Raw genomic sequence first — 72,089 nt, 5'->3', positions numbered from 1 at the left:
AGTCTCTCCATCCAATAGACCTCAATATCTTCTGCACGTTCTCTCACCTGGTTAAGTCCTGTTTATTTCTTAGGCCACAAGCTCTGGGTCTCTCAGGGAGAGTAATCGAGGTCTAGAGCAATGCCTGAATCACATTCTTTGGAAGTTTTCATGTGAGATACCCATAGCTGGGAGTTGCTAGAAGTAGGGGTAGTTTGTGTTCTCCTTGATCTCTTCTGGATCCAGGATATTTTCTGCCATAAAGTAGGGGGTTAAAAATATTTGTCAATTAAATGGCGGGGACTTCCTAACCCAGGGATGGAACCTGCATCTCCTGTGTCTCCTGCATTGGCTGGCGGATTCTTTCCTGAGCCACCTAGGAAGCCTCCATGCCACTGACAGGAGGAAAACCCAACCTCCTCTACAGTGAATCCAATTCGTCAACTGAATATCAGAGCCACAGATCCCTGTACTGTGCTCCCTTCAACTGACCACGGCTGGCTGCCTGGGAGGCAAGGCTGGGGGTCTGGGTGGGGGGTGGTAGGGCGAAGAGAGAACCAGAGTGGGGGAGGGGAGGAGGCAGGGGCGCGCTCTCCATGTGAACTCCTCCCCCACCCCCCTTCCCAATCGTAAATTAACAACAGTGGACCTTGTTAAGTGCAGCTTCACAAATTAATATGAAATATAGTGCTTTTTCATAAGCTGGAGAACCAGATTTAAAAGCATATTGGTGTTTGTACACAGCAGGCCGTAATGATCCATTATCCTGCAGACAGAGGAGCTCGCAGCAACACATAAAGAAGATGCAATTGGGCCATCTGCTTTGATTTCTGCTGCGTCCCCAGAGACCCAGGGGAGGAGCTGACAGTCCTCTCCATCTGCCCTTACATTATCAATTACAGTTGAATTATGCCGTGTGCTGCAGGGCTGGCAGATACGGATGGGAGATGGTGGCACCTGAAAAATATAGAAGAAAATCCATATGTTGGGAGCCAGCTGTTTATTTACAAGTCCTTGACATATTTCCTCACTTTCTCGGCTGTTGCCTTTTTTAAGGTTCCTAGAGACATGGCAGTTTAGTGTGAACTTGAGAAGAAATTAGGTGTAACAGCATAGCACCACATGAATAATATTTCAGTTTCCTTTTATACAGTTGAAATGCACACGGAGCAAAAAAAAAAAATCAGGTCAAACAGATTTTAAATTATGAAAAAAAAATAAGTTGTGAAAACATCTGGGGTGGCTGCTGCAGCTTGTTATGTTTATAAAACATGTTGGAACAGGCGGGGACGTGCACACTGTACATTTTTGGCAGCTTAGAAATCATGTGCAAAACTGTAACTTTTATGAAATGGCAAGTGTTTATGAAAGCTTAGGGAGTGGGGAGGTAGAAACTGTGGCTGGAGCAACTTCTAGGAAGGTGGTTTTAAGAATGCGGTGTTTTGTTTTGAATTGATTTGTGCTTTTTTTTGTTTGTTTGTTTTTTCAGCAAGAGGCTTAACTTGTTCCTGGTTCGATTGGTTCTAGACTGGTGAGGTGGAAGCTGCCACATCAGATGCGCTGGGGTTTTACAGTACAGGGTGCCATCCAACCGTGTGGGAGTTTGTGTTTCGTTCTCATTTCACGCCATGTCCTTTCCCCATATCCACTCAAGCAGAGAGTCTGTGTGTGTATGTTTGCTCAGCTGAGGGTTCCAGCTCAGTGCTTCTACAGCTTTGGGAAAGAGTTGCTGTGACTTAATACTTACAGATTTTGGGGAATAGGAGAACTCACTTTGCTTACAAGGAGAGGCTATTTTTTGAAATGCTTCCAGAAGCAGAGATGCTGTCAGGGTAAATTAAGGGACTGAGATTAGAAGTCAAGCCCCAATGATCCACCATTCACTTGCCATCCAGGGCCAATTCTGAGGCCCTCATGGTCTCTAGGCTAACTCTATTTAACTCTTTATTTTTTAAATATAGTTTTATTTAGTTGTTGTTGTTGTTTGGGCTGTGCTTTGTTGCTGCACCAGCTGTTCTCTAGCTGCGATGACTGGGTCTACTCTCTAGTTGCGGCGCACAGGGCTTCTCATTGCAGTGGCTTCTCTTGGTTGCAGCACAGGCTCTAGAGTGCAGGCTCAGTCATTGTGACTCACGGGCTTAGCTGCTCCAAGGTATGTGGGATCTTCCCAGATCAGGAGTCAAACCCATATCTCCTGCATTAGCAGGCGGATTCTTCACCACTGAGCCACCAGGGAAGCCCCACTTTACTCTCCCTGCATTATACTTTGGGCGTATGTCATACTTGTGAGGGCATTAACCAAGAGCCTCCTAAAGAAGAGATAAACTTATTTGTTTTTGCTCCTGTCTTAGGACCAGCAGAGCAAATGGCATTCCCCAAGAGTTCATAAAAATATTGGATGCATAAAAATGTTGAATGAATGTCTTCAGGATTTTCTCTATGTGAAATTACAGGCTTAGCAGCAGTAAATGCAGAATCCAGGAACTACAAAATCCTGTCATTCTGGGATATGGCCACTGGAAAATCAGCTTTCTGCTACTGTCTCCTCTAGGCCTTCCCTGCTGGCTCAGGGGTAAAGAATCTGCTTGCAATGCAGGAGGTGTAGGAGACGTGGGTTCAATCCCTGGGTTGGGAAGATCCACTGGAGGAGGGCATGGCAACCCAATGCCAGTATTCTTTCTGGAGAATCCCATGGACAGAGGAGCCTGGCAGACTACAGTCCATGGGGTGGCAAGAGTCAGACACGACTGATGTGGCTGAGCACACATGCCCGCACGCACACACATGCCTCCTCTAACCTGACCAGTGTAGGCATCAGGGGAGCATACCCTCCTCTTTGTGACCATGGGCAGCTCCCTGGAGAGGAGGGAACCACCGCGGGGTTGTGTTCACAGGCTCTGCTGGCTATTCCTCTTCTTTGTTCCACAGCTTCTTAGCCCCTGGAGTCTACTGATTTTCTTCTCATCCCCTCCTGGGTCCTTACTGTCTGTGTTCATTCATCATCTAATGGAAATGGGGTCATGTGTGTGCAGTGAAGTTTATGTTGTTTCATAGTGAAAGCTCCGTGCATGAGAACTTTCATACTGCAACATTAGGACTATACGTAGTGATGTAGGGGCCCAGTGTAGAATGATCCAAAATTAAGAATTTCAAGATGATGACAGCACAGCATTAACAAAGCACTGAGCACTTCTAAGCGTGAGGCCTGTACAGGCCTGTACATATACAGGTCACATTCCCATGAAGCTGGCCCTTCTGGGTGCTGGGTCCACCAGGACCACTTTCATTTCTCTTTCTCCTCACTCTCTTTTCCCCTTTCTCTTCCTCGTCTTCCCTCTTCTTCCTCCGCAAGGCATTATGCAAAAATCTCTCATCTGCTTCCTGTCTTCATCTTTCCCTTTGCCCTCATTCTTGTAGCAACCCCCACCCCCCGCCCCCGCCCCCAGGCTCCTCTGTCCACAGCGATTCTCCAGGCAAGAATACTGGAGTGGAGTGCCAGGCGCTCCTCCAGGGGACCTTCCCAACCCCCAGGGATGGAACCAGGTCACCAGCATTGCAGGCAGATTCTTTACCAGCTGAGCAACCAGGGAAGCCCTGATACAGAATGGAATCTCCTTTAAAAGTGGTATCATTTTCCTTTGTTGCCTCAGTCTTCTCTTCTGATTGATGTGAAAGGTCTCAGTCAGGTTTTTGGTTCCTTTCTTAAGAGACATAATCTAATTGTGCTTACTTTAGAGGTTGCTGTGTGGCTTCAACAATAATACAAATATGGAGAGATATAGGTGCTGTTTTGCATGTTCTTTAGAACATGATAAGTGCTCAGAATATCAGCCATCCTCATCATCCCCTTCAATCTTCTCCTCGTCATTGTTATACTGATTCCATCATCTACCCAGAAAGAACCCTTGGGTCTAGACAATGCTTTATTAAAGTCTATATTGAATTTGTTACAATGTTGTTTCCATTTTACATTTGGGTGTTTTGGCTGCAAGGCATGTGGGATCAGATCAAACCCACACCTCCTACATTAGAAGGTAAAGTCTTAACCACTGGACCACAAGGGAAGTTCCCCAAATTTATTTTGTTCTTTCATGCGTAATGTTGATTTTCTCCCCCATTCATTAATTTCATCTTTTTATTTGTCCATTCTGTCGTTTGTTTAGTCAACATCATGTATTGATTTTCAGAATGCAAAAAGATGGAAAAAAGGCCAGGATATCATCTATTTTTACTTTTAAAATATTTTTTTTTATTATTTTCCACTCTCTTTTTCATGTCTATCAGTTGAGTTCAGTTGCTTAGTCATGTCCAACTCTTTGCGACCCTATGGACTGCAGCTCACCAGGCCTCCCTGTCCATCATCAACTCCCGGAGTTCACCCAAACTCATGTCCATTGAGTCGGTGATGCCATCCAGCCATCTCATCCTCTGTCATCCCCTTCTCCTCCTGCCCCCAATCCCTCCCAGCATCAGAGTCTTTTCCAATGAGGTAACTCATCACATAAGGTGGCCAAAGAACTGGAGTTTCAGCCTCAGCATCAGTCCTTCCAAAGGACACCCAGGACTGATCTCCTTTAGGATGGACTGGTTTGATCTCCTTGCGGTCCAAGCCACTCTCAAGAGTCTTCTCCAATACCACAGTTCAAAAGCATCAATTCTTTGGTGCTCAGCTTTCTTTATAGTTCAGCTCTCACATCCATATATGACTACTGGGAAAAAACATAACTTTGACTAGATGGACGTTTGTTGGCAAAGTAATGTTTCTGCTTTTTAATATGCTGTCTAGGTTGGTCATAACTTTTCTTCCAAGGAGCAAGCATCTTTTAATTACATGGTTGCAGTCACCATCTGCAGTGATTTTGGAGCCAAAATAATAATAATAATAAAGTCTCTCACTGTTTCCATTGTTTCCCCATCTATTGCCATGGCCATGAAGTGATGGGACCAGATGCCATGATCTTAGTTTTCTGAATGCTGAGTTTTAAGCCAACTTTTTCACTCTCCTCTTTCACTTTCATCAAGAAGCTCTTTAGTTCTTCGCTTTCTGCCATAAGGGTGGTGTCATCTGCATATCTGAGGTTATTGACATTTCTCCTGGCAATCTTGATTCCAGCTTGTGCTTCCTCCAGCCCATCACGATGTACTCTGCATATAAGTTAAATAAGCAGGGTGACAATATACAGCCTTGACATATTCCTTTTCCTATTTGGAACCAGTCAGTTGTTCCACATCCAGTTCAGACTGTTGCTTCTTGACCTGCATACAGATTTATCAGGAGGCAGGTCAGGTGGTCTGGTATTCCCATCTCTTTCAGAATTGTCCACAGTTTGTTGTCATCCACACAGTCAAAGGCGTTGGCATAGTCAATAAAGCAGAAATAGATGTTTTTCTGGAACTGTCTTACTTTTTTGATGATCCCACCAATGTTGGCAATTTGATGTCTGGTTCCTCTGCCTTTTCTAAATCCAGCTTGAACATCTGGAAGTTCACGGTTCATGTACTGTTGAAGCCTGGCTTGGAGAATTTTGAGCATTACTTTACTAGCGTGTGAGATGAGTGCAATTGTGTGGTAGTTTGCACATTCTTTGGCATTGCCTTTCTTTGGGATTGGAATGAAAACTGACCTTTTCCAGTCCTGTGGCCACTGCTGAGTTTTCCAAATTTGCTGGCATATTGAGTGCAGCACTTTCACAGCATCATCTTTCAGGATTTGGAATAGCTCAACTGGAATTCCATCACCTCCACTAGCTTTGTTCATAGTGATGCTTCCTAAGGCCCACTTGACTTCACATTCTAGGATGTTTGGCTCTAGATCAGTGATCACACCATTGTGATTATCTGGGTTGTGAAGATCTTTTTTGTATAGTTCTTCTGTGTATTGTTGCCACCTCTTCTTATTATCTTTTGCTTCTGTTAGGTCCATACCATTTCTGTCCTTTATTGTGCCCATCTTTGCATGAAATGTTTCCTTGGTATCTCTAATTTTCTTAAAGAGATTTTAATCTTTCCCATTCTATTGTTTTCCTCTATTTCTTTGCACTGATCACTGAGGAAGGCTTTCTTATCTCTCCTTGCTATTCTTTGCAACTCTGCATTCAAATGAGTATATTGTTTCTTTTCTCCTTTGCCTTTTGCATCTTTCCTTTTCTCAGCTATTTGTAAGGCCTCCTCAGACAACCATTTTGCCTTTTTGCATTTTTTTCCCTTGGGGATGGTCTTGATCACTGCCTCCTGTACAATGTCATGAATTTCCATCCATAGTTCTTCAGGCACTCTGTCTATCAGATCTAATCCCCTGAATCTTCCACTGTATAATCACATGGGATTTGATTTAGGTCATACCTGAATGGTCTAGTGGTTTCCCTAGTTTCTTATGCAATATTGTTCTTTATAGCATTGGACTTTATTTCTATCACCAGTCACATCCACAACTGGGTTTTGTTTTTGCTTTGGCTTCATCTCTTCATTCTTTCTGGAGTTATTTCTCCACTGACCTCCAGGAGCATATTGTGCACCTAATGACCTGGGGAGTTCATCTTTCAGTGTCCTGTCTTTTATGTTTTCATACTGTTCATGGGCTCTCAAGGCAAGAATACTGAAGTGGTTTGCCATTCCCTTCTCCAGTGGACCACATTTTGTCAGAACTCTTCATCATGACCCATCCATCTTGGGTGGCCCTACATAACATGGCTCATAACACATAACTCATCGAGTTAGACAAGGCTGTGGTCCATGTGATCAGATTGGTTAGTTTCCTGTGATTGTGGTTTTCATTCTGTTGGCCCTCTGATGGAGAAGGATAAGAGGCTTATGGAAACTTCATGTCTATAATCTCCTTTTATCCTTATCTCATAGTTATGAGAAATGGTATAGCAATAAGACTGCTCAGGGAGGTGACCTGAATTGCCTAAGATTGCATGGAAGGTTGGTGGCTGTGATAGATTGAACTATATCTCCACTGCCCCCATCAGATTCATACATTGGAGCCCTAATCCCTATGTGACTATACTTGGAAATAAGACCTTTAGGGAAGCAATTGCTGTGAAATGAAATCACAATAGTGAGGCCCTAATTGGATGGGACTGATGTCTTTATAAAGAGAGGAAGAGACATTAGACATCTGTCTTTCCTTCTCACCATGCATGCACAGAGGGAAGGCCCTGTGAGGAGATAGCAAGAAGTATGAAAAGTGAAAGTGGCTCAGTCATGTCCCACTCTTTGGGATCCCATGGACTGTAAGCCCACCAGGTTCCTCTGTCCATGGAATTCTCTAGGCAAGAATACCAGAATGGGTAGCCATTCTCTTCTCCAGGGGATCTTCCTGACCCAGGGATTAAACACAGGTCTCCTGCACTGCAGGCAGATTCTTTACCATCTGAGCCATCAGGGACACTAATGATCCTTCACCACAAGGCAGTGACTTCTGAGCTAGCCCTGATGTTCTCTGAATATGGTGAACCCGACTTTCACTTATTTTGCATCATCCAGTGACTCCAACTTAGCAGGCAGAAGAGGCAAAATGAAAATGGATGGAGGGAATCCACGGTGGTCCAGTGGTTAGGACTCTGCGCTTTCACTGCCGTGGACCAGGTTCAGTTCCTGGTCAGAAAACTAAGATCCCCCAAGCCAAGTGGGGCCAAGAAAAAAAGAAAGAAAGAAAATGAATGGATGCGTGTGGGAGGGAAGAAAACTACTAATGCCGGTATCTTTGCTAACTTCTGTTCAGGCTGTTAACAAACCATCACATAATTCATTGGCTTCAAACAGCAACAACTATGCCCTTGCTCAAGATTCTGCAAGTTAGGCAGTACGCAGAAAGGAGAGCTCACCTCAGCTCCATGCTGCCTCAGCAGAGGTGGTTCCCAGGTGGCTGGAGGATCCACTTCTGAGATGGCAAGTGGGAACACTGGCTGCCAGCCGGAAACTCAGCTGGGGCTGTTAGCTGCATCTTGTTTCTCCTTCATGGGCGCGCTTCCTGGTTTGGTTAGGCTTCTCATGATGGACGGAGAAGGCACCCCACTCCAGTACTCTTGCCTGGAAAATCCCATGGACGGAGGAGCCTGGAAGGCGGCAGTCCATGGGGTCGCTGAGGGTTGGACACGACTGAGCGACTTCACTTTCACTTTTCACTTTCCTGCATTGGAGAAGGAAATGGCAACCTACTCCAGTGTTCTTGCCTGGAAAATCCCAGGGACGGGGAAGCATGGTGGGCTGCCATCTATGGGGTTGCACAGAGTTGGACACGACTGAAGCGACTTAGCAGCAGCAGCAGCAGCTCATGATGGAATCCCAGAGAGAACCCAAGAGCAAGTGCTTTGAGAGGACAGGTCCCTATATCTGAGACTTTACTACCCAGAACAGTGGCCACTGGTCTCATGTGGCTATAGAGCTCTTGAAAATGTGCTTTAAGTATAAAATATACACCAGAATTAGAAAACTTCATCTGAAAAATAAAAAATATCAGTTCAGTCGCTCAGTAGTGTCTGACTTTTTGCAACCCCATGAACTGCAGCACGCCAGGCCTCCCTGTCCATCACCAACTCCTGGAGTTCACCCAAACCCATGTCCCTCGAGTCGGTGATGCCATCCAACCATCTCATCCTCTATCATCCCCGTCTCCTCCTGCCCTCAATCTTTCCAGCATCAGGGTCTTTTCCAATGAGCCAGCTCTTTGTATCAGGTGGCCAAAGTATTGGAGTTTCAGCTTCAGCATCAGTCCTTACAATGAATATTCAGGACTGATTTCCTTTAGGATTGACTGGTTTGATCTCCTTGCAGTCCAAGGGACTCTCAAGAGTCTTCTCCAACACCACAGTTCAAAAGCATCAATTCTTCAGCACTCAGCTTTCTTTATAGTCCAACTCTCACATCCATACATGACCACTGAAAAAAACCATAGCCTTGACTAGACTGACATTTGTTGGCAAAGTAATGTTTCTGCTTTTTAATATGCTGTCTAGGTTGGTCATAACTTTCCTTCCAAGGAGTAAGTGTCTTTTAATTTCATGTCTACAATCACCATCTGCAGTGATTTTGGAGCCCAGAAAAATAAAGTCAGCCACTGTTTCCACTGTTTCCCCATCTATTTGCCATGAAGTGATGGGACTGGATGCCATGATCTTAGTTTTTTGAATGTTGAGCTTTAAGCCAACTTTTTCACTCTCCTCTTTCACTTTCATTAAGAGGCTCTTCAGTTCTTATTTACTTTCTGCAATAAGGATGGTGTCATCTGCATATCTGAGGTTATTGATATTTCTCCCAGCAATCTTGATTTCAGCTTGTGCTTCTTCCAGCCCAGCGTTTCTCATGATGTTCTCTGCATAGAAGTTAAATAAGCAGGGTGACAATATACAGCCTTGATGTACTCCTTTTCCTATTTGGAACCAGTCTGTTGTTCCATGTCCAGTTCTAACTGTTGCTTCCTGACCTGCATACAGGTTTCTCAAGAGGCAGGTCAGGTGGTCTGGTATTCCCATCTCTTGAAGAATTTTCCACAGTTTATTGTGATCCACACTGTCAAAGGCTTTGGCATAGTTAATAAAGCAGAAATAGATGTTTTTCTGGAACTCTCTTGCTTTTTCCATGATCCAGCAGATTTTGGCAATTTGATGTCTGGTTCCTCTGCCTTTTCTAAAACCAGCTTGAACATCTGGAAGTTCACGGTTCATGTATTGCTGAAGCCTGGCTTGGAGAATTTTGAGCATTACTTTACTAGTGTGTGAGATGAGTACAATTGTGCGGTAGTTTGAGCATTCTTTGGCATTGCCTTTCATTGGGATTGGAATGAAAACTGTCCTTTTACAGTCCTGTGGCCACTGCTGAGTTTTCCAAATTTGCTGGCATATTGAGTGCAGCACTTTCACAGCATCATCTTTCAGGATTTGAAATAACTCAACTGGTATTCCATCACCTCCACTAGCTTTGTTTGTAGTGATGCTTCCTAAGACCCACTTGACTCCACATTCCAGGCTGTCTGGCTCTAGGTGAGTGATCATACCATCATGGTTATCTGGGTCATGAAGATCTTTTTTGTACAGTTCTTCACGAGTACCTTATTAAAATTGTGATCCTGTTTTGGAATTATAATATTTTACATGTATTGGGCAAAATAAGATATACTATTAAAATTTACTTCACATGAAAAGATGCTCGACATGGCTCATTTTTAGAGAAATGCAAATCAAAACTACTTTGAGGTATCACCTCACACCGGTCAGAATGGCTATCATCAAAGAATATACACATAATAATTGCTGGAGAGGGTATGGAGCAAAGAGAATCTTCTTGCACTGTTGGTGGGAATGTAAATTGATACAGCCACTATGGAGAACAGTATGGAGATTCCTTAAAAAAACAGGAATAAAACTACCATACGACCCAGCAATCCCACCAGTGGGCATACACCCTGAGAAAACAATAATTCAAAAAGACACATATACCCCAATGTTCACTGAAGCACTGTTTATAATAGCCAGGACATGGAAGCAACCTAGCTGTCCATCGATAGATGAACGGATAAAGTTGTGGTACATATATACAATGAAATACTACTCAGCCATAAAAAAGAATGAAATTGAATCAGTTGTAGTAAAGTGGATAAACCTAGAGTCTGTGAAACCTAGAGTGAAGGAAGTCAGAAAGAGAAAAAATATCCTATATTAATGCATATATATGAAATCTGGAAAAAGGTACTGATGAACCATTTGCAGGGCAGGAATAGAGATGCAGACACGGAGAAGAGACTTGTGGGCACAGAGCAAAGGAGAGGGTGGATCGAATGGAAGGAACAGTGTTGACACAGGTACACTACCCTGTGTAAAACAGATAGCGGGAAGCTACTCCATCGCACAAGGAGCTCAGGTTGGCGCTCTGTGATGACCTGAAGGGTGGGCGGGAGGGAGGCTCAACAGGGAGTGGATGCATTTATACTTATGGCTGATTCATGTCGTTGTACAGCAGAAACTAATGCAACATTGTAAAGAAATTATCCTCCAAATAAAAATAAATTTTAAAATCCTTATTTTTTTTAATCAGGTTTTAAATATAAATATTATTTTTTTAACTTTTATTAGTTTATACATTCAATACATTTTAAATGTGGCTGCTAGAAATTTGAACATTACATCTGTGGCTCCCATTCTATTTCTGTTGTGTTACTCCCAGATTTATCAGGCCTCTGCGTGGAACACACTTGTCACTTACCAGGAGCCAAAGCTGATCACATGATCAAGCTGGAGTCATACCAGAAAGAGATTACATAAAGGTGTGACCACCCAACTAAAGATCTACCACAACTTCCAAAGTTTTCATTTTATTAATGAAAAAAAAAAGCTTTTTATGAGGCAATTTTGTAAAATTAAAAAAGTTGTATAAAAAGCTTTTTCAGAGAAAATGCTTCTAGCTTCAGTACATAATGAGATACAGTACTTTAGGTGTTTCAAGAGGGGTTATACAGCTACGTAAAGGTCCAGGCACTGATGCAGAGGATTTAACAGCTCTCATGTGGCTTAAGACTTGAAAATAAAAAATGAATTTCTGGAATGGAAGTGTGAACAATGTAAAACGGCCATACTGAGACCTAATTGCACGTTACCAAATAAGTACAACAGTGGCTACTTGCTTATCCTTGGAATCTCCAATTATACCACGTCTTTTTAGTTTTATTTATTTTGTATGTGGCTTTTCCTCACTTGGAGTCCTGAGATTCTAATTCATGAGATCAGGGGTAGAACCAGATAGGAATGTTTGGCAAGTATAATTTAATTAGATAATTCTTATGTGCATCTCTGGTTGAGAACCGGAGCAGGGCATGCTTCATGGGCCTTGAAGGGACATGGAGATGGAAGAGGAAGGAAGTCTAAGTTGTTTCTGAAAGAAGGAGTCCTTAGAGGTGGGATGGGTTTCGGTCCCTGATGAGAGTTTGCTAAGACTTCCACGATGTTACATAAAATCAGCAGACAAAAAACTTCTGAGACTGCTTCATGCTCAAGCATCTTGGGCATGGTGGTGGCAATGAGGTGAATTTCAAATTTTTGTTCTCATTAAAAGGGACTTGGCCTACAATGTCCACACAGGGATGGGATATGGCTGCAGTGGTTTGCCAGGGCTGCCATGACCAAGTTCTGCAGACTGGTAGCTTACCTGACAGAAGCTGGAAGTCCAAGATCAAGGTGCAGGCAGGGCTGTTTCTCTTGAGGCCTCTCTCCTGAGCTTTAGATGCTGTTTTCTTCCCATGTCTTCATGTGGTCTTCCCTCCATTGTGTCTGTGGCCGTATCTCCTCTTCCTATAAGGACACTGGTCTGATCGGATCAGGGCCTACCCTGACTCCCTCATTTCAACTTCATCACCCCTTTAAAGACCTTGTCTCTAAATCTGGTCACTTTCTGCAGTTCCAAAGGTTAGGGCTTCCACGTACAGTTTTGAGGAATAGAATTCAGCCAATAACTAATGATTTCTAAGATGGGTCTCCCTTAAAGTTGTTTATTTCTTACTTTCTGAGGCCACCTTTCCTCAGTGAACTGAGACCGAAAGACATAATTTTAAAATCAAAAACACCTAAAACTAAGAATTTCAGGTTATCTGCTGAGATACACACACACACACACATATATATACACCCACACACGTGGGTATTCACTTATGCATTCACTTATGCATGCGCACACGCACACACACACACACATATCATTTGGAGAGCACTTTCTGAGGCTGTGCTTGGGTCAGAAGCAGGATCTTAATAAAACAAAACTATAACCCTGAGTCTTTGGAGAGAATGGCCTTCTCTGAGAACCTGTGATTGCTATAGACCCGAGTCCCAAATCACACAGCCAGTGAAGTCTGGGTTCGAGTCACACCTATGTGAGAACTGTTTACTTCTCTGCTTTGGGGCCTAGTGCTTTGTGTAAAATAGATGATGAATCTATTGTCATGTCGTCACTGCTAAAACATCTGAAATACTATAGCCTATACCATCTGAGCCACTAGGGAAGCCCATTATGTACTAAAGCTGGAAGTTTTTCTTTGACTTTTTATAGAGCTTTTGGTGTCAAGTTATTTTACAAAATTACATTAAATCATTTTTTAAAAAACTGAACAAGATGGTAAAGCTGGAAGACCTAGTATAATACTAATAACAGGCTAACTCAGTTCAGACAGGGAAAATCATTCCAGAAAGAAGGAAGAGTACATGCAAAAGCTGGGAGGGGGCATGATGAATTCAAAGGATTGAAAGGTGCCCAGTTTGATAGCAGTGGTCAGTAAAAGGCTCAGGCAATGAGAGATGTGGTCTGGGACTTTAACTGTGTCATTTGGGGATGAGTAGGGTCACAGAAGCTTCCATCTCCATTTCTGGGAGCCTGTCCAAGTGGAGTGAAGGGTTTTCATACACTGTGTGGTTTTTCATGCTTGCCACCCTGCATCAGATCTTACCAGGAAAGATTGAGTTTAAGTGAGTAGTACATTCACATCTCAGAAGTTATCAAGAGCCAAGTCTTTTCTCCTTAACCCTGAGGCCCTGTGGCACTGGAGATTTCTAGTATATAGTTACAAAAGGAACTTGTTCCTCAACTACCATATCTTACACGTTTCCTGGGACCTCCCCCAGTGTTCCCGTGAAGGGTGACTCCCATGTCCTCTGATAGCGCCCACTCTGAAGCTACAGTTACAAGTGATAACTGCCATTTTCTCTTTCTCCCTGGCTTCACGTTTCAGAAATCTATGAGGCTACTTGAAGGCATCCTGGAGTGATTCCTGCTAGAGTGGACCCAGGGAGGACCACTTGTGTCTGTGCCCAGAGTCTTTGTTGTTGTTATTCGCTCAGTTGTGTCCGACTTAGCGACCCCATGGACTGTAGCTCTCCAGGCTCCTCTGTCCATGGAATTTCCCAGGCAAGGATACTGGAATAAGTTGCCATTTCCTTCTCCAGGTGATCTTCCTGATCCAGGATCGAACCTAATTCTCCAGCATAGGAGGTGGATTCTTTACCTCTGAACCACCAGCCAAGAGTCTTAGAGAATAACAATGTCATCCTTCCAAATCCTCAGGCAAGAAAACATGGCAGTCAACCATAACTCAGTCATGAATTCAAACAATTCTTTGCCATTTATGTGCTTACCTTTTCTTCTGCCTGGGGGCTCCGTCCTCAGTTATCTTTATGGCTTCTTTCCTTACTTCCAATCTCTACTCCAATATCATCAGAAAGAACTTCCCTGTTCACCCTAGAGTAAAATCACCCCTCAGTGTTTGTCTTCCTTACCCTAACTTCTTCACATGTTTATTTAGCCTGCTCTAGCATGTTCCTAAAATGTTAATGTCCCCTGATGCTGTTGAAGTCATAACTCACTCACTGGTCCTCCATTCATTCATTACACAAAGGCTTTTTGAGCACCTGCCATACGGCAGGGGCTATGCTCAGTTATTATTATTATTATTATGTTATACAATAATAATATTATTATAAGTTATTATTATTAAAGGAAATCAACCTTGAATATTCATTGGAAGGACTGATGCTGAACATGAAGCTCCAATACTTTGGCCACCTGATGTGTAGAGCCGACTCATTGGAAAAGATGCTGATGCTGGGAAAGATTGAGGGCAGGAGGAGAAGGGGGTGACAGAAGATGAGATGGTTGGATGGCATCACCGACTCAATGGACATGAGTTTGAGCAAACTCCAGGAGATGGTGAAGGACACGGAAGCCTGGCGTTCTTGCGGTTCATGGGACCACAAAGAATCAGACATGACTTAGCAACTGAACAACAAAAAAGTATGTTCAATTATAGCGATAAGGAGAAAGATCATTTTCTATTAAAAGACAAAGAAGTGAATAAATGCACTTGGTCACTTTATGATGGAGAGGAGGCCTGTCGGGGGCTACCGTAATTTGAGTGGCCGAGGAAGTCTTTGTGAGGAAAGCATTGTCAGGAGCAGGTTGCACCAGCCTCTGTTCCGTCACCTTCCAGCTCTCATCCTTCTTGCGATGTGGGCTCAAATCTAGGCCCAGGAGCTGGGCAGGGAGCAGATGCTGTGTCATCCCCTCCATCAGTCTGTCTTCTTCCTTTTCCTACTTCCTCCTTCTGCCAGTTACAAGATACACACTTCTCGTGCGTGAATATGGATGGGTACAAAAGGGAAGATCCAGGGATGGGGCAAGGGAAGAAGACAAGCTCATCTTCACTGACAGTGTCAAAGCCCCGGTTGAGTCACATGCCGTGACATTTCATAATGTTTCACCCAACCTGGGGACTGTCTACCTAAATCTAATGTTGTGGTCATTTTGGTCTCAGGAAACTCAAAAGTCTTTTCAAGATATGTAACAATGACCTTTTCAAAATGCATGTCTGATTACACCGCTCTGCTGCCCTTGTAGCAGCATCCCACTGCTCTTCCCTTGGGATAAAAGCTAATTCTGGCTCCAGGACCTTGTGTGATGTGGCTCCAGCCTCTCCAGCCCCATCTTCAGTCACTGCCCCCCTCACTATTCCCTGCGCTCACACTGGGGATCCTTGAATCCTTTGGACTCACCCTGCTTCCTCCCAGCTTTTGCACATGCCATTCCTTCTTTCCAGAATACTTTCCCCTCTGTCTTTACCAGGATAACTCATTCTTAATATTTTACTCAAATGTTATTCATATTTCTTCAAGGAACTCTCTCATGATCACTTGTCTCTCCTTTATAGCAGGCGGCAGACTTGTGATTTCATATCAATCATGCCCGATTGATACTTTTGAACTGTGGTGTTGGAGAAGACTCTTGAGAGTCCCTTGGACAGCAAGGAGATCAAACCAGTCAAACCTAAAGGAAATCAACTCTGAATGTTCATTTGAAGGGCTGATGCTGCAACTGAAGCTCCAATAGTTTGGCCATCTGATGGCAAAGAGCCAGCTCATTGGAAAAGACCCTGATGCTGGGAAAGATTGAAGGCGGGAGGAGAAGGGGATGACAGAGGACAAGATGCTTGGATGACATCACTGACTCAATGGATATGAGTTTCAGCAAACTCCGTGTGATGGTGAAGGATAGGGAAGCCTGGCATCCTGTAGTCCATGGGGTCGTAAAGAGTTGGACATGACTTAGTAACTGAACAATAACAACAAATACCTGATTCATGTTATTTCCCCTGTTAGAGACTAAGCTCTGTGGCATCTGGGATTGTGACCATTTCTGCTGACTACTACACACCCAGCCTTAACCCGGGGCCTGCCATGTAGTAGGTACATATACTGGCTAATGTTTGTTGAATGAGTAAACCATCGAATCAATAAAAAAAATCTCCTTCTTTGTACTTCCCTTTAGGCATAAGCAAGATCAGTTTCAGTTGTTGGAGAAAAACGAAGTCCTTGTCCAGGCACACAGTCCACTGCATGGAAAATATGGGGTCACTCTTCCTAAGAGGCAACTCCCTTTTTCCTGCAAGTTGATTATTTGTTGGTTTTACTGGAGACAGTCCTGCCTTGGAGACAGTGATGCTCATGGTGAGACTGGGGTGGGAAGGTTGGCTGAGGAAGAGCACATGAAATGAGTTGAACTGTATCTCTGCATCACAGTTTTGTGTGTGTATGTATAAGTGTGCGTGTTCATGTGCCTTAATATACTTAGACAACTTTTACATTTATTTTCCTACCTCATTTTTTCTACTGTTCCTTCCTTCTCAACCCAAGTTAACGGCTTTATCCAGAGGTTGTTGGTGTAAATGGAATAAAACCCCTGGGGATCATAAATAAGATTCAAGAGGAGTAACCAGCAGAGGTTTGGGGAATGATGGCTCCTCCTTCCTCCTCTATAATTTATTGTTCTTCTTCCATGGGAAGCCAAATGATATTTCTCTAATTAACAGACACAAGCAACTATCATATAAATCAACATCACAGCCTTTTTAGTGATGCAATCACTTTATGATCAGGGGATATAAATTAAACATCACAAATGCATCTCAAGCAGCAAAACATAATGGAATAAGAGAGAGGGGTTGTCTGGCTCTGGGACCTGTCAGCACTGAGAGGGATCAGCACTCTGGAGCTGCTGATTTCACCCTAGCATAACCCAAGGGGTATATCCTGGCCATGCTTAGGGACACTGAACATTAATGTAATTTCTGTCTTATGTTGCCTGCAGGTATGAGCTGGGTGTCTGTACAATGGAGAGCCCAGGAGCTGGCAGGTAACCTCAGCCTTGAAACTTATTCCCTCCATGAACTTTGGGGTGTCACTTGCTTCCAGGAGCTCTGAATTTTTCTTTTTATTTCACTGCAAATTGATTATAATAACAGTACTTACTTCATAGCATGATTGTGGGCATCAACACATTAATGCATGTAAGGCGCTTAGGATTATGTCCAACATGCAAAGAGATGTTTAACTCAATTGAACTTTTATGATTATGATTGTATTATTATCTATATCTGCAAATTTCAGCTCTTCTTTTTAATATGCTTGTGTATGTGGATGCCTGCTAAATCGCTTCAGTGTCCAACTCTTTGCAACTCCATGAACTGTAGCCTGCCAGGCTCCTTGTCCAAGGGATTCTCCAGGCAAGAATATTGGAGTGGGTTGCCATGCCCTTCTCCAGGGGATCTTCCCGACCCAGGGATTGAACCTGTGTCTCTTATGTTTCCTACATTGGCCAGACATTATGTCTCATGTCTCCTGCATTGGCTGGTGGGTTCTTTACCACTAGAGCCACCTGAGACACCATTTTAATGTTCATAATAAAAATGCTGATTTCTGGGCCACAGCCCCCACAGTCTGATTCCATAACCTGGGGGTAGAGTCCAGGACTCTGCATTTTAACAACCTTTATGATGCTTCTGGTTTTGGCAGTCTGTAAACTCCAGTACTTTGGCCACCTCATGCGAAGAGTTGACTCATTGGAAAAGACACTGATGCTGGGAGGGATGGGGGCAGGAGGAGAAGGGGACGACAGAGGATGAGATGGCTGGATGGCATCACTGACTCGATGGACATGAGTCTCAGTGAACTCTGGGAGTTGGTGATGGACAGGGAGGCCTGGTGGGGTGCAATTCATGGGGTCACAAAGAGTCAGACACGACTGAGCGACTGAATTGAACTGAATTACATTTGGAAAGCACTGCTCTATGGCATGCATGGAAAATTGAGATATTTGCTGAATATCTAGTACAGTCTCCATTCTACCTGCTAGGAATAAGACACTGCCAAGAAATATCCAAGTAATAGACAAACTATTTTTATACTTCCTTCTGGGAAGTGAACTCTGGGTAAATGCTTTGCTGTGGTCATCATCCTTCTCCCATCCCCCTAACGCAGATCTGGCTTCCTAAGCTTGGAGGATGACTGGAAGATGCAGCCCCACCTGGAGATTAGGGTGAGGAAGATGAGCCACAATGAATCCTTTGGATCATCTTTCTTTCTCCCTGGCCCTCTTCCTCTTTCCCAAATTTGGTAATTATTTATTAGTTCCTCCTAACCCCAAACCTTAAGGAGGGGATAATATATTATAGTTTATAAAACACTTATCTGTTCATGGTCTCATGTAGCATTCCCAATCCTGTGAGACCGGCAGAGAAGAGACATGATTATTTCCATTGAGCAGATGAGAACACTGAGGCTCAGAAAAGAAATCTAATTTTTCTGAGGTCATACAGTGAGTCTCGATTTTAGGATTGCTCCTCCTAAAGCTCCTATTTTTCTCACTGTGACACAGAGTCTTTGGTCTTTTCCCTTGCTTAGGAACAAATAATTGTAATGTGTTGTTACCATGTGTAAGCAACGATCTATATTTTGAGATGAAGCACACGGGCGCCTGTGCCAGTGTGTCAGTGTGTGTGTTGGGAATGTGGGTGAAAAACCACCTATTCTAGCTCCCATCCCCTGTCCCTTCATCTTCTGATTACTCCAGCACTATCCCATCCATCCAAAACTCAGGCCCCCAGCGCAGGTTTCCATTTCTTTTAACTGAAGAAACAGTGTCTTTACACTCAATTCCTGACATTTTAAACATGTTCAGTAGCCACCATCCCCCAAAGTTCTTGGAGCATTTTATAGAATGCTGTGACATTTTAAAAGTTGAGAGGCTTGTGTGTTTGCGGACACAGGAGCATTTCTTTCCTTCTCCCCTTTGGCCCTTCTCTCATCCAGTCCTCTCTGCAGCCTGTCTTCACTGCTCAAGGGAAAGATGACCCAACCACAATATAGAGAGAAAAGAGGGATCATGGATGGGTTCCTGCATTTCCAAAGCCCAGGCTGTAGGGTGAGGGGAAGATCTACATGTATACCTTGAGCATAGATCTGGGGAAGCCCTAGTAAGCAAGGAATAAATGAAGTCCTGGACTCTGGGAAGGGAAGGATGCAGAGGTGATGAGGGAGAGGCATGAATGGGCTTATGAGGCTGGTTTTGAATGGAGAGAGTGTGTGGATAGCGCAGAGGCAGCATTCGGAGGCATCTCAGTCTCAGGCTTAGCATCCTCTCAAGAAAGTCTGGTCCAGGGTTTACACTTGGAAGATGAAGGGGGACCACTTTTGCACCTGCAAAGGGCCCAGTCATCCCTCAGTTGAGTGACATATACAGACTGCCCTGGGGACTTGGCAGCAGCTGCCCTTCCCATCGGAAGAGCCCTTGACCCACCGAGCATGTTGTGCTCAACTGACCTCAAGACTAATCTTCGTCCCCATCCACCCCACCCCATTGGCCAACTCTCATTTCAATACCATGGGACGCAAATAATCTGAGTCAGAGGGCATGTACCCTGAGCACCTGGAGTGTGTGGTGGTGGGTTTTGTTTTGGCTTTACTTAGAACACTTAATTTTATTGGAGCACTTTTAGCTTCAGAGCAGCAGAAAGACAGTGCAGAAATTTCCCATATCTCTCCTGCCTCCACACATGCATAGCCTCTCCATTGTCAACACTCTCCACCATTGACAACATCTCCCCACTGTCCACATCCCCCACAGGATGGGACATCTGTCACGATGGATGGTCTTACCTGACACGTCAGTATCAACCAGGGTTTGTAATTTACACTGTTGGTATTGTACATCCTGTGGATTTAGAGAAACGTATCATGACGTGTCTCCACCATTACAGTATCATGCAGAATATTTTCACTGCCATAAAAATCCTCCATGCTCTGCCTGTTCATTCTTTCCCACCCACCTTGCCTGGTAACAACTAACTTTTTTACTATCTCCATAGTCTCACCTTTTCCAAAATGTCATTTACTTGGGATAATACAGTATGTAGCCATTTCAGATTGGCTTTGTAGTATGCATTCAAGGTTTCTCCATACCTTTTTATAGCTGGATGACTCATTTCCTCTCAGTGCTGTATAATATTCCATTATCTGGATGTACCACCATTGATTTATCCATTCATCTACCAAAGGACCTCTTAGCTGCGTCCAGGTTTAAGCAATTATGAATCAATTATGAATCACTATAAATATTCTTGTGTGGGTTTTTGTGTGGACATAAGTTTTCAGCTCTTTTAAATAAATGCCAAGGAGTGTGATCACTGGATCATACCATAGGAGTGGGCTTCCCAGGTAGCGCTAGTGGTAAAGAAACCACCTGCCAATGCAGGAGACATGAGAAATTTGGTTGGGGCATTCAACCCATTTACGTTTAAGGTAATTACTGATAAGTATGATCCCGTTGCCATTTACTTTATTGTTTGGGGTTCGAATTTATACACCATTTTTGTGTTTCCTGTCTAGAGAATATCCTTTAGTATTTGTTGTAGAGCTGGTTTGATGGTGCAGAATTCTCTCAGCTTTTGCTTGTCTGAGAAGCTTTTGATTTCTCCTTCATACTTGAATGAAATCCTTGCTGGGTACAATAATCTGGGCTGTAGGTTATTTTCTTTCATCATTTTAAGTATGTCTTGCCATTCCCTCCTGGCTTGAAGAGTTTCTATTGAAAGATCAGCTGTTATCCTTATGGGAATTCCCTTGTGTGTTATTTGTTGTTTTTCCCTTGCTGCTTTTAATATTTGTTCTTTGTGTTTGATCTTTGTTAATTTGATTAATATGTGTCTTGGGGTGTTTCGCCTTGGGTTTATCCTGTTTGGGATTCTCTGGGTTTCTTGGACTTGGGTGATTATTTCCTTCCCCAGTTTAGGGAAGTTTTCAACTATTATCTCCTCAAGTATTTTCTCATGGTCTTTCTTTTTGTCTTCTTCTTCTGGAACCCCTATGATTCGAATGTTGTAGCGTTTAATATTGTCCTGGAGGTCTCTGAGATTGTCCTCATTTCTTTTAATTCGTTTTTCTTTTATTCTCTCTGATTCATTTATTTCTACCATTCTATCTTCTAATTCACTAATCCTATCTTCTGCCTCTGTTATTCTACTATTTGTTGCCTCCAGAGTGTTTTTAATTTCATTTATTGCATTATTCATTATATATTGACTCTTTTTTATTTCTTCTAGGTCCTTGTTAAACCTTTCTTGCATCTTCTCAATCCTTGTCTCCAGGCTATTAATCTGTGATTCCATTTTAATTTCAAGATTTTGGATCAATTTCACTATCATTATTCGGAATTCTTTATCAGGTAGATTCCCTATCTCTTCCTCTTTTGTTTGGTTTGGTGGGCATTTATCCTGTTCCTTTATCTGCTGGCTATTCCTCTGTCTCTTCATCTTGTTTAAATTGCTGAGTTTGGGGTGTCCTTTCTGTATTCTGGCAGTTTGTGGAGTTTTCTTTATTGTGGCTTTTCCTCACTGTGTGTGGGTTTGTACAGGTGGCTTGTCAAGGTTTCCTGGTTAGGGAAGCTTGTGTCAGTGTTCTGATGGGTGGAACTGTATTTCTTCTCTTTGTTCAGTCGCGCTGTGGGGAGGGAGGGAGGGATGCTGCAAACAAATAACACTGGCGTGCGCTCGCAGTGCCTCAGCCACACTGGGTCTGCCCCCGCTCACGGCACGTGTAGCCTCCCTGCCCACACTGCTCGGGCTCTAGGTTGTTCCACCGGGAACAATCCGAGGCTGGCCCTGGGTTGCATGTACCTCCCAGGTCCAAGCCGCTCAGGTTCAGGCACTCGGGTAGTCCTCAGAGGCGCAGACTCAGTTGGGCCTGAGTATTGTGCTCTTCCCAGGTCCGAGCAGCTCAAGTGATGAGGTGTTTGGCGAGCGCCAATGCTGCGACTTATCGCCTCCCCGCCACTCGGTTATCTGGGCGTAAAACCGGCGCACCTTCTTAGGCAGATGTTAACCGTCCAGACCCCCACAACCTCCTGTTGTCTACAGGAGACCCACCTCAAAACAGGGGACACATACAGACTGAAAGTGAAGGGCTGGAAAAAGATTCTCCATGCAAATAGGGACCAAAAGAAAGCAGGAGTAGCAATACTCATATCAGATAAAATAGACTTTAAAACAAAGGCTGTGAAAAGAGACAAAGAAGGTCACTACATAATGATCAAAGGATCAATCCAAGAAGAAGATATAACAATTATAAATATATATGCACCCAACACGGGAGCACCGCAGTATGTAAGACAAATGCTAACAAGTATGAAAGGAGAAATTAACAATAACACAATAATAGTGGGAGACTTTAATACCCCACTCACACCTATGGATAGATCAACTAAACAGAAAATTAACAAGGAAACACAAACTTAAATGATACAATAGACCAGTTAGACCTAATTGATATCTATAGGACATTTCATCCCAAAACAATGAATTTCACCTTTTTCTCAAGCGCACATGGAACCTTCTCCAGGATAGATCACATCCTGGGCCATAAAGCTAGCCTTGGTAAATTCAAAAAAATAGAAATCATTCCAAGCATCTTTTCTGACCACAATGCAGTAAGATTAGATCTCAATTACAGGAGAAAAACTATTAAAAATTCCAACATATGGAGGCTGAACAACACGCTGCTGAATAACCAACAAATCACAGAAGAAATCAAAAAAGAAATCAAAATTTGCATAGAAACGAATGAAAATGAAAACACAACAACCCAAAACCTGTGGGACACAGTAAAAGCAGTCCTAAGGGGAAAGTTCATAGCAATACAGGCACACCTCAAGAAACAAGAAAAAAGTCAAATAAATAACCTAACTCTACACCTAAAGCAACTAGAAAAGGAAGAAATAAAGAACCCCAGGGTTAGTAGAAGGAAAGAAATCTTAAAAATTAGAGCAGAAATAAATGCAAAAGAAACAAAAGAGACCATAGCAAAAATCAACAAAGCCAAAAGCTGGTTCTTTGAAAGGATAAATAAAATTGACAAACCATTAGCCAGACTCATCAAGAAACAAAGGGAGAAAAATCAAATCAATAAAATTAGAAATGACAGTGGAGAGATCACAACAGACAACATAGAAATACAAAGGATCATAAGAGACTATTATCAACAATTATATGCCAATAAAATGGACAACGAGGAAGAAATGGACAAATTCTTAGAAAAGTACAACTTTCCAAAACTCGACCAGGAAGAAATAGAAAACCTTAACAGACCCATCACAAGCACGGAAATTGAAACTGTAATCAAAAATCTTCCAGCAAACAAAAGCCCAGGTCCAGACGGCTTCACAGCTGAATTCTACCAAAAATTTAGAGAAGAGCTAACACCTATCCTGCTTAAACTCTTCCAGAAAATTGCAGAGGAAGGTAAACTTCCAAACTCATTCTATGAGGCCACCATCACTCTAATACCAAAACCTGACAAAGATGCCACAAAAAAAGAAAACTACAGGCCAAGAAATTTGGGTTCAATCCCTGGGTTGGGAAGATCTCCTGGAGGAGGGCACAGCAACCCACTCTAGTACTCAAGCCTGGAGAATATCATGAACAGAGGAGCCTGGTGGGTTATGGTCCACGGGGTTTCAAAGAGTCAGACATGACTGAAGCGACTCAGCATGCATGCAAGAGTATGTCTAGTTTTGTAAGAAACTGCCAAATGTCTTCTAAAGTAGCTGTACCATTTTCCATTGCCACCGGCAATGAGTACTGGTGAATGAATATTTCTGTTGTTCTCCATCGAAACCAGAGTTTGGTGGTGTCAGTTTTCCGGATTTGGGTCCTTCCTATATGTGTATCATGGTATCTTGTAGTGGTGGCAGTATTTGAAAGAAAGCCTTCAGCATCCATACTTGAGTGGAACCAACTGGGCCATCTGAAATACACCTCTTATCCTCAGAGCCAAGACAGTGGTTGGTAAACCTGTGCTGTGCCTATGTACATGGGAAATCAGGCCCGTGGAATTTGTGCCACATCAGATAGACTTTTATACTTCACTTGAATAAAAATGTGAATACAAGTGCCACTACTTTAAAAAAAAATGTTGGGAGGAAACATGAAATGAGAATTCCTATCAATTCTTGTTCACGTGTCCATTTATGGATTGCTTGGTCCATTGGTTGCGAATCTGAAAGGGAGGGTCACTGTTTGATTGCAGTGACAAGATGCATGACCCGGCACGAGTTTCCAGGTGGTTGTACTCTAAGAGTCCTTGCACTTTCCCTCTGGGATAATAGCCCGTTTGCTTCCAGACATTCCTGATGCCTGACATGGGGGCTTCAGAGGGGCTGTGGGCCACAACAGTGTGGTGTCTATTACACAATAGCTACCTAACTTAAAAAAAAAATATCGGAGTAGAGTTGATTTACAATGTCGTGTTTGTTTCAGGTGCACAGCAAGCTGAATTGGTTGTACAGATACATACATCCACTCTTTTTCAGATTCTTTTCGCATATAGGCCACTGTAAGTGAAAGTCGCTCAGCCATGTCTAGCTCTTTGCGACCCCTATACAGTCCATGGAATTCTCCAGGCTCAAATACTGGAGTGGGTAGCTTTTCCCTTCTCCAAGGTATCTTCCCAACCCAGGGACGGAACCCAGGTCTTCTGCATTTCAGGCGGATTCTTTACCAGATGAGCCACAAGGGAAGCCCATATAGGCCGCTACAGAGCATTGAATACAGTTCCCTTTGCTATACAGTTCAGTTCAGTCGTTCAGTCACGTCTGACTCTTTGCAACCCCATGGACTACAGCAAGCCAGGCTTCCCTGTCCATCATCAGCTCCCGGAGCTTGCTCAAACTCATGTCCATCAAGTCGGTAATGCCATCCAGCCATCTCATCCTCTGTCATCCCCTTCTCTTCCTGCCTTCAGTCTTTCCCAGCATCAGGTTATTTTCCAATGAGTCAGTTCTTCACATCAAGTGGCCAGAGTATTGGAGTTTCAGCTTCAGCATCAGTCCTTCCAATGAATGTTGGTAGGTGCTACATAATAGGTCCTCATTAGTCGTCTATCTTATATATGGTAGTGTGTGTATGTCAATCCCAATCTCCCACTTTATCCCTTCCCCCTCTTCCCCCCCTTCCCCCTAGTAATCATGGGTTTGTTTTCTGCATCTGTAACTATTTCAGAGGAAATATACTGTTTGTTAATTGCTTTGTTTTTCTTAAATGCGAGCCACTCCATGAGGCTAACCTATCATTTTATTGCTCCCATCTGATTCAGCCCAAATTCAAAGCTATTCCAATCTTCTGGAGGACTCCTGAGATAACATGACAACCAAACTTCTGCTTTAACAACCATGTCTTTTGTCCCCACCGCTTTTGTGAATTCTGAATTCCATCCTGTGTCAGCAGTCTTCCTCTTAAGGCCCTATTGATCTGAAGATGGAGGAACTCATTTTTCTTTTCAAGGTATGGAAGTGAACGTGGTCCTGGCACTTAACTAAATGGTGGGAGGAAGTTGGCTTCCAGCCCCCCCGCCACCCCCGTTCACCCACTATGTCTAATTAAAATGAAGTCTACCTTCTTTGATGAGTTCATAAGTGTTTTACAGACAAGCAGGATGTAGCAACTTTGCAAGACACTGTTTAAAGATCTTCGACATCTGAGAAAGCCACAAAATCCAATAATCCTACTTTCAGAACTCCAGGGTGCCCACCGAGATCAATCTCATATCTAAACATCACATAAAAAGAGTGCATTGCATTATAGACTGGTTTCTATTGAACCCCACCTAAGAAACAGCATTAGACAGTTTTGAAAAAAGAATGGAGCCTATACCAAAGGGAATGGAAAAGGTTGTCAAATTCTAGAAAATTTCCCCCTTGATTAAAGCTGCACTTTCAAAATTGTTACATTATTAACAAAAGTCAGCTTAGCTCCAATTTATCTTCCAGACAGTTTCTTGATGGATTAGATGCTGGGAATGAACAGGAGGAGCATTTATGTTCCTTTTGGGGACACAGACAAAGGTGCTATTAATTCTTCCCTGGGTACCTGTAGTAATACCTGCACAAGGTCCTTCTGAGTGGGTTAATGAGTGTTGAAGCTGTACTTTTTAGTGGGAGGGGCACCTAGCCCCTGCCTGCTCTGGCATGTGCCACTCAATGCAAGGAGTGTGTGTCTGGCGTTTGTTCACAGACACGACCTACACACAGAAAAGAACATTTGAGTCAGATATGTGGAGAGATTCCTTTTGCTGAGACTGAAAAAGGTTCCTTTAGCTTCTTCTTTCTTGACAAATAATAACATTGAGAGATGCTTTCCATTTTTTTTTTTTAGGATAAGAAATAGATTTACCTGACATATTTAGTTTTCTCAGTATTTTTATTTTTGTTAATATTTCTAAAACTATGCTTTATGGAACACTCGATCTGTGTGTAGGGGAAGCAAATATCCCTGTGCTTAATTAAGCTTGAAAAATGCTGCTGGAACACATTTAAAAGTTTTCTTTACTGTAGGACTTTTCAGAGCCTTTAATATGCCAAGATGCCTGGTGGATTTTCAAATGGTTGGAAAGGGAAGCTAATATTGAATGTCCTAGACATATTTGATCATGAAATTCTTTATCAACAAACCTCTCTCTTGACGGCTTTTTTGGGACTATGCTCTGGAAAATGCTTGTTGCTGTAGGTACACATTACTTTTCATTAACACCTTACAGTGTAGACTAAGAAGAAGAGATTCAGAAGAAAGGGATAGTCAGGCAGGTTAGGTTTTCTGTTAAAATACACCCCCACTTTTCTTTTGAGTTCTCCCAAGACTGGGTTTTCAAAAGTGCAACAATCACCTAAGTCTCTAATTCAAAGGCAGTTATTGGTCATTTGGCTGAATCTGAGCTGTCATAGATACAAACAATTGCTTGGAATTGAATTATATATTTTTGAGTAGTTCCAATTTCCTCATGTCTGTTCCTACACACTTGAGAAGTTCTGAGACAAGAAGTCTTGTCTGTTTGAAGCTCAATATCTAGATAAAAGCATCATCTCAGAGGCTCAGCTATTTTTCATACTAAATAGTTCAAAGCCATCCTCCTCTTTATGTGACCTTAAAATTTATTTTCATTTTTCTCTAAATATCTTCTGATAGCCCTTTTCAGCCAATGAAAGTTCAGTGTAGACTCCTAACATGGCTTCCCAATGCTGTAATGTTAGGCTTCCCTGGTGGCTCAGAAGGTAAAGAATCCACCTGCAATGCAAGAGAGCCAGGTTCAATCCCTGGATCGGGAAGATCCCTTGGAGAAGGGAATGGACACTCCTACTCCAGTATTCTTGCCTGGAGAATTCCACAGACAGAGGAGCTCCAGTCCATGGGGTCACAAAGAATTGAACACGACTGAGCGACTAACACTTCACTTTATGTTTACTAATGTAATGTCACTTGACCTAACTCCCCAAAGCCTACCCTTTTCTGTCTATCTCTTTTTTTCCTCTCTCTTTCCCTCCCTCCTTCTCCCTCTGTCATAAAGATTTTACTCTTCAATTTTTTGTTAGATATGGACCAATGTCCTTTGGACATGTACACACACAGGATTTGGGACAAAACCAGGTTACAAGAGCTATCGAATCAGAAAACCCCAACACAAGAACCCTAATATGTCCTCACATCATGCTTCATGACCTCTCTTTATTTTGTACTAGTTCCAAGTTAAGTAAATTCCTTGGCATTTAGTTGGTGAGACAGTAACTCTTTTATGACAAAATGAATTAGTGTGTTATTTATATATTTTAAACTTAGTTAGACACTCCCTTAAGGCTCACAGCCAAGTCAATAAACTTATGTTTGAAGATGGAGTTTGAAATTCTATTTTCATTCATTTTAATGGTTTACAAGTAAATTGCATTTTCTACTTCATTCTGTGACATAAGTCAATAGGTATCCAATGTAAATGCAGTTCATTTATATCTGAATTGATGTTCTGTCCGCCATTACCTTATGTTTCTAATGCATTCTGATACATTAGTAAATAGGCTTGTCTGATTAATCATTAGCACATGAAAAGAATTAGCTGTTGCCTGCCAAATGGAATTATTGACACTGATAAGAGGGCCGCCGATGATGGTATCACCTGGAAATGGAGTGTGCAAGTGATTCAAGAAAAAAAATGCCTCCATAAATATGGAGAATTCGTAAAGTATTTCATCAGTTCTTCGTATGAGAGGCATTGTATAGTTTTATTTAAAGAATAAAAAACAAAGACTTCTCTGGTGGCCTGGTGGTTAAGACTCCACACTTCCAATGCAGGGACTGTGGGTTCCATCCCTGGTCAGGGAAATAAGAGCCCGCATACTGTATGGCACAGCCAAAAAGTAAAATTTTTAAAATAAACCATCAGCAGCAGAAACAAAAACATAATTTTCTAACACTCTAACTGTTAAAAAAAAAAATGTCTTGACTTACTTTATAAACTTTGTTGCCTAAAAATCTAAATACATTTTTAGCCTAGGAAAGAAACTTCTTGACCACTACCAATGGAGAATATCAGAGATTTAGAACTTGGTGGCTCAGATGGCAAAGAATCTGCCTGTAATGCAGGAGACCTGGGTTTGATCCCTGGGTTGGGAAGATCTCCTGGAGGAGGGCATGGCAACCCAATCCAGTATTCTTGCCTGGAGAATCCCTGTGGACAGCGGAACCTGGAAGGTTACAGTCCATGGGGTCGCAGAATCAGACATGACTGAACAACTAAGCGCACAGAACCTTCAAGAAGAAAAAAGAGCACAATGAAAGCCCTTAGAAGCTGTGATGCCCAACCTGAAGCCCAGCCCTGTTTAGCCTGAATGCCAGTGCTCCAGGTAGCCTGTCTTAACCCAATTTTGCCAGCAAAGTTGATGGAGGCCAGAGAATATACATGCATGTCACCTACCCACATGCACCGACACATGCCTGCCGGAACACACATCCACACGGGGCAGATTTCCATGCTCTTTGGAGAAACCTCATGCCACACATACACAATCGACCAGACTGGAAGTCTGTGTGGTGCACTGCGACTCTGCACGCCCCTGGAAGAAGGCAGCATGGCATACCTAAAAGGGTCACAGCCCCATCGTTTTGAAAATGCTCGTGTAACTCTGCTTTGTTATTGTCTGACCCATTCGATTTAAAAGCTCTTCTGTGTGATTGCCAAGTACATTAATGTGAAGTCATGAGGAAATCTAGCTGCCTGAGCTGCCAAAAACTGGTGCAGTGCCTTCCGGCAGCACTGCAGTGCGGTGGCAGGTTGCAGGGTCGCTATTGCTGGGGTTTGCATTCCAGAGGATGGGGGCCAAAGAAGTGCTGTCGTTGGTGCCTTTTCTTCCATTCCGATCTGAAGCCCAGGTGCGAGGTGCTTTAGAAATATGGCTAATGCAGGGGCTTATTCCCTTGGAAGATTCCTTACTGAGCAAGGATCCATATGAAACATGCATCAGGAGCCTAATGTCTAGCATGTGTTTAGTGATCCACCCACTCTTCCCTTTCCTCAGTTTCCTCCTATGTGTCCAGTTTTGAAAATGATTGCCATCCTTTCTACCTCCCAAGGTGTTTGAATTTCAAACAAAATGATGCTCATGGAGACATCAAGGATCAGATCAGATCAGATCAGTCGCTCAGTCGTGTCAGATTCTTTGCGACCCCATGAATCGCAGCATGCCAGGCCTCCCTGTCCATCATCAACCCCCAGAGTTCACTGAGACTCACGTCCATCGAGTCAGTGATGCCATCCAGCCATTTTATCCTCCGTCATCCCCTTCTCCTCCTACCCCCAATCCCTCCCAGCATCACAGTCTTTTCCAATGAGTCAACTCTTCACATGAGGTGGCCAAAGTACTGGAGTTTCAGCTTTAGCATCATTCCTTCCAAAGAAATCTCAGGGCTCATCTCCTTCAGAATAGACTGGTTGGATCTCCTTGCAGTCCAAGGGACTCTCAAGAATCTTCTCCAACACCACAGTTCAAAAGCATCAATTCTTGGGCGCTCAGCCTTCTTCACAGTTCAACTCTCACATCCATACATGACCGCAGGAAAAACCATAGCCTGGACTAGACTAACTTTTGTTGGCAAAGTAATGTCTCTGCTTTTGAATATGCTATCTAGGTTGGTCATAACTTTCCTTCCAAGGAGTAAGCGTCTTTTAATTTCATGGCTGCAGTCACCATCTGTAGTGATTTTGGAGCCCAGAAAAATAAAGTCTGACACTGTTTCCACTGTTTCCCCATCTATTTCCTATGAAGTGGTGGGACCGGATGCCATGATCTTCGTTTTCTGAATGTTGAGCTTTAAGCCAACTTTTTCACTCTCCACTTTCACTTTCATCAAGAGGCTTTTGAGTTCCTCTTCACTTTCTGCCTCAAGGGTGGTGTCATCTGCATATCTGAGGTTATTGATATTTCTCCCGGCAATCTTGATTCCAGCTTGTGTTTCTTCCAGTCCAGCGTTTCTCATGATGTACTCTGCATTTAAGTTAAATAAAGGAAGGACTTATTAAATGCAAGATGGTGGAAGTCCTGTGTTTATTGTATGTCTTCTCGCTATAAAATTGAAAGGTACTTGAAGACCTGTACAATGGGTTCCCCAGGCAGCATGAACTGAACAAGTATTTAAATTGTTTGAGAAAATGGATAGCTGCATATTGCATTTTCTCATTTCCAGTTCGAGGCAGAATGTTCTCTCACTTTTAATGTGGCCTTCTATATTCCTTCATAGAGTACACACAGGAGATAGTGCATGGATTCCTTCTGAGGTTTGTGTTAAATCAGATGGAACATGACCAGTCCCATATATGTTCTTTGATCTTGGCTTCAGGTGGAGATTTTCTCAGTTGTCCTGATGGGAAAAGTTTTCCAGGGCTTGGCAAACAGCATGGACCATCACACAGGGACAGGGGAACTCATGATTCATGGGGGATTGATCTGTTGTGCGCATTGGATAGAAAGAGTGGCTATTGTATGGGTTCTGGAGCCCAGGTGCCTGTGTTCTCATCTTGGGCTTCTCACTTATAAGTTGTGTGACTTTGGGCAAAGTTACTGTTAACACACCTCTGCCTTGGTTTTCTCATTTGTGCAATGGGGATTATGATACCACCTAACTCATGGGATTGTTGAGAAGAATAAAGTTATAAAACGTGTATTAGCCTTGAGTTCACTGTTTGGCTCGTCATCGAAAAACCTCACTATCAGGTTTATTCCTGAAGACAATGATGATGGTGGTGGTGATGGACATAGTACAGGATCAGTGGCAGGTGGGCTTGGCTGTCTGCCGGACAGGAATGTGAGAAGTTCTGAACATCATTCTTAGATTTCTGTGAGTGTTAACAAAGTGATTGGGGTCCTCAGAGGAACTCATACCTGGGATGCTTAAAGATCTCTTTCCCCGAACTGTTTGCCTCTTTCATTTTTTTTTTTTTGGTAGGACTTGTCTGTCTGGTTCCCAGCCATATCACCCATGCCAAGAATAGTGCCTGGAGTCTGGTCAGCACTCAATAAATATTTGTGAAGTGTATGAATGACTCTTCTACTCCTGAAAGGGAATCCTTTGCTTTTTGTATTTAGTTTAAGACACATTTGCCAGATTCATTGCAACTAAGTGAGTTCCTTTCCCTTACACCTAAAATGAGAGTAATAGAGGACTATTTTTCTCTTAATAAAATAGACAGAGTTGGTTTAAGCATGTCAACACCTGGAGCTATAAATACCAGTCTCCATCTCTACCGCACGACGCGTTTGGGGATCCACTGGAGTCACCCTTCAGTGAAACTGTCACTGAGAAAGCACTCAATGGAACACAAGGCCCTTCTTATGCTTTCCTTCCCAAGCTGGATCCTCATGCAACATCGCTTCATTTCCTACGACAGCACCCAGAAACGTGGCAGCAAGCCATTCTCTGGGCAGGGGCAAGGAAGCCAGGAAGTGTGAAATTTCATTAATTATTACAAAAATAAACTGCGGGGCTGAGAAGCGCTACCACTAAGTGCAAGTGTGAAAATCCCACTTCCCTGGTGAAGAAAACACTCCTCGTTACCTACAAAGATCTTCCCTCAGCAACACGTGAGGCAGCAGGGAAGAATAGACTGTAGACATTATCAGCATTTTAAACAAATGGCAAGTTTACCCCTGAAAGGTGATGCAGTAAATCATATTTCCTTCCATGGTAGTAGTACATGCTGCCATGTTGTGCTTTTTCCTTTCAAATATTTTTTTTCCCCCAGAAAGGATCTAGGAAACAGGTTGTCCATTGATTCATGTCTTGCAATATGTTAGCTATTAATAATATTCTCATTTCATAATTTTTCCCTCTTTTGAATGTGTTCCAGATGTTCACCTTGCAAATGTGAATTTTAAATGCTCACTGTTTCAATCATCTTGTGTGCCAGGAACTTTAAGCCAGTTGGTAGCCGCCTTTTCAAAATGAAAAGGTGACCGTGAAAAGTTGAGGAGGGGGAGAGAGCACATTCCTGTGATAGAATTGGGGGGGGGGCGGTGGATATGAAAATAGATGCATGATTTTGACTTTTTGGAATTTTGTGACTCTCTTTATTCATATACTTTAAAGAAATTGATTTTATGCTTTTATTTTTGATAAATAATATTTTTAAAACATTGATCGACAAAATAGGTTTATTACAGAGTAACATTAGGATAAAACGTGGGTTTGATTTGCAGTTCAGACTGCTATTTTGAGGAAAAAATGGCAACTGATGAAGTTCTCAAGCCAGCATGCCAGTGAGGTATCTAATTAGTCAAGTTGTCTAATTGCCTTTACTAGAAAGTGACCTGAGTAGTTGTTTTTGCCAGTTGCTGAGTCGTCTCCAATTCTTTGCACCCCATGGACACCAGGCTCGTCTGTCTTTCATTATTTCCCAGAATTTGCTCAAATTCATGTCCACTGAGTGTGATGCTGTCTAACTATCTCACCCATCCTCTGTCACCATCTTTTCCTTTTGCCTTCAATCTTACCCAGCATTGGGTTCTTTTTCCAATGAGTCAGCTCTTTGCATCAGGTGGCCAAAGTATTGGACCTTCAGCTTCAGCATCAGTCCTGATGAATATTCAGGGTTGGTTTCCTTCAGGATTGACTGGTTTGATCTTACAGTCCACAGGACTCTCAAGAGTCTTCTCCTGCACCACTAATCGAAAGCATCAATTCTTTGGCACTCAACCTTCTTTATGGTCCAACTCTCACATCCGTACATGACTACTGGAAAAACCATAGCTTTGACTATAGAGATCTTGGTTGGCAAAGTGATATCTTTGCTTTCAATATGCTGTCTAGCTTTGTCATATCTTTTCATCCAAAGAATAAGTATCTTTTAATTTTGTGGCTGCTGTGTCACTGTCCACAGTGATTTTGGAGTTCAAGAAAATAAAATCTGTCACTGTTTCCACTTTTTCCCCTTCTAGTTGACATGAAGAGATGGGGCTGGATGCCATGATTTTAGTTTCTTGAATGTTGAGTTTTAAGTCAGGTTTTTCACTCTCCTCTTTCTCCTCATCAAGAGGCTCTTTATTTCCTCTTGGTATTCTGCCATTAGAATCATCTGCGTATCTGAGGTTGTTGATATTTCTACTGGCAATCTTGATTCCAGCTTGTGATTCATCTAGCCCAGCATTTCGCACAATTACCAAAATAAAATATACTTCTTAAAAAAAAAAAAAAAAAGGACATACTGCTCACTGCATGACTGTTGGTCAAAAGCAGTATGGATTTTTTGATCAAGAGGTGATCTTAGGTTCCTGTGATTTGATTCATGAGAGTTACTTTCTCTTTTAGCAAATTCTGTGATTTATGGTCTTGTTTATGGGTTTCTTGTCCATTTGTAGGAAGACACTTGGATGCTTAAGATGAGTCCTAGAGGACTATTTTGTGCTTTCTATCAGTTTGCTATATTATTTAGGGTCAGCTTTTGGTTCTATAACACAGAGATTCAATGAAATAAGAAGCATAAAGAATGAAGAGTTTTACCTGTCCCTCATGTACTAGGCCCCATGTTTGGCAGGACAGTCCTGTTCCCCATATTCATTGTGGGCTTTGGTTCCTGCCACATCACTGTTACCTCACACCCCAGGTCATTTTCATCATCTCATGGTTAAAACTGGGTTGCTACCCTACCCAGCTTCCAACCAGTAGGAAGAAGAAAGTGTAGAGGAAGCATATCTAATACCATAGGAACCAGACACATGACTTCCTGTCACATTCCACAGGTGAGAACTTTGTTACCTGGCCCCTTGACTTTGGGGGTGGCGGGAGGTCTGGAAAATTAGTCTGGCTGAGCAGATAGGAGCCTTGTTGCAATTCTAATCCTGTGATGGAAGAAGCAGACAGATAAGATGGACTTCTAGCATTGTCCCCAGCTCCCTGCCCACAACACACACAAAACTTCTGGCCTTTGTACCCATGGGCCATCCCCTACCCCAGTGCCCAGGGTTGTAGGAATTTTCCAAACCCTGGGCCTCGATTTGGTAGCCCCTTGTTTTCCCCCTCAGTTAAACTCTCCTCTTGTACTCGCCACAGAAATACAATCTCAAGGTTTTTACATCAAGTTTCTTTATCTTCCCCAAGCTTGCAGGGCAAACACTGTACCAGCTCTATAGTATCCATTTGCATTTCCCTTCCACCTTAACCTAAACTTTCTCTTTTCTAGCCCTTTCTATTACACAAAACCAAGAGATCACCTTGAAATAAATAAACGTAAGCACAATAATTGCTGACTAGGTAGAAGGCCTATGTCTTTTTTTTTCCTGTGTTACCTTTATAGTGACATTTATTCTTTGGTCCTTGTGGTTTAATTTGCAGGACCAGTATGGTGGTGTGGAAATATCTATTGCTCATCTTTCCATGTCAGCTTCTAAAATCAATATGAGTGTACTCTCTTGTGGGAGCCAGTGTTATGTAAAAAGTACGGACTCTGAAGTTAGACTGGTCTGGGTTTGAGTTTCATTTGCTGGGTGGCTGTGGCTGCATTCCTTCTTTAATTCAGTTCAGCCTCAGTTTACCCATGCTTACACTGAGGATAATAAACTTTCTCTCATGTGGTTGTTGCGGGCATTGAAGGAGTTCATATTGTAGGATATATCATAGGGGCTGAGTGGGAGTAGCTCAGAATATTATAAAAGCAGTGAGATCAGTAACCTGAGTTCCTGAGTCTCCTTGGCTGTTGATTTGTTTTTCTCATTTAGATTAGCCATTTAATCTCTCTGCGCACCAGCCTCCTCATCCACAAATCAAGATTTAGATTTACCTTACCTACAAAATGGTGCTGAAGAAAAGCATGCTTAAGACAATGGATGTGAATGCACTTAGGGAGAGAAGAGCAATGGACCAGAAAAAACCCTGTGCAAATATGAATCATTGTTTCTTATCAAGGTCCCCAATTTGAGATGCTGACTGCTTTGGTTTCAAATTGAAGGATGGTATTCTTCCAAACATATAGCTAGATCCAGTGGCTCCTACAGAATTCACAGAACATGAAAGATCCTCCAGGCAACTATTATTACATTAATTTAACCCCAAGCCTTGTCACTTGAAGAAATAAGTAAAAATAACTTGTGCTATAGTTGGGGTCAGGATGGTCTCATATTTTCAGATTTTAATCTTCCCCAGTGGAAGCACCCTTCATTAAATGGACATGCTGGAGAGAGTTAAGGGAAATTAACAGAATGTTGACAGTAGCTCAACACAGTTAAAAGATATTGCAAGCTTGTTCTCTGGTCTCCTGTTGTGACATGAACTTACAGGCAATTGGGAGGATCATGGGCAAGAATCTGGCTATTTCTCACTATGATGTGGTTTGTGCTGTTGCTGTAGTTGATTTTATATCCTAAGGTTGGCCTTGGCAATGGAATGTGGATAAGTCAGTTTACATATATATTTTATAAATGGGTGATATTTGTTTTTGGTTTGGGATTATGAAAGTGTTAATTACCAAAAATGTGGAAAATGTAGAAAGTCACAAATGAGAGTTTGGTTTTTTTTAATACCTGTAACTCTTAATAAATTAGCTTATTTCTCTCAAAATCTGTGGGTTTCATAATGAAGGATGTGAGATTAATGGCAGAAGCAGGGTGGAAGGGCATTAAGGGTTTGAGGTTAGAGAAGTATTTTTGGATCCTCAGTTTGTGGGGACGGGGATTGGGGTGGATATTTTTACGATTACTGTGGCCAAAGGAAGTAGAGGGACACAAGCAAGCTGTGAAGTGTGTGTGTGTGTGTGTGTGCACGCACGTGTGCACATGTGTATTTTGATGGCTCTCTCATCTTTCACTTTCTATCCATCAATAAGCCTTCGGCCCACCCTGCCCTTGTCTAGTCCACAACCTCTACCCTGAGGCGGAATTCTAGAGCTAACCCACTATATTCAGTTACTGTGACTGAGTCCCCAGATCCTTTCTGCATGTCTCCTTTCAGTAGGTTTCTCGTCTTCCTCTCACATTCTCATTCCACCCTCTTCAACCTGTCCTTCCGATTTGAGCAGTCATGTGGGCAGGACTGATGGGGTACATCACCCAACCTCCTCTGGGGCTCCACATCTCAGTGGTGTGACACAACAAAGGCTCATTTCTGTAATCAGTAGAAGCCACCACTGACTGGCAGGAGGACTCTGCTCATCGTGGTGACTCAGGGACTTCGCGAGACAGAGGTACCACATGCGTCCATGATAGTCAAAATAAGAATCATGTTCTGGTTCTTTAAACTTCCACCAGACATAGATATTGGGTTGGCCAAAAAGTTCATTCGAGTTTTCATACATGCTTATGGAAAACTCAAACGAACATTTTGGCCAACCCATTATGTCTTCAGCTTGCATTTTGTCATCCAAAGGAAGCTACATGCTCACATCTAATCGCATGTGCCCAAGAGAAGGGAACAGGATGTTTGTAAAAAACCCTTATGGCATCTTCACTGGACAATGTGAACTCCACATGCTCTCTAGGAAATTCCTACCACACACAGCCAAGCTTCTCGCAGGTATGGGCCAGAGGTATACTCATAGGTAAACTGCTTCCATGACTCCTAAATCCTGTCAGTATGATGGTCACTCTGGAAGGTACTAGAAAACAGGGCCTGTCTGCTCATTTTTCTTTATTAAGCCTTCAACTCAGATCTGTCGAAGGCAATAAACAATGTCCTGACCAGAATTTATTACTTTTTGATAGAATTACCTTGGAATGACATTGACCATGGTTGGTTGTTTTTCTTCTGTATACAGTTTGTTGTTTTGGTTAAGGCAACCTGCTTTTCTAGTCCTTGTTCTTACAGAGCTCATACTGTGTTAGGAGAGGCACAAAGGAAACAAGGGCAACATGAATGTAAAAGGCTACAGAGGGGACCTTGACCTGGTCTTGATGGGGAGTAAATGTTGATCAGGTCTGGTGCTGTGAGCAGGAAGGGCATTTAGGCAGAGGGCGCAGGCTGGGCAAAGGATCAGTAGCAAGAGGAAAAGGAAGCATTTTGGAGTCTGGAAGAAGACCAGGTTGGATTAACAGAGAGCAGTGTAGTCAGCATATAGGATCTGATACGCCTGGTTAAGGATGACTGTCTTCATCTGTAGATCTAGAAAACTAGATTTCCATTTCAAAACCAGTGCAATGAAGACAGTGTAGAAAATGGAAAGCTACAAGGTTGCACGCTGAGGGCAATAAAAGGACAATCACCCTGTAAAACATGAGCTTAGACGAGGATGTAATGACAGAGCAGAAAAGCAGTCAAGGCAGGTGGGGTTGGGAGAGATACTCAACAGTCTTCTCAAAAGCCTTGCTCTTCATGCAACAGGAAAGCTAAGAACATGAGATAGAGAGTGTCTCCATACCAGCCACTGTATCACAGGAAGAAAGCTGCCATATTGAATGGACAAATGGACAGTTTTCACATGGATTCCCATTTCAGGGGTAGAAACATGTGGGGTGGCAGTGGGCACAAAAGTATCAAGTAACCACCGATTAGGAAAGATTGCTTTTTCCTCTTGTCCACAAACATTTGGATGTATCAATAAGAGAACTGAATCAATACCACAGCTTGGTCCTCTAAATATTTTTCCAATAATGGAGAAATTATTTCACTGTTTATGTGCTCCTGAAAGGTGCTTTCTGAGTCGAGACACAGGAGCGTGCTGACCATTGTGCAGCACCCCAAGGCCCCACCACTGCTGTCATTTGATTGTTCTACCTAGCTTAGTGAAGAATTTATAATTGCTCTTTATGATATAGAACTAAGCCCTGAAATTGAACTCTGGAAACAGACATCTGGCCCATACTCTTAAAGCAGACCATATGCTTAAAGTAAAAATTTCTGCATGATTCATGAGATAAGGTCACAAGACGTCGTCAGTGGGTGACCGGATGTTAACTCTTCACTGATCCCCTCCCGAAAAGCAAAAACTTTGCTTCCAAGTGACTCTAGTCCTGTGTATATTTTCTTTACTCCCATAGTTCATTATGCACACTGCAGTGATTTGTTGACAGTACAAGGCAAATCCATGATAAAACCAGAGAACTTCTCCAAAGTAAATATTTGGTGCTACAAAACAGGGGCTTTTAGCACATTAATCCAATAATAAAATATAGTCTGCGGGAGGAACAAGGAGCATTTACTAATTTCCTAAATTGCTGTAGGTCACAGAGGCTTCTAATTGATTTGAAAAATATATTCTTTATGGAGAAGTAATATTTCTAGTCAGGAGGTCTAGCTCCTTAATGCTGTGAGTAGCCGAGGAGGCCCCCAGATGCTATGAACCAGTGGGGTGAGGGGAGGAGCTGAGGAATTGGCCTGCTCTAATCTACCTCGTGGTTTTGAAGGCAATATAGGAGGCGCAGCTAAGAGAACATATGTGAATGGGCTCTGAGAAGACAAAACTCTGCCCAGTGTGTGAGTCTGGAGCAAAAAGAGACTTGCCACTTCTTTGAGAACTTACTGGGCCCATCCATGTCTACTTTACAACATTTCTAGAACTTGACTTTGCCCTGGAAACAGCTCAGGGAACAAAAGCAAAAGACAGATGGATATATGAGCTCAGTGTAGAGGAGGAAAGATGCATGTATACACTTATACTTGCAAGAGGGTGAAAAACTCCCCTTGGAGAATGCTGGCATGGGGAAGCACGTGTGCATCATATGTTTGCTTTGTCGTGGTGACCCAGAGGAAGTGATGGACTCAGGAAGGCAGGGGAATTCAGGAGAGGGCAATACTTTGAGTTCAAAAGCAGGAGTAGGAATTTGCTAAGAGAAAAAAAAAATTTATAAAAAACAGTAAACTTGATAAATCAGCTATGTAAGCAAGTTTACAGCTACAATTCAATCATAGCTGATGAATAGAAGGAGATAGGATTAAAAATAGTGGATGTATACATTTTGTGCCAGGCACTATGCCAAGTGCTTTCTACACGTTGTTTCAATGAGATAGTCCCTGGTGTTGACCTAAACTTTAGAGAGGCTGAACAATTCTCCCAACACAACTTGGCAGAGAATTTGAACTCAAGATTCCTCTATGTAGGTTTTCTGTGTTAACCCAAATACTGTATTGCTACCCAAGCTGACTGCCGAAACACCATGAGGCTGGGGATAAAGGAAGTTTCATGGGTTTCCCAACTGAAAAGGTTTTTAAAAACTTGGTACCATAAAAGCAAAATAAACACGGGAGATTAGGAAGCTTGTGACTCTCGGCAACTGCCTCCATAAAGCTGCCGTGTTGATGTAGAAGCTCTGTGAATCTGTGGCAGCTTCCATAACCCCTGAATTCACAGTAGCAGTTTGAAAACTCCAAATCGAGGAAGGATAGTTCCAAGGGGCCCATTTAGAATGAGGTGAAGGTATATTTGGGTCAGATCTCTTGTTAACGGCATGTATTTCCTTACATCCTGTGACTTCCTGCGACTTCCTGCTCAGTTCTATAGAGCACCACCTCAGTGGACACCTCTGGGGGAAAGTCCATTAACCTGCTTGACTAGCATCATGTTGACCCAGGCAAAATAGACTTTGACTTTCTCAGTAGCTCTAGGAGACTCACAGAGCCCAGATTTGCAATGTAGACAAATAAAACTCAGCCCATTTAGCTCTATGGGAACTCTGGGTCACCCTTCTTTCTAATTCCTGGTCTCTCTCTTTTTCAGAGAGGTTTATAGTGAAGTCTCTCACTGGCATTGCCAGAAACCCTTAGTATCAGGAGAAAATGATCTGCAAGAAAAATTGAGTTTGGACAATAGAAGGCCAGATGCCACACTCTGTAAATAAATTTTTAAAAAAGCATGCAATGCAGCCAGCTGCACCATATAAACTCAGGTTTTTATACCACATTGTTGTATTCTGTGTATCCTCATTTGGTTCCAACATCTGTTCATCCCTGTCCGTTCCTCCCATATATTAGTTATAATTACATACACAGGAGCTTGTTTATGAAGCGGAGGAACTGACCCAACAGCAGTACTTTGGTGGTTCTCTCATACACTTTGATAAAGACACCGATGATTCTTTTCAGGAATTAAGCTTAGGCTGATTTGTTCTGGAGAGCAAGACCAAACTCAGATTTGTGTGTTACCCTCCTGAAGTGCTTCTTTTAAATATAATTGTATTTATTTTGGCTGCACTGGCTCTTCGCTGCTCCTTGGGCTTTCTTCTCTAGTTGCAGCGAGCGAGGGCTACTCTCCAGTTGCTGTGCAGAAGCTTCTCATTGCAGTGGCTTCTCTTGTTGCTGGACATGGGCCCTGGGTGCACAGGCTTTAGTAGCTGGAGCACAAGGGCTCAGTAGTTGAGGCTTCCAGGCTCTAGAGCATAGGTTCAATAGTTGTGGCACAAGAGCTGGTTACTCTGTGGTATGTGGAATCTTCCTAGATCAGAGATCAAACCTGTGTCTCTTGCATTGGCAGGCAGATTTTTCACCACTGAGCCACCAGGGAAGCCCAAGAAGTGCTCCTTCCATTTCTTTTATTCATTTCCCAAAGCAGCTTGCTGTCTGTTGGACTCTCTACCTTTGCCCAATTAATTCCTTTTCAATGTTCTATCAAAATGCTATTTGGTTCCAATCTCATCTTAGCTCTCCAACTAGAAGAGATCTTTTTATTCTCCAAATTTCATTGAACTTCATACCTGTGATTGCCTACTGAGTACTTAGCTATCTTTTTCTTGAATTAAGTCATTTCTTATTGGTGAATTCCAAAAAGCAACAAACTATTAATTATGTGTTTCCTGCTAAAATCAGCACTGATTTCTATGAATAATAAATGCTTAAAATTGTCTTTGAATAGATTCAAATGGGGATGTAGCTCAGTAAATTACAGATTTAAAAAAAAGTTGAAAGATCTTGTCAACTATCAGCCTGTGGTTAGATAAAGTCTGAACCCAGGTTTGATTCCTGGGTCGGGAAGATTCCTTGGAGAAGGAAAATGGTAACCCACTCTAGTATACTTGCCTGGAGAATCCCATGGACAGAGGAGCCTGGCAGGCTACTGTCCATGGGGTTGAAAGAGTCAGACATGACTTAGTGACTAAACAAAACCAAAGTCTGGAGATAAATTCTAGGCTCAGGTTCAAATTTTTTTTTTAAGTTGACAGTATTTAGAATTCAGAAGATTGCACATAAATCTCTACATTTCTGGCTTCAACTCTTAAGTCCAAAGCTGGATAATACACAGCACTTCTCTATTTAGACAGGAAATATATGTGGTTTGCACTTTGAGTCTTATCTGGCATACTTTCCCAATTTATTTTACCTGCTCAATCTCTGTAGAAATTTGAGTTTTTAATACTTGCAATAAGATTAGGGATTTTTATGATAATTATAATCAGCTTCCCTTTGGACTAAAGTATATCACACCCACCCATCCACTGAGAGCAATTAGAAAAGTTGGATACATGTTTTAGAAATCCATTTGAATACATTGGAGGGCTAATAAGGCAACCAAGATTTACATAAGCGTGATCCTGGTGAAAAGGGGAATACATGAAGTTAAACTGAAAAGTCTTCAGTACTTTTTTACTTGAGGCACTTGCTGACTTATAAACAACAAAAGGTAAGAGAATAAGATCAACTATGAAAAGAATCCGAGCAAAATTTTTTTGCTAAGGGAGACAAAAATTGGTTGGAATTTAGAATTCTTTTCAAGGTAGCTTATAAGAAGGCAAAATCCTAGAGAGGAAAATGTAGACAAATCAGTCGAGATTTCCACATGTCTTTTTCAATTGAGGCATTTGACAATTTGTAATCAGCACAGAGGCTAAGATGCTGGGCAGAACTTTTGACAGTCTCCTGGTACCAGGGAGACAAAATTAGGGAAATGTTTGTCAAAACTCTCTCCAGGGACACACATTTGTGGATTTCAGTGAGTGCCACCAAATGGCCTCATCCTGAGGTAAGCGTAATTCTGAAATGGCTCAGTTTCAAATGCCTTCATTCTAGACTGGACTAACGTGATACGCCTCTACTCTAACTACATGATAAAGTCAAGTAGAACTTCTCTGGATGTAGAAAACATCATCCAAAGCCTCTAGAGATTTCATACACAATAAGTGGCACTTAATAAAATATTAATAGGCTGTAAGGATGCCTGGAGAATCCCAGGGACGGGGGAGCCTGGCGGGCTGCCGTCTATGGGGTCGCACAGAGTTGGACACGACTGAAGCGACTTAGCAGCAGTAGCAGCAGCAAGGAAACAGTACTACATAAGAAAATTCAAAAGGAAAAAAAAAGCCTGCTAATAACACAAATCCACAGACAATCCAGATAATGGTGTACTAAGACACAGACTTTAAAATTATTGTGATTAATGTGTTTGATAAAATGGACAAGATGAAAAAGATCATCACAGAATTGGAATCTTTACAAAAGAATCAAAAGGAACTTCTGTTACTGAAAAATAATTGAAATTAAGTACTAATAGACTGGTTGAATGGCAGATAAAGTGTACTGAAAATTAGTGAAATGGAAGTCAAGTCAATAGAAAATATTCAGACTAAAGCATGGAGAGAAATAAAAATGTATAACACATACAAATCTAATATACATGTAATCCAAGTTTTAGTGGATATGAAAGAATGAATGAACGAAAGCAATATTTAAAAAAGATAATGACCAAGAATTTTGCCAAACTGAAGAAAATATCATGTTACAGATTATTTAAACCAGAACAGGATAAGTATAACATTAAAAATAAATAAAAACAAAACACATGCCTAGGCTCACAGTAGCAAAACTGCTGAAAGCCAAAAACGAAGAGAAATGTGAAAGCAGCTGGGAGAAGGGAAGAATTCTAACCTGCAAAGAAGCAATGAAATTAACAGCAAATTTTCAACAAAAATAATGGAAGTCAGAACACAAGGGCTTCCCTGGTGGCTCAAATGGTAAAGAATCCGCTTGCAATGTGGGAAACCTGGGTTCGATCCCTGGGTTGGGAAGATCTGCTGGAGGAGGGCATGGCAACCCACTCCAGTACTCTTGTGCTGGAGAATCCCCATGCACAGAGGAGCCTGGCAGGCTACGGTCCATGGGGTCACAAAAAGTGGGATATTACTGAGCAACTAAGCACAGCATATTTATTTTGGGGGTAGTTTCCCTCATAGCTCAGTTGGTAAAAACATCCTCCTGCAATGCAGGAGACCCCGGTTTGATCCCTGGGTTGGGAAGATCCCCTGGAGAAGGGAAAGGCTACCCACTCCAGTTTTCTGGGCTGGAGAATTCTATGGACTGTATGGCCCAGGGAGTCACAAAGAGTCGGACACAACTGAGTGACTTTCACTTTCACTTCACAGAACACAAAGGGAGACATTTCCAAAGTGCTAAAAGAAAAAAAAAAAAATTGTCAAGTTAGAATTCTACATGAAGTGAAAATATCTGGGAAAAGTGAGAGTGGAATAAAGACATTTTTAGACAAGCAAAATCTAAAATAATTAGCCAGCAGCAGACTTGTAATAAAAGAAAAAGTAAGGTGGTAATAATTGAGGAAAGGGGTTATATCTTCAGTCAGATAGAAACATGAAAATGACGGAAAGCTTGACTACAAATCGGTGGGTAGTCTAAGTTCATATCAATATCTTGTGGCATTAAAAAATAGGTAGAATTAAAAATGTACAGTGATTATATAAAAGTTATGAGATGAAAGATTCAATTAAAATTTTCTGAGATCTATGTGTTAATCAGAAGTCAGTATAAATACTAAATTCTATTGTTCTCAATCAAATCAAAAATCCGTATTACAATATCTAGTTTAACTAATGAAAGAGCTGTGAAATTATGTATAACCAACAATTAATGATGTGAAAAATGGAATAGTCAAAACTAGTTTATTTATCAATAAAGAAACAAGAAAGAAGATAAAAAGGAACATAAAACCTGTGGAACACATAGAATACAAAAACTAAGATGATACATATAAACACATATGTCAGTAATTACATTAAATTTATTCAGACTAACTGTCCTGGTTAAAAAAGATTGTTATATTGAATAAAAATTTAAAACCTAATTATAGGCAGCTTACAAGACAGAACTTAAATGTAATTTTATAGATAGAGTGAAACAATACGTCAGCAAAAACATACCATTCAAATACTAACCAAAAAAAAAAAACACACACAAGTGGTGTAGATAGACTAATATTAGAAAAATCGATTTTAAAATAAAGGTGATTAATAAAGAGGGATAGTTCATAATATTAGATGAGAAAACACTGGGAAGATAGAATAATTCTAAATTTCTATGTACCTAAAACATAGTCTGTGAATATGTAAAGCAAATATTAACATAATTAAAAGTAGAAATTAAAAAAAATAAACCCAAAGCATAATTGGAGACATTAATATACCTCTCTCAATCACTGAGAAAGTGAACCTTAAAAATTCTGATACAGGAGACTTGAACTACGTGATTAACTTATTCCTCTTAATTGACATTATAGAGCATTGCACCCATAGCTGCAGAACTACAAAAATACGTATTCCCTTTAAAGTGTACGTGGGTTATTAACCCATATTGCACTATAAAGCAAATATCAATAAATTTCAAAGGATTATATTATCTATAGTATGTTCTTTGATTACAGTGAAATTAAACTAGAGATTAATTCTTTAATTATTAGAAAATCCTCATATGTTTGGCTATTAAGCAGCACACATAAAAAACACACGTGTCAGAGATAATGTATGGACAAGTATTCTCTATGTTCCGACTGATCCACCAACTGTCTGTTCCCCAGTCTTCCTCTCCTCAAGCTTCCCTATTCCCTGAAAGAGAACAGTATTGAAATTATGCCAACAAATACCGTACGTGAACTGTGAACTTCCACATGTTCAAGCTGGTTTTAGAAAAGGCAGAGGAACCAGACATCAAATTGCCAACATCTCTTGGATTATCAAAAAAGCAAGAGAATTCCAGAAAAACATCTATTTCTGCTTTATTGACTATGCCAAAGCCTTTGACTGTGTGGATCACCACAAACTGTGGAGAATTCTTAAAGAGATGGGAACACCAGACCACCTGACCTGCCTCTTGAGAAATCTGTATGCAGGTCAGGAAGCAACAGTTAGGACTGGACATGGAACAACCGACTGGTTCCAAATAGGGAAAGGAGTACATAGGCTGTGTGTTGTCACCCTGCTTATTTAACTTCTATGCAGAATACATCATGAGAAATGCTGGGCTGGAAGAAGCACAAGCTGGAATCAAGATTGCTGGGAGAAATATCAATAACCTCAGATATGCAGATGATACCACCCTTATGGCAGAAAGTGAAGAGGAACTAAAGAGCCTCTTGATGAAAGTGAAAGAGGAGAGTGAAAAAGTAGCCTTAAGGCTCAACATTCAGAAAACTAAGATCATGGCATCTGGTCCCATCACTTCATGGCAAATAGATGGGGAAACAGTGTCAGACTTTATTTTTTTGGGCTTCAAAATCACTGCAGATGGTAACTGCAGCCATGAAATTAAAAGACACTTGCTCCTTGGAAGAGAAGTTATGACCAACCTAGACAGCATATTAAAAAGCAGAAACATTACTTTGCCAACAAAGGTCCATCTAGTCAAAGCTATGGTTTTTCCAGTAGTCATGTATGGATGTGAGAGTTGGACTATAAAGAAAGCTAGCGCTGAAGAATTGATGCTTTTGAAGTGTGGTGTTGGAGAAGACTCTTGAGAGTCCCTTGGACTGCAAGGAGATCCCACCAGTCCATCCTAAAGGAAATAAGTCCTGAATATTCATTGAAAGGACTGATGCTGAAGCTGAAACTCCAATATTTTGGCCACCTGATGGGAAGAACTGACTCATGGAAAAGACCCTGAAGCTGGGAAAGACTGAAGGCGGGAGGAGAAGGGGACGACAGAGGATGAGATGGTTGGATGGCATCACCAGCTCAACGGACATGAGTTTGAGTAAACTCTGGGAGTTGGTGATGGACAGGGAGGCCTGGCATGCTGCAGTCCATGGGGTTGCAAAGAGTCAGACTCAACTGAACAACTGAACTGAATAACCACACAATGACCTCTAAGTGTTCAGGGGAAAGAATTGCACACTCTCATTTTAAATCAAAATTCAGCTTAGTGAGGAAGGCATGTTGAAAGCAAAGATAGGCCCAAAGCTAGGCCTCTTAGACCAAGCAGTTAACCAATTTATGAATCCAAAGGAAAAGTTCTTGAAGGAAATTGAAAGTGCTACTCCAGAGAACACATAAGTGATAAGAAAGTGAAACAGACTTATCGCTGATATGAAGAAAGTTTTAGGGATCTAGATAGAAGATCAAACCAGCCACAACATTCTTTTAAGCCAAAGCTTAATCTAGTGCAAGGCCCTAACCCTTTTCAATTCTGTGAAGGCTGAGAGAGGTGAGGAAGCTGCAGAAGAGAAGTTTGAAATTATCAGAGGTCTGTTCATGAGGTTTAAGGAAAGAAGCTAACTCCATAAGGAATGCCAGTCCAGGTTCGATGCATGATACGGGATGCTCGGGGCTGGTGCACTGGGATGACCCAAAGGGGTGGTATGGGGAGGAAGGGGAGAGAGGGGTTCAGGATGGGGAACACGTGTACACCCGTGGCAGATTCATGTTGATGTATGGCACAACCAATACAATATTGTAAAGTAATTAGCCGCCAATTAAAATAAAAAAATTTGTATTTAAAAAATTAAATAACAAAGCACATGGTAAAACAGCAAATGCTGATGTAGAAGCTGCAACAAGTTATCCAGACCTAGCTAAGATCATTAATGAAAGTGGTGACACTAAACAGCTTTTTGATGTGGCTGAAACAGCCTTGTTGGAAGGTGACATCCAGGGCTTTCATAGCTTGAGAGGAGAAGTCAGTGTCTGGCTTCAAAGCTTCAAAGGACTTTCTTGTTAGGGGTTAATGCAGTGGGTGACTTTAAGCCAAAATCAATGATCATTTAACATTCCTAAAGTCCTAGGGACCTTAAGAATTATACTAAATTTACTCCGCCTGTGATATATAAATGGAAATGGGAAGTATTGGGAACCCACAAAACATACATATACATAAGTCACAAATCACTGATATCAGAAATAAAAGGATAACAAGAAGTTATTTTGATAATTTAAAATATAATGAATTTAATATAACATGCAAAAAAAGTTGAATAGGCACCTTACAAAAGAGGAAATTCAAATGGTCAACAAGCATATAAAAGCTATCAACCTACTTAAAGAAATGCAAATTAGAACCACAATAAGATGTATTTTCATATACACCATAATGCCCCAAATTCCTAAAAATGCTAAATATTGATGAAAATGTGGAATAATGGATATTATCCTACACTGGGATTGGTTTGTATATGGATACAATCACTTTAGAAAATTGATGATCTCTACTAAAGTAGAATATGCATTTAATTTAGGATTTAGAAATTCCTCTGTTGGATATATGGGGCTTTCTAGGTGGCACTAGTGGTAAAAAAAAAACCTGCCTGCCAGTGGAAAAAACATGATGAGACTCAGGTTCGATCCCTGGGTCAGGAAGATCCTCCGGAGAAGGGCATGGCAACCCTCTCCAGTATTCTTGCCTGGAGAATCCACTGGAGAGAGGAGCCTGGTGGGCTATAGTCCATAGCATCGCAGAGTCGGGCATGACTGAAGCTACTTAGCACAGCACACAACACAAAGTTGGATGTATACCTAACAGAGACATACACCAGTATGCACCATGTATAGGAATATCCATAAGAGCATCCTTAGTAGCTAGAAATTAGAAACAACCTTAATGTCCACCAAGAGGAGAATGGAAAAATAAACTGTAGTATATTCATAAATGAGATATTTTACATCAATGAAAAGTGAATGAACTATTGCTACATTTAAAAGCATGGATGTCAACTATGGATGGAATACAATTTTGAATGAAAAAAATCCAGACATGCATACACAATACTTATGTGGTTCCCTTTATACATATTGAAAATAGGTTAAATAAGTCTATGATGAAAGTGAAAGAGGAAAGTGTAAAATCTGGCTTAAAACTCAACATTCAGAAAACTAAAATCATGGCATCCGGTCCCATCAGTTCATGACATAGAAACAGTGGAAACAGTGACAGATTTTTTCTTGGGCTCCAAAATCACTGCAGATGGTGACTTCAGCCATGAAATTAAAAGACACTTGCTCCTTGGAAAAAAGCTATAACAAACCTAGACAGCGTATTAAAAAACAGAGACATTACTTTGACAACAAAGGTCTGTCTAGTCAAAGCTTTGGTTTTTCCAGTAGTCAGGTATGGATGTGAGAGTTAGACCATAAAAAAAGCTGAGCACCGAAGAATTGATGCTTTTGAACTGTGGTGCTAGAGAAGACTCTTGAGTGTGCCTTGGACTGCAAAGAGATCAAACCAGTCAATTCTAAAGGAAATCCAGTCTGAATATTCATTGGAAGGACTGATGCTAAAGCTGAAACTCCAATATTCTGGCCACCTGATGTGAAGAGCTGATTCATTGGAAAAGACCCTGATGCTGGGTAAGATTGAGAAGGGGCCGACAGAGAATGAGATGGAGAAGGGGACAACAGAGGATGAGATGGTTGGATGGCACCACTGACTCGATGGACATGAGTTTGAGCAAGATCCAGGAGTTGGTGATGGACAGGGAAGCCTGGCGTCCATGGGGTCACAAAGAGTTGGACATGACTGAGCGACTGAACTGAACTGCTGTTGTAAGAAGTCAAGAAAAAGGTTTCCTTTAGGAAGAGCTGAGTTTTGACTTGGAGGAGTATGCAGGGGACTCTTAGTGCTTTGATGGTGATTCATTTATTGATCTGAATAGTGGTCATACAGGTGTGCTCACCCTGAGAAAATTTATTGAGCTGTTTATGTATGAACTATTAATCTTTTCTCAGATATATTTCAGTAAAAAGTTTATTTAAAAGAAAAAATGTTGAGTACACATGAAGATTGACCATTTAAGTCCCCATGGTTTCAGATTTCCAAAGGGCTTGATGGAGAAATGGCATTGCTTCCTCGTGGGGAGCCCTGAGAAACAATTGCTGTCTGAAGATCAGACTGAGGAGTACAAAACTTAGAGGCTGCCTTCCACCATGAGGACCATCTAAGGCTTAACCCTCCAAATATTTCTTTGTTCATGTCAGTGTTTTGACCAGTGTGGTATAGGTTGCAGTTAAAAAAAATGAAAATTAAAAAAACCAACTTTGCCCACTGAAATGAGAGGAAGCCAAGTCAAGGATGAAACTGTTCCTATTTTCTTTCCGGTCACTGAGAAACCTAACTGTGAACACTGGAAGATGATGCTGAGGGCAATAGATTATGCATTTGCACTTGGAGTAGTTATGGGGGATGAATCAACCATGATTGGCATTGAATAAACTAACCATTAACAAAAGAAAATTTTCCATTTGAGGGAATTCCAGGAAGAGACAATTCATTAGCTTTTGCTACTCAGATCCCTGGTGGGGTCATCGCCATGTTTACCCCCGTGCTTGAACCTTTTCTGTGGTTTGTGGGAACTACCACATAGTCTACCAGTTATTTCCCTTTTGGCTTTATGTCAGCTGGAGTTAGTTTCTGACGCTTGCAACTCAGGAACCCTAGTTGATGCACCATGTCACCAACTTGAACAGCATGGAGACGCCTGGATTTTGCACAGTGAGTACTTACCTGGCAAGCACACTTGGAGAAAAAGGGAGTGAGAGCTGAACCTCGCATAGCTTCCTCAAACCCTGTGACTCCCTTTGGCTGATGAGGAGTGTTGGCACTGCTGAGTTAATGTCATTCTTCCTTCACCTTTGTATACATCCTATGCTGTGCTGTTCTTTTCTGCACAGAGATAACACCCCAAAATGGGATGCTTTGCGGGGAAAGAAACTTTCATCGCAGTGAGTTAGTGAGGGAGTCATCAAGTCTTCAGGGAGCTCCAAGACACTCCAGCAAAAATGACTAACTTGTAGGTTTGCTAAGACGAAGTGTGGGATTTGGGAACTCGAGTTTTCATCGGAAGAGAGTGCCAGGTGGGAGAAATATACCCTTATCATAGCAGTTATAAGGATATAACTAACTGTAACTAGCAATAATAGCACCAAGAAAAGTTGACACTGTTTGAACACTTATTATATGCCAGGCACATGTGTGTGGTAGTCACTCAGTTGTGTCCGATTCTTTGTGACCTCATGTATTATAGCCTGCCAGGCTCCTCTGTCCATGGAATTCTCCAGGCAAGAGTACTGGAGTGGGTTGCCATTCCCTTCTCCACGGGATCTTCCAAACCCAAGGATCGAACCCTGCATTGCAGGCAGATTCTTTACCGTCTGAATCACCATGGTCTAGCACAATGCTAAGGATTTTATAGGCATTATCTCACTGAATCCTCCCAATATCACGCCAAGATAGGCTAGAATATCAACTTCATGAGAGCAGGGAGTTTTTTCTGTTTTGCTCCTTGTGTCTCAAGGCACATAAAAGAGTGCCTGGTTTGTTAGTATATAGTTAATGTTCAATAATAAGTTGGTCAAATGAATGTGTTGACGCTCTCTTCTCACTGTCTCCACTGTATAGATAACATGGGGATTAAGCAATTTATTACGGTAAAGCGTCTGTCTACAATGCAGGAGACCGGGGTTCGATCCCTGGGTTGGGAAGATCCCCTAGAGAAGGAAATGGCAATCCATTCCAGTACTCTTGCCTGGAAAATCCCATGGATGGAGGAGCCTGGTAGGCTACAGTCCATGGGGTCTCAAAGAGTCGGACACGATTGAGCATCTTCACTTCACTTCACTTCAAGAAGTGATAAAACAAGGATATTTTTCAGGTCATAAGACTTGGAGGAGCACAACCCTATTTTGAAATTTTAGGGAAAATACAAATGATCAGAGAATGGAAAAGATCTTGGTGGAGTTTTGCATACAAAGGTCTTTGCTGATCCAAATCTTCTGGCTTTAGAGCTGGTCCCGTGCCTTAAAGCCAAGTAGTGATGCCCTCAGGATGTCATGGAGACAAGGAAGGAAAATAAGTGTATGGCTCAAAACTTACTCACACAGGATGGAATGAATGACTGAAGGGAACTTTGCTGATTTAATTGATGATTCCCTTAGGTAGTCATTGGAGAAGGAAATGGCAACCCACTTCAGTACTCTTGCCTGGGAAATCCCATGGATGGAGGAGCCTGGTAGACTAGAGTCCATGGGGTCATAAAGAGTCGGACACGACTGAGCGACTTCAGTTCAGTTCAGTTAGGTAGTTATGGAACATGTTTACTGTTCACTTTTCAGAATCACAAGAAACTTTTCATATTCAGATTAATTATCAAGTGGAGACTCATGAGTTTAACTAAACCCTAAATTGTATTGAGGAGAGAAAAATTGCAGACATCAGTGGACACTGGTTCCTAAATAGCCATTTCCTTTGAAGGTCTAGTCCATTGTGACTGAACCACCTGAATCAGCGGCAATTTTATTCTACCAGGAAACCTTCCCCCACCTTTGAATAAAGAAGTTATTCGATAGCTTTTACAAGAACAACCAAAAGAGATGTTAACAAATCTTATGAAAACATTGTTTATAATGCTGTGTCTAATGTGATCTGGTAGCCAAGATTTCATGAACTGAAATGTTAAAAGGAAAATTAAAATCTATAATGTATTAATAGATTTATTCAAAGAATACACCTCTGAGACTGTTTTAGGGAATTAGTGAATTCAGGTGAATGTCAAACCCTGCTTTTAGAAACCATTGATGTTGGTTGATATTATTGATGCTTGTTTCTGTCTTTTTCTCTGTATTATTCTGATTTCCTTCAGATGCAAGTGATAGAAACTTGATTTTAACAGTGTAGACAAAAATGGTAATTCAGTTGTTCACTTAACTGAAAAATTCAGGGATAGGTGGCTTCAGGTAAAGATATATTCCAGGATTCTAATGATGTCATGAGGATTTGTTCTCCTGCCCCCATCTCTTAGTTCTGCTTTCCTATGTGCTTCATTTTCAGGCAAGCCCTCTCAAACCCATGGTCTCCAACAGCTCCAAGCAGCTCCTCTGTCCATGGAATTCTCCAGACAAGAATACTGGAGTGGGTAGCTGTTCCCTTCTCCAGGGGATCTTCCCAACTCAGGGATCTAACCCAGGTCTCCCACATTGCAGGCAGATTCTTTACTGTCTGAGCCACCAGGGAAGCTCTACATCATCCCTAGAGCTCCCAATTTCATCAAAGTCCAGGAATTTAGTATCATTGACCTGCTTTGAGTAACATGCCCACCCCTGAACCAAAACCATGATTAGACAGAAAAATAAAAGTAACTGCTCTAAAAATTTGGCTTTCTAAAAAGTGTATCTGACAGCATAGACATTGTAGAAGTTTTCAAAATAATTTAGGTGATTGCATTTCACCTCTGGGAGCTAGTCTTTCAGATGGTATTACAAAGTGAGACCCTTCTTAGTCATAATCTACCCTCATTTTGCTGGCTCAGACAAGGTTGGTCCCTTGCACCATTGCAGGCTTGACTTCTACAAACTGCTATTTCTGTTTCTTCAGAAACTAGTGGGGGTGATCGTAGATACCTGAAGACCATAGTTTATAAGACAAGAGTGGCTTCCATGTAGCTGGAAGGTGGGGGATCTATATCCCCAGCTGGCACATCAGGTGTTGTTCAGTTGCTAAGTCGTGTCTGACTCTTTGTGACCCCATGGACTGCAGCATGCCAGGCTTCCCTGTCCTTCACCATCTCCTGGAGTTTGCTCAAACTCAGGTCCATTGTCGCCATCCAACCATCTCATCCTCTGTTGCCCCCTTCTCCTCTTGCCTTCAAACTTTCCCAGCATCAGGGTCTTTTCCAATGAACTGGCTCTTCACATCAGGTGGCCAATATATTGGTCTTTGATTTTGGTATATCAGTATTTACTTATAAATCTTTAGGTCTTATGGTATAGGGGTTAATTGTATAGGTTGAGGAATGAGGTGGACCAGTATTTGTGTGTCAGCTCTATGAGCTAATGTAAATCAGTTAATAGATCTACAAAATGAAGATATTAATAGTATCTATCCCCCCAGGGTGTGCCTAGCTCATGACAAGCATAGCTGTTACTATTATCCTGTTCACTCAGTACTTACCTTCATGCCCAGTACCCTCCCCCTTTTCCATGAGTTGCAGGATTCCCAAAATGAAGAGATTTCCCTCTTCTAACTCATAGGCTATTTTTCTATCCCTCCCAGTCCTATCCGATAACTTCTGAGATATTTTGAGTTCAAGTCTTTTATCCCCTATATATTAATTGAGGGAGACTGACCAAAATGAATACTCTGGGTCTCAGTCTCCTCATCGGTAAAATGAGGTTATTTATACTAATGTCACAAGAATGTAATGTAATTTAAATTAAATAATACATATAAGGCATCCGGTTTGCCTTGGAAATGAACAGATCATTCTGTCATTTTTGAGATTGCATCCAAGTACTGCATTTCGGACTCTTTTGTTGACTGTGATGGCTACTCCATTTCTTCTAAGGGATTCTTACCCACAGTAGTAGATATAATGGTCATCTGAGTTATATTCACCCATTCCAGTCCATTTGAGTTCATTGATTCCTAGAATGTTGATCTTCACTCTTGCCATCTCCTGTTTGACCACTTCCAATTTGCCTTGATTCATGGACCTACCATTCCAGGTTCCTATGCAATACTGCTCTTTACAGCATCAGACTTTACTTCTATCACCAGTCACATCCACAACTGGGTGTTGTTTTTGCTTTGGCTCTGTCTCTTCATTCTTTCTGGAGTTCTTTCTCCATCTTCTCCAGTAGCATATTGGGCACCTACCAACCAGCGGAGTTCATCTTTCATGTCATACCTTTTTGCCTTTTCATACTGTTCATGGGGTTCTCAAGGCAAGAATACTGAAGTGGTTTGCCATTCCCTTCTCCAGTGGACCACGGTTTGTCAGAACTCTCTGCTAGTTTCATTGAGACACACAAGGCTGTCTAGACAAGGCTATGGTCCATGTGGTCAGTTTGGTTAGCTTACTGTGATTGTGATTTTCATTCTGTCTGCCCTCTGATGGATAAGGATAAGAGGCTTATGGAAGCTTTCTGATGGGAGAGACTAACTGAGGGGGAAACTGGGTCTTGTTCTGATGGGCGGGGCCATGTTCAGTAAATCTTTAATCCAATTTTCTGGTGATGGACGGGGCTGTGTTCCCTTCCTGTTGCTTGACCTGAGGCCAAACTATGGTGAAGGTAATGAAGATAATGGTGACCTCTTTCAGAAGGTCCCATGCTGCACTCAATGCCCCAGGCTCTGCAGCAGGCCACCACTGACTTACACCTCTGCCACAGACTCCTGGACACCCATGGGCATGTCTGGATCAGTTTCTTGTGGGGTCACTGCTCCTTTCTTCTGGGTCCTGGTGCACACAAGGTTTTGCTTGTGCCCTCCAGAGTCTGTTTCCCCAGGCCAGTGTAAGTTCTGGTGGTTCTATGGTGGGGTTAATGGCGACCTCCTCCAAGAGGGCTTATGCCAAACCCAGGTCTCATTGGAAAAGACCCTGATGCTGGGAAAGATTGAAGATGGGAGGAGAAGGGGACGACAGAGGATCAGATGGTTGGATGGCACCACTGACTTGATGGACGTGAGTTTGAGTAAGCTCTGGGAGTTGGTGATGGACAGGGAAGCCTGGAGTACTGCAGTCCATGGGGTCGCAAAGAGTCAGACACAACTGAGTGACTGAACTGAACTGAAGCCATCTGGAGCACAATAGGTGCCAAATAACTTTTCTTTATCAATTACTTATATAATATTTTATATCTACTATGTTGCCATCCTTGTTTTGAGTACTTTGTAAGTTTTAGTTCATTTAATCTTAGTTTTTAGAATTAATCCTACCATTATTGTCTTTTTACAAATAAGGAAAGGAAGTGTCAAGAGGTTCAACAAGTTGCTTGACCTTACACTGCTCATATATGGTGGAAGTAAGCTTTGAATCTAGGCAGTTTGGTCCAGGTTCCATTACCTGAATCACTTTTTCCTCTCTGAACTACCTCTTACCAATTAAAAAAAAAATGATGAATACTATGATCAGAATGAATTGAGAGTATAGGATGCCATCCTACATCTTCTTCCTGGAGCTTGAGTCTATCCTACTCTTCATCAGTATGTTTGCCCAAGGAGGTATTTAGTTATAGGCAATTGCAACATTTTCTCTAAGAGTTCCCATTACCTATTGTGCCTTACTCCAAGTAGTAAAGACACTGATTCTTCTTCATGGAAGGCTCACAGGTACCACATTGAATTGCTAATCACACACCACAGAAGCTTCATGACACCCCAGTGAGGCAGCACTGAACCTCCAGGGTCACCCAGCAAATGTGACAGATTCATAATTTGAACCCAGGACCCTCTGTCTAATGGGCTTGCTTTTCATGGACATGTCATGCCATCCTTGATGTAACAAAGGACACTTAGAATACAGAATAAGTGTCCTCTGGGCTTCCCAGGTGGCACTAGTGGTAAAGTACATGCCTGCCAATTCAGGAGACCCAAGAGTTGCAGGTTCAATCCCTGGGTCAGGAAGATCCCCTGGAGAAGGTCATGGCAATCCACTCCAGTATTCTTGCCTGGAGAATCCTATGAACAGAGGAGCCTGGTGGGCTAGAGCCCATAGGTTTGCACAGAGTCAGATATGACTGAAGCAACTTAGCATGCATGTCTGTGATGTCCCGTGTTTTTAGAACCCATGTCAAATCCTTAGCAAAACGAGTACTTTCACTCACTTTTTTCAAACTGCATTCATTGAGATATTATTGTATCCCAGCAGTGAATATGTGAACCTTGAAAGAGAGATCACGTTTGATCTCTTGTACCCCACTTTGGGACATTACCTAGGTCACATCAGCTTGCTTTAATTTCAGCCAGTCTTTCCATGATTGGATGTCCTGGTTTGACTTTAGGATATGTTATCAATGTCATCGATCATTCCAGCTGCAAAATTTAAAATAGATCCATGTTTCAAGTTCCTACAAAGCAAAGACTAGAAAGAGAGATAATTTTGGACTCGTTTTCCTAGTGATGGTCACTAAGTTGTCATCAAAAGCCTTTTTGCAATATGGATGAAGAAGGTGATGATTAAATTTACAAATATTAGACTTCAAGTGACCCTCATTGTCATACAGTTTACATAATGTGTAAGACACTTTAGATAAGATGTAAGACATGAGGAGATCATGGTTTTCAGGAATTTAAGAATGAATGGAACTAACACTAATGATGGAGTTATAACTTAGAGCCAGATTTAGAAGGTAAATATCATAGCAGCAAAATCTGACCAACGTTAATGAGCTCTGCCTGCCAGTTCAACAGTTGGAACATGCCCCTTTTCCTATCTTTTATCTCCTGAGCTTTATTTGTTTATTAGCCCACTTGGACAACAGCATATAAATTTGGGGAAGACAATCAATAAAAGTTTGCCGGAACAAAAGGCTAGTTTACTAATTTCCCCCATAGCCCTGTGTAAGTTTATAATAAAATTTCTTCCTGTTGAAATCTGGGCTCTGCTGTCTCAGGAGTGACCCCTCTGGTTGAGAAGACCATCAAGAATATGCAACATCTCCACCATCTCCTGCCCACATACTGGCCTGATTAATCCCGATTGAGTCTTTGGAAAGCACACAAATATAAACTATTCATTTATTTCAAATCGGTGGGCGCCGCGGGGAAGTTATCTCATATAATCTAGTGTTAGTCTATCCACTGCATCATAAAAATTAATTTGTCTAATTAATGACATTAGTACTTTTATACATGCATAATTCATATTAATTGATAGGTCTGCCTAAAAAGAATACCTTTTGGAAGAAAAATGATCCCATTAGTGCAAGTTTAATCCAAATCAGGGCTGACAAAGCATGGAGCCTTCAAGGCGTATCTTCAGCTTTGTTAATTGTCATAAGCATTCTAAATTGATTATTCTTACATTAGCATGAGACATTTCATTCATCAATGCTTTGCTGTAAAGGAAATTTGTCTAATGGATTTGGGTAGCTCAACTAAATAAGTAGTATTTTTTTTTCCTAGGGTAGCTAGAGGGGCATTTGAAGCATATTAATTCACTAATACTGGAGGGAAGAAAAATTAGCAGTGGAAATATACAGAAATATCATACAAAATTAGATTTCTGACACTGAATAATTTTTGTGATATCTATTTCAATGGTAATTGAGTGAGTGTGCCTGCACTTTTATTGCTTTTCTGTTTTGCAAGCTCCATGATAAACAGCTAATGTTAATATTTCTTATGAGTTATGTTCCTGCACCTGGTAGGGCCACAGGGGTATCAAATGGAGGATAAATGAGACAAATATGCATTTTTCAGGGGGGAGGGGTGCTGCTAGACCCCACAGGGATTCTACAAGGATTGACCATAGCACCATTTACCTTGGGCTTCTGGGAAAACCATTTCCACAGACACGTGTAGCCAGCTAAGCCATGGGGAGACAATAAACTTAGATTCGATTGTGTCCCAGTCTGCACAGACTAGAGAGCAGGAAATCCATTCAACTTGCTGCCTGCCTCTTCATTTCGGGGCAGTCATCAAAGAATTCTTTTTAATGGCCAGAGCCAAACTTCTTGGTTAAATGTCCAGAGACTTACACAAAGCCTGGTTGGGATCTTCTGTTTGGGGAGCAATAACCTGACAATGAGCTGGCAAGATATACTTTAACAGCTGTTCTATACTCTTTTTCGGCTGTATAGACCAATTCCATACTGTTGATTTTGGGCAGAGCTGAGGGGTTCATTTAGATGAAACAGTGCTTGTGCTATGAGGATCTCAGTTGGAGGTTGTCCACCATGGTCTTCTACTTTAGAGTATCTCCTTCTTCTCCTCCTCTTCTTCTTCTCCTCACCAGGATGGATTTGAGAAATTTCCAATACTTTAGACCATCCTAGGGCACTGGAAAAAAATACACCTGTGTCAAAGTCTTAGCAAGTTAGTTACTCAGTAAATGAGTGACCTTGGCCAAGTAGCTTAATGTCTTTGAGGTTCCATTTCTAATAGTAGCTGTTTCAGTGTGTTGCTATGATGGACATGTACATGAGACAGTGCACGCCCCAAGGGCTTAGCATTGTGACTAGCACATAACAGCTGTCAAATAAATTGCAACACTTATGAGCTATTATCTGGTGGAATTAGATAGAGACAAAAAGAGTCTTTCTTGCGTTCTTACTTCTTTTTCTTATTTCCCTTCTCTTCTTCCTCAAAAGATTTTTGTCTCTAGGTGACATTTTTTTCATCATCCCAATTACCCTTGTGTTTCAGAGTGGACTCTTTGGTCACATGGCACTCACAGAAATTCTAGCAGGCAAAAAGTGCTAACAAACTCCCCACCAACCTTCCAGAACATGATCACAGCAATTGTCCCAAAGGTATCACTTACTTCAGAGCCTCTGGGCTCATATTAAAAGAGACTACGTTGTGGAGTACATTAAGCTCAGGTTTTAGATTTAGATAAACCTGAGCTAGAAATCTCTCTCATTCAATCATTCATTCATCTATTCAATAAATATTGAGTGAGTACCCAGTATTTATCTTAGGGATACTGATGTACATTTAAGGAGTAGGCATTCTAGTCAAGTGAAATTTGCTCAGTGATGTCCGACTCTTTGCATCCCCATGGACTATACAGTCCATGGAATTCTCTAGGCCAGAATACTGGAATGGGTAGCCTCTCCCTTCTCCAAGGGAATCTTCCCAATCCAGGGATCAAACCCAGGTCTCCTGCATTGCAGGCAGATTCTTTACCAGCTGAGCCACAAGCTGACTGACAATTCACCAAAAAGCAGAGACCTACAGAAGAGAATTCAGAGAGAGAGTGAGAAGTGCTGAGAAGGGAATGAGACTGGGAGTGTGGTGCAGAGTGGCTGGGCTGTGGGCAGAGGAGCTAAGGAAGTACTTTATCGAGGATGGACAGGGAGGGACTCTGATATGTTATCACACCCATGAAAAGCATCCTTCCAGGTACCAGGTGAAAAGATCCAGCAGAAGGAAGGCCCTTTGCACATTTAAGGCAAAGAAAGGAGGATATGACTCCAATGCAGGAAATGAGTCTCAGGGTAGGCAGGGGCCTGAATTAAAAACCATGGTGGATCAGTGGGAAAGAATCCAGCTGCAATGTAGGAAACATGGGTTCAGTGCCTGGGTCAGGAAGATCCCCTGGAGGAGGAAATGGTTACCCATTACAATATTCTTGCTAGAAAAATCACATGGACAGAGGAGCCTGGCAAGCTACAGTCTATGGGAGTCAAAAAGAGTCAGACACAACTGAGCAACCAAGCACATGCTGTGGTCAGTCATGCCTGACTCTCTGTGACCCCCAAGGACTGTGAGCCGCCAGGCTCCTCTGTCCGCGGGATTTCCCAGGCAAGAATACTGGAATGGGTTGCCATTTCCTCCTCAAGAGCACAGCACAGCACCTGCCTTTTACTCACTGTACATTCTTGGGAAGTTTCTATAGACCTCTCTCCAAGCCTCAGTTTTCTCACCTGCAAGATAGGAATTAGCACAATTGCTTCCTCACATGTTTCTCTTCATGAATAAATGAGACATTTCCAGATTATCGATAAATCTGGACTCATAAAATGTTGCTCCCTCATCTTTCTTCTCCCTGATTACCATTTGTTCACGAATACTGAAATATTTCTGTTCAGTTGAATGACCCTCCCCCAGTTAATTTTGGAGATTTTACACAATCCAGGAGATAGGTACATATTTCCTCTACCAAGAAAAACCTTCCTTTGTTTGGTGGTGACTGTGTGTCCCACTCAACAAAGCTGTGAGAGTCTGGAATAAGCCATGGCGGGGCAGAAGGAAGCCTGCTCTCCACTTCCGGGGAAGAGCTGTTGCAGCCTGTCTTCCAGCCACATCTTTAGATCCATTCACTTTCCAGCATCCTGTACTCTCTGCTGGCAATTCTTCTGGGATGTTTTCAGTAGACTCCCTCCAGACCCCATGTATCCCATGATGTGCTCCCTGATCCTTCAGGACCACATTAGGCTCTAATCTCTAATCTCCTTGTCCCAATAAGTGTTGATTTTTCTGCATCCATTTTCAATCCCTTCCTCAAGCTCTCTCTTTAGGCCTCAAGTTTCAACACAAAGGAAACACTTCCTAAAGTTGTTCATTTTGGTTTCCAGCAGACAGAATTTGGGAAGGACAGAGATATTACATATCCCACAACTAAAATATACCAGATGTGTAGCTTTATTCTGGTTTTTAACATATAATATTCCTGTTTTCCTAAATGTAACTTAATATTGCTTTCAACATGGAAAGTGATACTCTAATTATACAAAACATAAGCCATACCATTCCTCAAATATATATTTATACATGGACTAATGGAAGGGGCCAGGACAAATGATCTGTGTTAGATATTCCAAATGTGAAAAAATGAGGTTTGTAGAGATAGATTTAACAGCTATTGGGGGAGTGCTTGCAATAATTGGTTATTGTTGAAAAGAAATGTCAGATATCATTATTGACATTTACAATTTTAATTAGCTTGATCTCTGAGTCCAATACATTATATTTTCCTCTTTTCAATTTTTTTTTTTCCTGGAAGAATTAAAACCAATAGGCTTTCACAGTTATTTAAGGAAATGTTATTAAGACCCACAATGCTGGGATGTACTAATAGTTTAATGGATGAAGAATATGGGTCATTTTTCATGTTAAAACACAGCCCTTAAATGAAATACTTCTCTCATTTGCTACAGAACTAGAACAGCAGATTGCACTGTTTCCTCGAAGTCTTTAGTTTGTTCAAGAGTTCCTGGAGGTTTGGATTTTTGTGCCATTCAGTCTCTGTCCCCGTCAACCTTAACTCCAAGGAAAAGGGTGAGTGGAGGCTCCAGGAGATTTTGAGCAGAGAAATGGAACTCTGTATGAAGTATGGCTCTGCAACTTACAAGGCAAGGCATCTTTCTTTCCAGACACCCAGGGAGTCTAATGTTTCTTATTTATCTGCAGGTGGCTCTAGACATTTTTGGTGGCATCCTACATATACCGTTTCATTCTGCAAGGTGTTTAATGAGACCAAAGTATATGTAATTATTAGAACCAGCTCTAATTATCTCCATGGAGATAATTTCATTGGTGATGTGTGATGTGTAGTTCCTGCATGCTAATTCACTTCAGTCCTGTCAGACTCTTTGTGACCCTATGGACTGTAGCCCACCAGGCTCCTCTGTCCCTGGGATTCTCCTGGCAAGAATACTCAAGTGAGTTGCATTTCCTTCTTCAGGAAATCTTCCTGACCCAAGAATCAAACCCATGTCTCTTGTGCCTCCTGCATTGGCAGGCGGGCTCTTTACCTTTAGCACCACCTAGGAAGCCCGTGTAAGTGCCTGCTTCTCCCAGTTGGTAATACACAACTCACAAGGTTATCTCTTTTCTGAAGCAAATATCATTTGGAACATAGATGGGACTTTCAGAGACCATGTAATCATTTAACTATTGTGATACAATGATACACTAAAAAATATGTTTTGGTGTTCACCTGATTCTAGCCTGAGCTCCTAAAGTCTTTGAGATTTCCTGAGGGTAAAATCAATTGGCCAGTTTGAGACTCCATGAACTGTATCCCGCCAGGCTCCTCCATCCATGGGATTTCCCAGACAAGAATACTGGAGTGGGTTGCCATTTCCTTCTCCAGGGGATCTTCCTGACCTGGGGATTGAACTTGCTGTATCTTCTGCACTGGCAGGCAGATTCTTTATCACTGAGCCACCTGGGAAGCTAGGAGCATCTTTTCTTCTGGTATATGGTCTTTGATTTTGGTTTTTGACACAGCGCTCCTAAATCCCTTGGAATTTCTAGAATGATAAGAGAATCTTTGGTTCTAATGAGTTGACACTCAATGGGCTCCTGGATAACTGCAGGATGGCGGCTGCTCACTGGAAAGATAAAACAATTATAAGAAGCTTAGAACTTTCAGCACCACCCACTCAGCCTCTGGGGAGGGGAGAGAGACTGGAAACTGAGTTAATAATCATGTCTATGAGATGAAGCCTTCATAAAAATTCCTGAACTACAGAGTTGGTGATGGACAGGGAAACCTGGCACGCTGCAGTCCTTGGGGTTGCAGAGTCGGACACGACTGAGCGACTGAACTGAACTGAACAGAGTTTGGAGAACTCCTGGGTTGGCCAATGCATTCACATGCCAGGAAGGTATATGTTCCAACTCCATGGCGAAAGAAGTGCCTATGTTCGGGACCCTTCTTTCCTTGAGTACCTTTCCATCTTCTCTAACCTTTATCATATCCTTTATAATAATGCGTTTTCCTGAGTTCTGAGAGACATACTAGCAAATTATGGAAACAAGAAAGGGTCTTGGGATTGGTTGGAAATACAAGTGAAAGCCTGGGACTCCCTATTGGAGCCTGAAGTAGGGGGGGTACTGTGGGACTAGGATCTTGACCTGGGTGGGGAGAGGGGGGTGTGTGCTAATTCCTGGTAAGAAGTGTTAGACTGAACTGAATGGAAGGACATCCTGCTGGTGTCAGAGAATTGGTGTGTATGTGGGAAAAAGTCAAATATTCTATAACCAGAAGTATTGTGAGCATTCAGAGAGGAGAGAACAGAGGAAAACGGAGTTTTTCCTTTTATCAGTTCAGTTCAGTTCAGTCACTCAGTCGTGTCCGACTCTTTGCGACCCCATGAATCGCAGCACGCCAGGCCTCCCTGTCCATCACCAACTCCCAGAGTTCACTCAGACTCACGTCCATCGAGTCAGTGATGCCATCCAGCCATCTCATCCTCTGTCGTCCCCTTCTCCTCCTGCCCCCAATCCCTCCCAGCATCAGAGTCTTTTCCAATGAGTCAACTCTTTGCATGAGGTGGCCAAAGTACTGGAGTTTCAGCTTTAGCATCCTTCCTTCTAAAGAAATGCTAGGGCTGATCTCCTTCAGAATGGACTGATTGGATCTCCTTGCAGTCCAAGGGACTCTCAAGAGTCTTCTCCAACACCACAGTTCAAAAGCATCAATTCTTCGGCACTCAGCCTTCTTCACAGCCCAACTCTCACATCCATACATGACCACTGGAAAAACCATAGCCTTGACTAGACGAACCTTTGTTGGCAAAGTAATGTCTCTGCTTTTCAATATGCTATCTAGGTTGGTCAAAACTTTCCTTCCAAGCAGTAAGTGTCTTTTAATTTCATGGCTGCAGTCACCATCTGCAGTGATTTTGGAGCCCCCAAAAATAAAGTCTGACACTGTTTCCACTGTTTCCCCATCTATTTCCCATGAAGTGATAGGACCAGATGCCATGATCTTCGTTTTCTGAATGTTGAGCTTTAAGGCTACTTTTTCACTCTCCTCTTTGATCTTCATCAAGAGGCTTTTGAGTTCCTCTTCACTTTCTGCCATAAGGTGGTGTCATTTGCATATCTGAGGTTATTGATATTTCTCCCAGCAATCTTGATTCCAGCTTGTGCTTCTTCCAGTTCAGCATTTCTCATGATGTACTCTGCATATAAGTTAAATAAGCAGGGTGACAATATACAGCCTTGATGTACTCCTTTTCCTATTTGGAACCAGTCTGTTATTCCATGTCCAGTTCTAACTGTTGCTTCCTGACCTGCATACAGATTTCTCAAGAGGCAGGTCAGGTGGTCTGGTATTCCCATGTCTTTCAGAATTCTCCACAGTTTGTGGTGATCCACACAGTCAAAGCCTTTGGCATAGTCAATAAAGCAGAAATAGATGTTTTTCTGGAACTCTCTTGCTTTTTCCATGATCCAGCGGATGTTGGCAATTTGATGTCTGGTTCCTCTGCCTTTTCTAAAACCAGCTTTAACATCTGGAAGTTCACGGTTCGTGTATTGCTGAAGCCTGGCTTGGAGAATTTTGAGCATTACTTTACTAGTGTGTGAGATGAGTACAATTGTGCGGTAGTTTGAGCATTCTTTGGCATTGCATTTCTTTGGGATTGGAATGAAAACTGACCTTTTCCAGTCCTGTGGCCACTGCTGAGTTTTCCAAATTTGCTGGCATGTTGAGTGCAGCACTTTCACAGCATCATCTTTCAGGATTTGAAATAACTCAACTGGTATTCCATCACCTCCACTAGCTTTGTTCATAGTGATGCTTTCTAAGGCCCACTTGATTCATATTCCAGGATGTCTGGCTCTAGGTGAGTGATCACACCATCATGATTATCTGGGTCGTGAAGATCTTTTTTGTACAGTTCTTCTGTGTATTCTTGCCATCTCTTCTTAATATCTTCTGCTTCTGTTAGGTCCATACCATTTCTGTCCTTTATCGAGCCCATCTTTGCATGAAATGTTTCCTTTGTATCTCTAATTTTCTTGAAGAGATCTCTAGTCTTTCCCATTCTGTTGTTTTCCTCTATTTCTTTGCATTGATCGCTGAGGAAGGCTTTCTTATCTCTTCTTGCTATGCTTTGGAACTCTGCATTCAGATGTTTATATCTTTCCTTTTCTCCTTTGCTTTTCGCTTCTCTTGTTTTCACAGCTATTTGTAAGGCCTCCCCAGACAGCCATTTTGCTTTTTTGCATTTCTTTTCCATGGGGATGGTCTTGATCCCTGTCTCCTGTACAATGTCACAAACCTCTGTCCATAGTTCATCAGGCACTCTATCTATCAGATCTAGTCCCTTAAATCTATTTCTCCCTTCCACTGTATAATCATAAGGGATTTGATTTAGGTCATACCTAGTGGTCTAGTGGTTTTCTCTACTTTCTTCAATCTAACTCTGGATTTGGCAATAAAGAGTTCATGATCTGAGCCAAAGTCAGCTCCTGGTCTTGTTTTTGTTGACTGTGTAGAGCTTCTCCATCTTTGGCTGCAAAGAATATAATCAATCTGATTTCAGTGTTGACCATCTGGTGATGTCCATGTGTAGAGTCTTCTCTTGTGTTGTTGGAAGAGGGTGTTTGCTATGACCAGTGCATTTTCTTGGCAAAACTCTATTAGTCTTTGCCCTGCTTCATTCCGTATTCCAAGGCCAAATTTGCCTGTTACTCCAGGTGTTTCTTGACTTCCTACTTTTGCATTCCAGTCCCCTACAATGAAAAGGACATCTTTTTTGGGTGTTAGTTCTAAAAGGTCTTGTAGGTCTTCATAGAACCATTCAAATTCAGCTTCTTCAGCATTACTGGTTGGGGAATAGACTTGGATTACTGTGATATTGAATGATCTGCCTTGGAAATGAACAGAGATCATTCTGTCATTTTTGAGATTGCATCCAAGTACTGCGTTTCGGACTCTTTTGTTGACCATGATGGCTACTCCATTTCTTCTGAAGGATTCCTGCCCACAGTAGTAGATATAATGGTCATCTGAGTTAAATTCACCCATTCCAGTCCTTTTTAGTTCACTGATTCCTAGAATGTCGACATTCACTCTTGCCATCTCTTGTTTGACCACTTCCAATTTGCCTTGATTCATGGACCTGACATTCCAGGTTCCTATGCAATATTGCTCTTTACAGCATCAGACCTTGCTTCTATCACCAGTCACATCCACAGCTGGGTATTGTTTTTGCTTTGGCTGCATCCCTTCATTCTTTCTTGAGTTATTTCTCCACTGATCTCCAGTAGCATATTGGGCACCTACTGACCTGGGGAGTTTCTCTTTCAGTATCCTATCATTTTGCCTTTTCATACTGTTCATGGGGAGATATATATATATATATATATATATGGATATATATATATGGATATATATATAAAATGTTTGTGTGTGTGTGCTAAGTCTCTTCAGTGATGTTCAGCTCTTTGCAACCCATGGACTCTAGCCCACCAGGCTCCTCTGTCCATGGGATTCTCCAGGCAAGCATACTGGAGTGGGTTGCCATGCCCTCCTCCAGGAGATCTTCCCCACCCAGAGAGCAAACCCATGCCTCCTATGTCTCCTGCATTGGTAGGTGGGTTCTTTACCACTAGTGCCACCTGGGAGGCCCCATATATCTTGTATACCATACACTTAAGTACTCTATTTAAACATAATCATACATGGAACTTTAAATACAATAAAATTCTGAATCCAGACAGAAAAGTTTTTGAATCACTCTTGCTTGAGGATGATCAGTGCTTTGGGACTATCTGTGCCAACCTACACAGGCAACTAAAGATGATATAACTTTATAGTTATATAAATATAAGCCCAACTGTCACGCTCACTGGGGTTCAGGAAAAGAGACAAAGGAGGCATGTGTACCATACATTTAAATACTTAAAAATAGAAATCAAGCTAATAAACTGTAATGGGCCTTAGGAAGCATCACTATGAACAAAGCTAGTGGAAGTGATGGAAATTCCACTTGAGCTATTTCAAATCCTAAAAGATGATGCTGTGAAAGTGCTGCACTCAATATGCCAGCAAATTTGGAAAACTCAGCAGTAGCCACAGGACTGAAAAATGTCAGTTTTCATTCCAATTCCAAAGAAAGGCAATGCCAAAGAATGCTCAAACTACTGCACAGTTGCCCTCATCTCACATGCTAGTAAAGTAATGCTCAAAATTCTCCAAGCCAGGCTTCAGCAATATGTGTACTGTGAACTTCCAGATGTTCAAGCTGGTTTTAGAAAAGGCAGAGGAAGCAGAGATCAAATTTCCAACATCCAGTGGATCATCGAAAAAGCAAGAGAGTTCCAGAAAAAAAATATACTTCTGCTTTATTGACTATGCCAAAGCCTTTGACTGTGTGGATGACAGCAAACTGTGGAAAATTCTTCAAGAGATTAGAATATCAGATCGCTTGACCTGCCTTCTGATAAATCTGTATGCAGGTCAAGAAGCAACAGTTAAAACTGGACATGGAACAACAGACTGGTTCCAAATAGGAAAAGGAGTATGTCAAGGCTATATATTGTCAACCTGCTTATTTAACTTATATGCAGAGTACATCATGAGAAATGCTGGGCTGGATGAAGCACAAGCTGGAATCAAGATTGCCAGGAGAACTATCAATAACCTCAGATATGCAGATGACACCACCCTTATGGCAGAAAGTGAAGAGAAACTTAAAGAGCCTCTTAATGAAAGTGAAAGTGGAGAGTGAAAAAGTTGGCTTAAAGCTCAACATTCAGAAAACTAAGATCATGGCATCTGGTCCCATAAGTTCCTGGCAAATAGATGGGGAAACAGTGGAAACAGTGACAGACTTTATTTATTTATTTTTGGCTCCAAAGTCACTGCAGATGGTGACTGCAGCCATGAAATTAAAAGGTGTTTGCTCCTTGGAAGAAAAGTTATGACCAACCTAGACAGCTTATTGAAAAGCAGAGACATTGCTTTGCCAACAAAGGTCTGTCTAGTCAAAGCTATGGTTTTTCCAGTAGTCATGTATGGATGTGAGAGTTGGACTATAAAGAAAACTGAAGAATTGATGGTTTTGAACTGTGGTGTTGGAAAAGAGTCTTAAGAGTCCCTTGGACTACAAGGAGATCCAACCAGTCCATCATAAATGAAATCAGTCCTGAATATTGATTGGAAGGACTGATGTTGAAGCTGAAACTCCAATCCTTTGGCCACCTGATGGGAAGAACTGCTTTCATTTGAAAAGACCCTGATGCTGGGAAAGATTGAAGACAGAAGGAGAAGGGGTTGACAGAGGATAAGATGGTTAGATGGCATCAGTGACTCAATGGACATGAGTTTGAGTAAGCTCTGGGAGCTGGCAATGGACAGGGAGGCCTGGTATACTGCAGTCCATGGGGTTGCAAAGAGTCGGATATGACTGAGTGACTGAATTGAACAGAATTGATTCTTGACAAATGGGCTTTCCCAGGTGGCACTAGCAGTAAAGAATCCACCTGACAACGCAGGAGACATAAGAGATCTGGGTTCGATTCCTGGGTCAGGAAGATCTCCTGGAGGAGGGCATGGCAACTCATTCCAGTATGCTTGTCTAGAGAATCCCATGGACAGAGGAGCCTAGTGGGCTATAGTCCACAGGGTCATAGTTTGACGTGACTGAAGTGACTTAACACACACAAACACACAGACACACACATGCATTCTTGACAAATACACATCAGGAGTCCTCTGAGTTGCATGGTAGGACATAGCCATTCCCCAGGGAGGAACCTCTAGCTTGGCCTGTGGTGCCCAGTCTATCCACCTTCTCTTCCATCGCCTCTTCCTTCCACATCACAGGGGGCCTCCAGCTTTCAAATATGGACAATCTGATCTCATCTCTTATTTCTCTCTCTCTCTTTGAAGGACTACCCCGTGGCTTCCCCTCAGATCTGGGAGTATGCATACTGAGTGATAACATCCACCCTTGGAAAAGCTGAACATGAGAAGCAGACTCAGGGCTGACCGATGGGCAGTTTCACAGTCTTGGCTTGTGGAATATTGTCCAGGGGAAAATCAGAGCTCTGCACAGGTCCATCCCTTTAGCTCCTCTGCTTTGGCCAGAGGAGGCCATGAGAGACACTGTGGAGCATGAGGCCGAGGGCTGAGTCAGTGGTATTGCGTGTCTCTTTGTGTGGTTAAACTCATTATCTGGATGCTTTAGCCTTTAAAACTCCCAGCTAAATAGGTGATAGTAAAAATTAGAGATGAATTTAACTTTTACTAATAGCAAATTATCTAGTAAACGAGATGTTTCTTCACTCCTCTTTCTTCAAATCGACCCAACCATTATAGTGCTGATTCATTCCCTTTTTGTTGGGAGGATATAAAAGTTCACTTTATTGTACTGGTCTTCAACAATCCTAAACCCTAATCCCAGTCCTGAAATTAATTTCTGGGTGACTTTGAAAAGGATGTAAGAAGAAAAAGTGCCTCAAAATTCTTAATATCATGGCAAAGAAAGATAGAGAGGAGCTACCTGGTTCAATCATATGAAATTTACTAGTATTTGACCTTTTTTTTTTTTTTTTAAGCTTACTGAAATGGCAATTTTGTATGGTTTAAATTAACTGAAGAGGAGGTCTCTACAAAAGCCCCTTTCAGCTCTGTCATGGGGTCACGGAGTTTTGTCTAGAAGCCTGGGAGCCCGTTCTAAGTGTTTCCTTTCAGGATGGTTGGGTCAGATGTTGGGGAAGGACACAGAGAGCTGGCTCTAACTCGTCTTTTGGCAAAGAAGGTGGGCTACGGTAGCCACTGCCCTGTAATCACACTGCCTCGCTCTGAGTTATAAATGCCCAGCGCTTCACTTTTCACATGCTTGGCAAAGATTATATTTTTCCATGTTCTCACGCCTGCCCCTCGGCCTTTGTAAAGCAATTTCCACAGAAACGATGGTCTGCCACCAAATAAGAGTTTACTAAGAATAAAAATTGAATTTCGTCTGCCTGTTGACAAGCTGATTGATCTGGGGGCTCTTGTGACTGAATCCTCTCCTAAGCACATTCTCATTTATCATGTGCGAGATTGTTTCAGAATCGATAGCAGCCCTGAGCAGACACGTCTCTGCTGGGGACCCGTCAGGGCCCACAGCCTTCCCTGTAACACTGCTAATTTTTTTGACAGAATTATTTCAACAGTTAAATCGTTCTAGGCCTGTTGTTCCCAGCCTTTCACTAGAATTGTTTGTTAAGGTCATAATTTTTAATATACTTCCTGTAAACACTGGACCTTGAGGAGTTTGCCCTTTTCCTCATGAGGTTAATTTCTCACCCCCGCTCTGAAAGTGAAAGTGTTAGTCACTCAGTCATGCTAAGAGCCAGTCATGTCTGACTCTTGGCGACCCCATGGACTGTAGCCCTCCAGGCTCCTCTGTCCATAGAATTCTCAAGGCAAGAATACTGGAGTGGGTAGCCATTCACTTAATCTGTGGTTGAGTTTAATTTTAAATTTTAGGATGCCCCTGAGGTGCAACTCTTTATATACAACCTGTGTCAAAGGATAAGAGCAAGAGAAAGCAACTTAACTGCCATCCTAGGGCTTCATGGCCTAGCTGTGTGGCTTTGGCAATGATCTTTCCCTCTCTGAGCCTCATGTTAAGAAATTGGGTCAGATGAAGTCTTAAGTAGAGTCTATCTTGGATACTCTCTTTGTCCAAGTCAGCAGTTGTGAACTGGAGGTTCATGGGTAGAATTTGGTCTGAAGATGGGGTTCATTTAGCTTCCAGAGTATCTGCTTTTTGTTTGTTAAATTTGATTCCCTTTTTTCTTACTTTATTTAAAAAATTAATTTGTTAATATTTTAAAATTACATAAATACAATTCATTCTTTCTGTGACACACTAATTTTGGTATGAGTTTTGACACATGCGTAAATGCTTGTACCCACAGTATACAGAACAAGATAACATCCCAAGAACTCCTTCATGTTTCTCCCTCAAAATCAAGCCCTGCCCCCACTCTTAACCCCTGACAATCACTAATATGTTCTCTGTTCCTATAGCTTTGTCTCTTTCAGGATATCACCTGAATGAAATTATATGATTATATAACCTCTTGAAACCAAGTTCGTGAGCACAATGCATTTGATATTCACCCATGATGTATGTGTCGGCGATTTGCTCCTTTTATTTCTGAATAATATTCCACTGGGGCTTCATTGTTTGTATGTATGTATCACCATGTGTTTATATGTTCATCTACTGAAGGGTATTTGGGCTTTTTCAAGTTTTTGATGATCATGAAAAACGGTCCCATTAGCATTTGTGGGTAGTTTTTATATGAACATAAGTTTCCATTTCTACAATAAAATTACTGGTTCTTGTGGCAATTTTTTAAAAGAACTGCCAGGGTACTTTCCAGAATATTTATACCGTTTTGTACTCCTTCCGGAAATGTATGAGAATTCTCTCTGCATCCTCATTGACACTTGATATTATCAGTAACTTTTAAAACTTTAAGCATTCTAATAGGTGTATGGTAATATCTCATTTTAATTTGCATTTTCCTCATTATTAATCACATTGAACATCTTGTGTTTATTTGGCATCATATATCTTCTTTGCTGAAGTGTTTGTTGCAATATTTTTCCTATTTCTTTGAATAGGTTGTTCATTTACTTTTGGGTTTTAAGAATATTTTAAAAAATATATTACAGATACAATTTTTGTTCAATATATGACTCACAAGTAATTTCTCTCAATATATGGTTTGTCTTTTTATTCTGTTAATTGTGCTCAACATGGAGAAGGGTGCTTAACTTTGATAAAACCCATCATTTTTTCTATTTATCATTTTTCTTTTGTGTATTTTGCTTTTGATGTCATATCTAAGAAGACTTTGCCTTACCCTAGGTCCTGAAAATTTAGTTCTGTATTTCCTTCTAAGAGTTTTATGGTATTATGTTTTAATATATTTGTGTCTATGATATATTTCAAGTTAATTTCATATTTCTTTTACATATTGATATCTAGTGTTTTACAGCACCATTTGCTGCGAAACTACCTTTCTCCTTTCAAATTGTCAAAAATCTAAAAGTCAGTGCTATTTATGTGCACTAGAAAATTTCTGGATGTTTTTGTTCTCTTCCATTTGACTAAGAGTCTACCATTTCACAAGT

This window comes from Bos grunniens, chromosome 18 (assembly GCF_055505025.1).
Source record: "Bos grunniens cultivar Pamir isolate PY7600 chromosome 18, Bosgru_T2T1.0, whole genome shotgun sequence".
In the NCBI taxonomy this organism is placed as follows: Eukaryota; Metazoa; Chordata; class Mammalia; order Artiodactyla; family Bovidae; genus Bos; species Bos grunniens.
This window is presented reverse-complemented; position numbering follows the sequence as displayed.